Source organism: Xenopus tropicalis, chromosome 5 (genome assembly GCF_000004195.4).
Source record: "Xenopus tropicalis strain Nigerian chromosome 5, UCB_Xtro_10.0, whole genome shotgun sequence".
NCBI classification, from domain to species: Eukaryota; Metazoa; Chordata; class Amphibia; order Anura; family Pipidae; genus Xenopus; species Xenopus tropicalis.
In genome coordinates, this window is record NC_030681.2 from 77,447,379 (window position 1) to 77,519,467 (window position 72,089).

Here is a 72,089-nt window from a genome sequence, read left to right on the forward strand (position 1 = left end):
ATTGTTTCGGCCTGGATGCAGGCACGTGCAGTGTTTAACTACAGGCCAAGAATCCGCCTCATGTGGCACTAACCTAAAGAAGGTTAATTACTACAGCTGCATTATATTTTTAACCACCCTTTCAAACCTAAGGCTGATGCCACACATGGCGTTTTTACGCTGCGTATTTTCTAATTCTCTTGGCGGCTGAAAAACGCACGATATCATCATCCATAGAAATAACTTGAAAAGACTTGTAGCAAACCACACAATGTGTAAATACGCAATAAAACGTCTTAGCACGGATTTTTCAAGCGTTTGCCGAAATACGCCAGTATTTGCGCAGCAAGCTATTCCTATGTATACACAAAGGCAGCTGCCAGACCTAGCGGAAATACGCGGCGTTTTTTACTATTTTGCACTATTAGCACCATGGAAATGGGATTTGCTACGTCACCAGTACTAGGCTGAAAAACGCCATAGTCAGGGGCTGTGTGGCTTGTGTGGTGTTTTTAGGCTGAGAAAATACGCAGCGTAAAAACGCCACATGTGGCATCAGCCTAAATGGTTATATGTCTGCGAAGGTTCTCATTTATCCAGGTCCTGGTATATCTATTGTAATAAGTGAATATAGAAAGCCAGTTGGACGACTAGTCAAACTTCTTGCTTTGACTTACTACTAACACATTGTAATAGATTTAAAGTTTTTGTTTTTTTAACACTTTAACGTTTTTTTTTAAAAAATGATTTTAATCTGCGCACTTTTTTTGAGGGAACAATATTTTTGATAGGTGCAGGTTGTCTCTATGGTATTATTTTCTAAAGCATAAAAAGGAATTTGCCCGACAATAACGTTTGTTGCTTTTAACACGTTGTGATGGCAGGGAAGGCATGCACCTACAGCACAAACACCTCGCACCATATCACCGGCCGCTTCGGCACAAACCATGATTTCTTATTGGTAGAACAAGCCGGCAGGGACGTCACTAAGATTTTTTTTTCTAATTCCTTAACCTCAAGAAAACACAAGACAGGATAGGATCAGACGGAATAAGCCGCAGATTGATGGGCTGTACCACTGCGTAGCTGTAGGTTGGGATCAAAGGGGTATATTACAGCATAAATGAATTCACTTTTATTGTGAGTGAAATAAATGAAACATAACACAGCCGCCATTTTGCCAACGCAGCTGTAAGCCGTGTTCATATTAAGGGAGACGGAGTGGGACAAGAAGATTCAGCTGATATTCACCAACACGCCCCCTTCTTTTTCCCTGCCTCCCTCCTCACGGATCACCTATCTCCGCCTTCTTCCATCACAAGCCTCTGCTCCTGCTGTAGGGCAGGCGAGCGCCCCCGGGTTTGTGTTTCGTTGTTTGTTGTCCTTGTTTCACGGACTGTCCGTGACAACGGGGGTTGGAATGGGGGAAAGCTGCTAAACTGGCAGAGCAAGAGGGGGAGTCCGAGGCAACACGTGACTCTCGGAGTAACGGAGGGAGGATGAGCTGCAGGGAGCGCTGAGTGTCCAGCTGCAGAGAGAAGTGCGGAGGGCTTCATTCAGCCGGAGCTCGGGCTGTGTGTATGTATTCGTCCTGGCACATCTGTCGCTATATAGATCTATACGTATGTTTGTGTGTTTATCTTTATATATCATGTACGAGGGATTATGTGGGCAGTAACTGCACATGGAAAGCACATACCTGCACACACGCAGGTTCCAAAGCCACGTTCCACTCATTCCCAACCTTTGTGTCCTCCAGCTGTGCTGGACTACAGCACTCATTATGCTTCCGCCTTTCAGCATATGTTAGAGGGTGCTGGGTGTTGTAGTCTAGCAAAACACTGAGCCACACAGAGAAAACCAGTATCCATTTTCACTGAATACTGATGCTGCGAGTGAGCTGCTCTTTGAAGAGCCCGCAGTCTATTTTCCTGGAAGTAAGGAGCAAGGGCTTGGGGGAATAGCTGCCATTCTCCAACCTGTCACTGCTCTGGTATTTTAGGGACATAATGCCGTATCTGGTTAACTGTACAGTACCATTCTTCATATATTTTGATAAACCTAATGATACATTTCTATGATCTGCATGTCATTTTAATCAAAGCTTTGCACCAAGCAGACATTATGAATATACAAGCATCCTGCATAGGATCCCTTTTTTATCTACACACTTGTACTTGCCCCATATTTATATTCCCAGATGATTTTAAAGAAGGGATCTCTGAGATATGATGGATAGTATACTGTAAAGAGATGCTGCCCTGCAGTCTTCCAGCTTTTGCATTACAACAGCCTTTTAAGGCTACAGGATATAGAGAGTGAAAGAATAATGGAGAGTTGTAGTTCAGCAACATCGGAGGGGTTGCAGGTAAAATAATCTTTGATAATCTAAGGTTCATGTTGTGGTTCTAGTTCTGTCAGCCAGTGGGTGTTACAGTGAAACATATATTGTATATGTCAGATTCAGATAATTCTACCAGGAGGACATGTTGTATGCCAGACCTCAGTGAACCTTGTTGTAAAGAAGCTTTATTGTTATCTGTTAATCAACATGTGAGTTAAAACATGCTCTTTTAATGCAGGAAAAACATGCATGAGGCCCCCCCCCCCCAATAAAAAAAACAGATTATCTTTTCAAAATGGGTCCTTTCCCTACAATTGTCCATTCAAATTGTCATACCTGAATACGTTTTGTGTTAACAGTCCAAATTCAAGACTTTTTTATTTTAAATTTAATATGTTGAATATTTAATGAATTAGAAATAAACAGTAGGTACTTAACGCTATAGTTTGCCCTGTTCCCTGTGGCTAGGGTTTAAATTGCTTTCTCTGTCAGTGTTGGTTAATATGTATCACGCATTTACTGCCTACAGGTTAGCTGTTTCCTTACTTATCCTGAGTTACATGAAGTATGGGTTCATGGCAAGTGCTTTCCTCTTTCCTGGGATATAATTGTCAAGTTGAATAAAGAGACCAGATTTTTAGAAAAGAAAAGTGCTATTGGTGCTCATTTGGATGAGTTGTGTGCAGTTTATGTGCAGAAACATTCTAAACTGTGTCCAGGTATCCTGTGTACCTAAAAAAGTATGCCATTTACAGCAAACACGGCCATATCTCTGTCTGCCCAGACAAGGTGTGTGCCCTGAATATAAATATTGCTGTGTCAGACTTGGACTGGTATCTGATTAAAGCAATTTGATCCTCCTTCTCTCTTACCAACCCCCACCTGCCAGTTTTTCCTTCCTGGAAGAGGAGGGGTGAGATGATGTCTCACTGGTATCCTGCTTCTTCCTCTTCATGTAATGTTGGTGCATTCCAGAAAATTGTGGGGATTGTACGAGGGGAAAGACGGCTAAAAAACCTGAGTGCATATATAGAGGCATAGCAAACCTTTTGTAGTAAATTATATGTAATGTGCATCTGAATAAAGTACTAAGTTTATCATTAATTCTTTCTGAAGCTGCAATTGAAAGATTGTATAGCTCAAATTACTCTATATAATGTTTTAGTTCAAGAAGCAGGCCTGTGTTAATGTGCAGATTCAAGCTGACTGTTCCAAAATTACTTTAAAGCAAAGCAGAAGATAGATAATCAGGGCAATTCTAGACATTATGCAATACAATAAACCTTATCTGTCCTGTAAGGGAAAGGAACTGCATGAGATGCCCTTTGTAGAGTGAGTGGTAAGGATTATTCCTGTTCAGCTTTTGTATTAGCAATGTGTATTAGCTGTGTATATACCATTTTCATGGGAGGCTGTAGATTCCCCATAAAAGGACATATTGTATTAATGAGAAAACATGATGCATGGTTGAAATGTATTTTTTTCCAGTCAGTGCTTCTAAATGTCTGTGCATATATCTGTTTTAAGGAGTGTAGCCACGTGACAAAGGTTGGTCAAGCTGTGCAAATTGATCTAAAGGTGTCACATTTAATATACATGTTCAAAGGGGTCATTTTTAAGTAATAGCTGATGTGCCTTTTTTTTTACTGAATGTGCACATTAAGTCACTGATCCAACCACAAGAGCAGTGAAATATCAGGAAACTATTTATTTCTACCTTGATTAATGAATAATTCACACTATGGGCTGTCATCTGACTCAGCTGGACTGCTTCCAGCAGCATGGTAATGTATCTTACAGAATTTGGCTGAAAATTTCATGATACAGTTTAATTACATCTAAGTGGGATGATATTTTCAAAGGAAAAAATGAAATGACTTGGACACAAAATTGCAATTAGTTGCATGGGAAACATGTTTGAATCCCATGCTGCTCCTGAGGCATTAATGGGGTTTTAGTTGTTAATTCAGGTCCTTTGGTTGGACCCAAGCTGCAGCATTCTGGAACTTTCTTGGATGTAGTTACATCATCAAATCCCTAAAGTGTCCTATATTCCCTTGTTTAACATTAGTTCAATGTATAGCAGGGGGCTCAAACTCAATTTACCTGGGGGCCGCAGGAGGCAAAGTCAGGATGAGGCTGGGCCGCATAAGGGATTTCACAAAAAATTGGCTTTCAAGGGATAATGCAAGGCACGGCGGGCGGGAGCTGCTGATTGCGGAAATTACGTTATGCCATCATAAGTTATTATGGGAAGACGTTCTGTGTGCACAATTAGCTGCCCGCCGTGCCTTGCATTATCCCTTGAATCGCAATAAAAATCGCAATCCATTCATTGCTTTTGAGAAGGCGTTGGTGCGGGCCACAAAATACTGTACCGAGGGCCGCAAATGGCCCGCGGGCCGGGAGTTTGAGACCCCTGATGTATAGGGCTTGTGCTGAACACTCCTTTGGCCTGTGGTTTGGGCTGTAAATCAACCAGTTGTGCCACTTCCTGGGTCAAATTGGAACTGATCAAATAATACAGTAGGCATAAATAGACCCAATGGACAAGGACTGCATCAGCACAGCAGTGTGACCCTTGCCTGAAGGGATTTTCAAACCTGGCCGGTGGACTGATGTATTGATGGGGTAGGCCCTCCAGAGGGCCTTATACATAGGGACCAAGTTGGCAGATTTCATCAGCTCTTACATAGCCACCCTAAAGGTGGCCATACATACAGAGATATATATATATATATTTTTTTGTAGATTCATTGTCTTACGACAGAGCTTGATGATTGTTCATCAACAAAAATGACCTTCAAGTGATATTGTTTAGTTGAAGCACAAACTGGAAAAGTATGTGACGTATAAGACAAAAATTTGTAAACCTGTGCAATCAATTTTCTGACTGATGTCGGAAGAAATATTGCCAGATGTTCAATCGTTCAGTGTTCACTAGCCTTATGATAATTGTACAATTTTGTCGGATCGCAATGAAATGGTTGTAAAGAAAACCATTACATATATGGCCAGCCGTACTTGGGTAATAGCATCCAACTACAGAGGCTCTTTAAATTTCAGGGGAATGCTGTAGGTTATATAGGTTAGCTTAATTACTGGGAAAGTGTCCATAGCTGGATCATGGGAGAAATAGGATCTATTAATGTCATAATTATTCGTTTTTATAGTAGTTGTTGGTTTTTTTTATTTTCAAGGCTCTAGTTTTACGTAGTGGGACAATATCATATGCAGTGCTTAAAAGACTTCTCGATGATCTGGACCAAGATGTGGCTATTTGAGGGAGTTTCCAAACCATATGAAAAACACCATCAATTGCTTTGCACCTAGGACAGTTTACATCAAGTTTGTGTATTCAAGCAGTAATCGTGAAAAAAGACTCCCTACCCCTGATAAGCAGGTATAAATACATCACTTGTACCGCGGTCTTAAGGTAACCATACACGTTAAGATCCGCTCGCCTGGTGAGGTCGCCAAGCGTGCGGATCTTCTCCTGATATCCCCACTTACAGGTGGGCGATATCGGGGGAATTTAGGCTAATTCGTCATTTGGGCCTGGGGCCAAACGATCAAATTATAACGACTGTTAAGGGCGCAGTCGGATCGGGGACCACATCAACGAGCCGATGCGGTTCCCGATCCGACCTGAATCTTTTAACCTGCCTGATCGATATCTGCCCGATTTCAGGCCAGATATCAGTCGGGCAGGCCAGTCGTTGCTGCCCCTACACGGGCCAATAAGCTGCTGAATCGGTCCAAGGGACCAATATCGGCAGCTACAATAAGCCGTGTTGGCCACCTTTTAAATATGGAGGTTAAACATCCTTTATATTAGTATCACCAGTCATTTAGTAACTCTTGCAAACTTGTCATAACTAAGAAGAAAAGAGGTAAGCAAATAAAAGATTTTTTGTCATGTGGCACAAAAGGCCCGGGGAAGGAGCCTCAAGTAACTTTTTTCTCTTTGTGTAGAAAGATTTTTGTTATACAGCAGCTTTTCATGAAGTAGCACCTTGTGATAAAATATTTTCTTATTTAGTACATGATTTCAGCACGGGCTATCATTCCATCTTTACAGTGCCTCATCAGTGCCTCTGTTCTTTTGACATCTTAGCACTTGTCCACTACTGTTAAATTATTTGAAGAAGGTACATTTGAAGCTAACGAGAACTGCCATGGAATACAGTCTGTGTATGTGATGTTTACTAGCAGCAATGTAAATGAGCCAGCATGATTTACCTTATAAATATTGAAACCGGTTGCTTTCCTCAGCATTACAATATGTTTATTTTTTTATTTATTTAAATGAAGTACTGTTTATTTGCACAAAATCTTCTTGTACTGGTTATTTTTATTTTGAATTTGTTCTCTTTCTGGTTAGCCCTTACCTGTAAGTTTTTACAGCATATATAGAAAATTCTTCACTGTAGAGGAAACTGCTTATTTTATGTACAGGTATCGGGCCCCTTATCTGGAAACCCGTTATCCAGAAAGTTCCGAATTACGGAAAGCCTGTCTCCCATAGACTCCATTATAAGCAAATAATTCAGAATTTTAAAACTGATTTCCTTTTTCTATGTAGAAATAAAACTGTACCTTGTAATGGATCCCAATTAAGATATAAATAATCCTTATGGGATGCAAAACAATCCTATTGGGTTTAATTAATGTTTTATTGATTTTTTAGTAGACTTAAGGTATTGAGATCCAAATAACGGAAAGACCCCTTATCCGGAATACCCTTGGTCCCGAGCATTCTGGATAATGGGTCCTATACCTGTACTACCTGCAAGGGAAGCATTCCAACTGCCAAGTGAAATCTTTTTCACTGAAATTCCAACCATTCATGGCATATCCTACACATAGAAGTATTGCCGCTTCTTAAATTGTGTTCATATGAATGCATTTTGTACACAGTGGAGATCTATGCCAAATATTGCTATAAAAATTATAGTATTCCAGTGTTTTTACACCTTATCTAGAAAAAATATATATATTTTTTTTCTTTCTGAAATTTGGCATTCCTATTTAAGGTGAATTATAGGCATAAAACTTTTATGTTAAATTATACTTTAATTTTTTATTTCAATTTGTGTTACCTATCACATTTTGTTTACTCTATAATTCCTTTATTTTGAGATTTTAACTATTATCTGATTTAACAAAAATAATTTTAAAAACTAAACAAATATGAAACAATATTGAAGAAAATGTATTTTCAAAGTAATTTTTCACTTACATTATAAAGGAAAGCATATTATTATATGCTGGGCAAAATACTTAATATTAGGTCAGCTGTTTGCCTAAAGATTCACACTTGAGATTTCAAACTGTTTAGTCCCATTCCTCTTAAGGGCTCTGGCACACGGGGAGATTAGTCGCCCGCGGCAAAACTCCCTGTTCGCGGGCGACTAATCTCCCCGAGTTGCCTTCCCCTGCCATCCCATCGGTGACAATGTAAGTCGCCGGTGGGATGGCAGACGCGGCGGGGCGATTTGCGTAAAATCGCGCCGCCGCGTCTGCCATCCCGCCGGCGACTTACGAGTTTTGCCGCGGGCCACTAATATCCCCGTGTGCCAGAGCCCTAAAGGGGTTGTTCACGTTACATTAGTATGATAAGAATGATATTTCTATTCTGAGACAATTAGCAATTGGTCTTTATTTTGTATAATTTGCGGTGTTTGAATTATACAGCTGTTTGGTCAGCAGATCTCCAGTTTGGAATTTTGGCTGTCTGGTTGCTAGGGTCCAATTTAACCTAGCACCCATGCAGTGATTTGAAAGAAAGACAGCATTAAGAATAGGGGAGGGCCTAAACAGAAAGATAAATAATAAGAAGTAACAAAAAAAAAATACAATTGTAGACTCACAGAGCAATATAAACAGTTGATGTTACTCTGTAATAAGTAGTTCATATAAGGAGTTCCATTGCTAATAACAGTCAGTTTATAGGGGGTCAAGGGAGTTTGCTCTAAGTGTAAACCCTGCACTCCTTCCTGCCTCCTCTTTTAGTGTCATTGCTTGATATGGAAGTTACATAAACTGTGTAAGCTGGCCATACATGCACTGATATTATCTTAAGAAACATGGTTTCGTACAATATTTGGTGCGTGTATGGTGTATTGACAAGGCGACCGATATTGCAAAAGCCTTGGATATCGATCATCTCATTGATCGGGCGCCCAAGCAAAGGCAAGCATTTAGGGCTGAATTGTTAGATAGGGGTAGAATTCCTATTGTTTCTACATCCATATCTGACTATTCAGCTCTGAACGTTGGTGGAAGGTATGAATGATCTTTCCTGCAACCAATGGTCACAATTTTAATGTTTATAGCCGCCTTAAGTATAGTAGCCCAGTGATCTTGCTGTGAAGTCAGTCAGTAGTAAAAACCATGAATGTGCTGATAAGTTAGTTTTTTAATTGGGGGGTAAATGGAGTTTATACTTAAGATAGCCAAGTTTCCTATGTTATTGCTGTGTGGCCTAATAACCAGTCATTCTCATGTAGGAGATCCTCATATAATTTAGTAAATAGATTCCAATATAAGCAGTTTAGATAAATAGTTAAAATGACTGTCAGTCAGTTCATTGGGGGCGGTTGATGGTCACTGGAGTTTGGCCCTGCCTGCCTCTTTTAAGACCAATGGTCGCAGGAAAGATCGTAATTGCTATGTGTATAGCCATCTTTAGTGGCGTTTAGAGAGTTAATAAGTTGCTTTTTTTTTAATGAGGGAAAATTAACAATTTTGTGTTTTGTGTAGAACTTATTTTAGTTGTCTGCAACATTCCTAAACTGATATTTCATGACTGGCGTGTTAGACTAGATCAGGTTGGTTCATCTAAAAGAGTATGTTAAACAATGGTTGAGATTTTTCATGGTTCGCTTGTTTTTTTTTTTTTTTCATGTTCATGTAGTAAAAGGTGGTTAATGTGACTGATGTATTTTATTTTTGTTTTCTTTTCATAGAAACTTAAATGTAACCCTATATTGGCTAAAAAGGCCCTGTCCATACTAGTAATGGTAGAACTGGACTGGACTCTTACCTAGATGGGCTCTTGCTAAGTGGAGGTAAAAGGGAGATGTTGTTGTAGCACTACACCACTGCTGCTGTGTAGAAATAAAAGTAGAGGACACCAGAGATTCTTGCAACCAACCCAATAAATTGTCTTAGACAAGAAATCCTCTTGTTTTAATCCTCAATTAGATATGTGAGTTGGGTAAAGTAGACAATTGTGTGGAGCACAAGCTACTCGTATTGGCTTGTTTTCTGTTCCCGACTTTCTTCGAGGGCAAAACTCTTTACTGGGCTTTTTTGACTTGCGTCCTCTCACCTGGAGAGGATGAAAGTCCAAAGAGGAAGAACTACCCCTTTGAAATCACCATAGCAAAGTGTGACGGGTAAAAGAAACTAACAGGGACCTAAAGCCATAGGGGCCATTAATCCTATTGGTCCCTACACACATAATAATGTAGTTAAATATTTTTCTTCATAGTTTAGCAGCGAGTGAGTTTCGTTTCAGTTTCTGATAAGGTTAATGAGTCCATTATTACTATTAGCTTTAGTTTCCTTTCATTGTTACATTGCACAACATCATGCAGCCTTCCTCCTACCTTACTAGTTTTTTCAGGATTGGACAGCACCCCATCACATTATCCTATGGGGTCTCCCCCACATGGCTGCACTTTCTTCATGGAGTGGTTCACATTTAACTTTTAGTATCTTACAGAATATCCTATTCCCAGCAACTTTGCAATTGGTCTTTTTTTTTTTTTTTGTTTGCCATCCTCTTCTGCCTCTCTTCAGCTTTCAAAGGGTGGTCACTACCTTCAAGCAAAAAATAAACTCTGTCCATATGTAATGAAAGGCACTAAATTTGTTTTCTTCTAAACAGGCAACTGGTATAGGCTACTTGCTGATTGGTTGCTATGGGTTTCTTCCCCTGGGCTATCTTACTGCCTTTTATTACATAACCCCCTGTGAGGCTACAATTTTATTGGTAGTTTTTATCACTTATCCTTCAAATCGGTCGCTCGTCTATTCATATTTCAGGCTGTCAGTCAAATAACTGCCTAGTTGATAGGGTTAATAAGACCATAGCAACCAGATACCTACTGAAATAGTAAACTGGGGAGCTGCTGAACAGAAAGCTAAGTAACAGAAAAATCACAATAAATATAAAAATAAACAAAAAAAGTTACAAGTCTTTCCTTGATTCAGCCCATCCATTTGTTCTTAACCACACCTCTGACATCCAGTGCGCATTCTCTACTCATTGCATGACCATTACAGCCAGATTGTGTACATGCAGATTTTTAGGCAGCTGCCTACTAATGTGCGGTTCTAAAGATTACAGTACCCTTAACCAGTGACAAACTTGAACTAATGCCATTACTTGGTTTAAGGAGCTGTAGTTCTTCTACAGCTGCTATTCCTTTTTTTTCACAGTGCCAGCTGGTTTTCTTCGCATGTACACTCTGCTTGCCAAAGTAGCATTATGTATTAGGTAAAATTATATATTGGTTGTTCTGGCATTAGTTTGGCTCTACATGCATTGCAATCAACATTTTTATAGAATATTTTTAATGGAATTTTAATGGTGAAGCACATTTTAGTTGCAGTGGTGGTAATTTTCAAAAAAATATCCTACAGACTTGACTATGAAATTGATCAAAATGTGGTTGATTTCATACCAGTCATTGGCAATTTCAAAAATACATTTTTGTAAAACATAAATACACACAGATGTAGAATCTACTTTCTGTGCATAAAAGTAAATTTTATGTTCTGCTGCGCTTCATGGTCTGGAAGCGGAAGAGCGACTTTTAAAGCCACTCACCGATTGTTCCTCAGCCCCTAGGCAACGAGCAGAGGCAGGGGTCAAGCGGGGCCTTGGGTGTGATCACCCAGGGGCCCTAGGCGACCGCAGGCACATGCAAACAACCTACCTGCACTTTCTGGATGTGTTCTTTCCTAAAATGTATGGTTTTCTAGGGTCTCTACTGTTAGGGATCTAATGGTACATAATACACATGGTATTTAATCAAACCGTTAATTAAGGAAAGCATTGCGACTGGAATGTGGAGTTGAAAGCCATGGGTACCCATTTTGAATTCACCTGAATGTGTACTTTCCAAACATATGTGTTGGGGGGGCAGTGTATATTTTTGCACCACAAAAAATGTTGTAAATGTGTCTGAATTTAGGTAGCTGAAGTGATCTCCAGGGCAATTTGTATGCACTAACTTTTGGGGTCTCTAAATGCCTGTTACTTTGGTAATCCTATGCACAATGGGCATTAAACTGTTCAGCGGACCCTTGGCTTTCATAATTAGGATGTTTTTTTCTTGGCACCTAATGCTATGTGGGAGATAAGCTGGCAATTCTTTTCAACAATATTGATAAATATGCACCATTTGCAATATGTAGTCCATTTTGTAAATGCAAATTGTGCATGTGAAAGAAGTAAGCACCCTACATTTATCATTAGCTCAAATACTAAGAATCAGTTGCACTAGATCTGATGCAAATAAGTAGAACATGTTATAGCAAATCTTTATTCCTCAGATCTTTAGTTTGGTTTGCTTTTTGCTGCTAAAGTATATGGTATGAGGTATCACCATGCCTAGGTTTAAAGAGCTGTCTGAGGCCTCAGAAAGAAGGTTATTGATTCTTGTAAGTCTGGAATGGATTTGCAAAGTTTATCTAACAATGGGCCATCAATCATTCTGCTGTTCAGAAGGTCATCATAGGGTAATGGCACACATGGAGAGTAGTCACCCACAATAAGTCTTTGCTATTCTGTGCTACTAATCTCCTAAAAATTATTATCCACTGGCAATATTGTAAACTGCTGGTGGGGAAACCTAAGGGCTCTGGCACACGGGGAGATTAGTCGCCCGCGACAAATCTCCCCAAAATGCCATCCTACCGCGAGAATTTAAATTGCCCGTGGGATGGCATACGCGGCGCAACGATTTTGCGGAAAAGTTGCATTGAGAGGAAACTTCTGCGATTTTGGGGAAAACGCGGCGCCGCGTATGCCATCCCACCGCGATTTACATTCTCGCCAGTGGGATGGCATTTCAGGGAGATTAGTCGCCCGCGACACATGAGATTTATCGCAGGCGACTAATCGCCCCTTGTGCCAGAGCCCTAAAAGTTGCTTTGGCTTTCTAAAGTAGCCCAAAGCTGACCAGGTAAGGAAACTTTGGGCTACCTGCTTATGTTCTCCCCACTGGCAATTTACATTATTGCCTGTGGGAAAGCATTGCAGGAGAGTAGTCACTAGTGCTAGTGCAGATTTACTGCAGGAAACTAATCTTGTCTGCCAGGACCCTAATCTTGTCTGCAGGGGCACATGGGAAGATTAGTCACCTGCGGTTAAATCTCTGCTACCACAGGGAACTTCTCTCCCCGAAATGCCTTCTCACTGGCAATAAAGTGAATTGCTGGTGGGAAGGCACATGTCTTTTCGTTTTCCAAAGTCGCGCAAATTTTCCTCCTGCAGGAAACTACATTGTGGTATTTAAGCCTGTGTTAGAAGCTTAAAAACAATGTTATGGCTGTGCCTTTTCAAACTCTGCATATTCATTAAATAGTTTTTGCCTTTTAATGCAAAGCATATGCTTGAAAATGTCCGTTCAAGCATGCTGTCCATTTATACCATGCAAACACTGTCATGCAAAACTGGGTTAGGTCATTTGCATGGCTGGATGTATGTAATATGTATGTATATATAAGCTGTCCTTGGTTATAGAACACATTTCATGTTTCTGTCTTTTGTTATTAATTTGCCTAATATTTAGGACTGCATGAAATGCAACACTATATTTAACAATTATGATATTTTTTATTGGCTAAACAACTTGACAGCAGAGTATGTATCTGCATCTGTAGCAAATATAAACAAACACACCCACTCACTTCCTGTTGGCTAACTCCAATAGTTGTTGGAGTTGCAGGATCAGTGGCCAGGAAAAGCAATCGAGAGGAAAGACAGAAGGCAAAATAAATGCTTGAATAAAGGTGAAGAATTTTTGTATGTATATGTTTACAAGCACTGTTCCCTCTAATTCATGCTCTTACGCTTGAGCCTAAATTTGAGCCCAGCGCACACATAAAATTGTGATGTGCACAAAGAATTTTGTGTGAAGACACAATTTTGTACTTATGCACTGTGCACACAGGTTTTAAACGTGCCCACAATAGAATTTTTTTTTCACACACAGCCAAGAAGAAATCAGAGGGAACATAGCTAAAAAGTTATTTGTTTAGTTGTGAGGAATAGCAACCTGTCATTTTCCTAGATCTAAATTCCTAGATTGCTATATGAACTTTTGATTTATACATTTTGCATGTAGATTCTCTGCTCTGCCCCATTGTGTTTTGGTGTAACCCAAATGCACACTGAATTTTGCCAGGGTAGTAAGACTGTTTTGAAATAAGGGTATATATTGTACCACCTGTTAGTTTTAATCATTTTTATAAGTTTTACTGCACTGATATTTGTGCCTCGGGTTTTAATTTAGTATAGGCAACAAACAATGATCAATGGTGCCTGCTGTGTAACTAGACCCTTAAAGGGGTACCGCAGACTTTTACTCTTAAATATTATGTAAGGTCCATACAAATTTGGTATTATTTCTTTGGGTGAGAGGACCCCTTTAAGATATTATTTAAAGAGATACTGACAACAGATGAAACCTTTTTTACATCTGTCATAACATTGTCTTTGCATGCTATTTATAATTTTGCCATAAAAGTATTTGCCCAATGCTTTTACATTTCCTATCTGATCCCCCATGTTCCTTTATGAGGGGGCTGCCATATTTGTCCAGTAGGAGGCCGTTAGCATTAGAAGCTATAACTGACAGGCTGAGAAGGGACAGTCAGGCTGGCAAAACAGTCAGGTTTTGGGATTTCAAGTAACAATTACTTACAAAAGCAGCCATATCAGCAAAAAATGATCAACACGACCTATAGGCAACTTTTTATGTAGATTCATATTTTAAAAAGTTGTTTTTTTGTCAGTATCACTTTAAGGCAATAGTGCCAGGGATACCTGACCTTATTTGACAGTGCAGAACACATCCCTGATCCCATTCTTGGAATTATTTAAAAATGTATGATTAATGACTCAGTCAGCCATATTTTCTATTTTTACAGCATTTAAAGGAAATGCCCACTAAATGAAAGAAAAGAGAAATAATTTTGCCTAATGAAATAAAATGCAATTTTAAACAACTTTCCCATATATTTTTTTTTATACTTGATCACTTTATAAGTGTAGTATCATGTGATGACCAATACATCTCAAAAGGATTGAGGATTGCTCATAAACTGCTACATCAGATCACCCTCCTTGTTTGTTATTCCTGTTTAGATTATATAAAAAAAATACTTTAATGAATAGCAGTCATACAATAAAATATAGCAATAGTCACATTTAACTAAATTACTTTTTTCCATGAAATTGTATGAACATGAGCCTGGCTACAGTGTGGAGGTAGTAGATCTTGATGGGATTGGTTACTATGGCCAGCCCTACACTAAGTTATGCAAAGGAATATAAAAAAATATTAAATTCTTACTCTCATTTTTTTGACATTGAGTACTGTAGAACTGTAAAATAGTTTTTTTTCGCATGTGAGTGTTCATGTAGGCACAATAAGATGCAAAAGATTTTCTTGAAAGATGTAATTGATGCCACAAAGTATAAGGCTTTAAAGGAAAAGTAACGCTTTTTAAGTGAAAAAGCTATTCTACCCGCCACCAATAACTGCCCTATCCTGCAAACCCCTTAGTATTTTGAATGCTTTAAAAGAAAATACCTGTTAAAACTTGGCTTCCTGTTAATTGAACTAAGGTGATATGGCGAAGGAAGGAGCAGCAATCACTATGCGACGATCAATTGATAGAGTCTAGCCTTCCTTCTGTATAGGAAGGAATCAGGCTAGACTCGATCAATCGATCGTCATATAGTTGATGCCTGCTCCTTCCTTCGCGGTATCTCCTTAGTTCAATTGACAGGAAGCCACAGGAAGTTTTAACAGGTATTATCTTTAAAGCATTCAAAATACTAAGGGGTTTGCAGGATAGGGCAGTTATTGGTGCAGGGTAGAATAGCTTTTTCATTTAAAACATTTTAGTGTTACTTTTCCTTTAAACATGCTACCTTATTCAACAAATTAAGATTGTAGAGAAACTTTGAAATCTTTGTTCACCATGTATGGTACAAGATCAGATAGATTTGCAGTAGCAGTACATCTTTTACTCATGTTATCCAGCTTATCAACATTTTTTTATTACAACATTTTGAAGCCATTGCGTCAGCCTGGGTGCAGGCAGATTTCAGAACCAGAGAGTGTGAGAGCAGGCTGTGCTCTGTAGATCTGTCTAGTCCCAGCTTATTCTGATGTATGTACTGTAAATATATATCTGTACTGTAACTTTTTATTAGTTATATGTGTCTGTTGTTGGTTGATTAAAGTGGACCCGTCACCCAGACATAAAAAGCTGCATAATAAAAGCCCTTTTCAAATTAAACATGAAACCCAAAATAATTTTTTTATTACCACATCCATACCCATTATAAAAGCATTTAAAAATCCCAGCTGTCAATCATATATTGCCTGCCCCGCCTCTATGCCTTAGGCATAGAGGTGTGGCAGACAGTTACTTTCACTTTCAATTCAGAACTTTTTAGATGTTGCTGCACTCGTCACATTCCCCTCCCTCCTCACCATCTCATTGTGTAACCAGTGCATGGACATGGGCATCAGGTCCCCCCATACTGGCACAGAAACAAGATATTGGCAGGATGCAATGCTTCTTTGATAAGTGTCCACAAAATGGCCCCTGCCTGCTTGCTGCAATTGTGATCAATCTTGTGGCAGCAAATTAACCTGTTTCTCATTCTGGTAACAAATGCCAAGATGTGATTAAAGAGACCCAGCAGACAAGAGGTTAAAATCAAACATAAAGTTGTAGAGCAGCCTGCTGAAATGGGCCAAAAACATGAGAGCACAGCTTAATCTCTGTGCAATAAAGATTCATAAATAATGGAACTTTGCTCTATGTATCTGTTATCTATTTTTTCATTAATGAAATCGGCAAAAAGATAAATATTTAATGTTTAAACATCCATGGCAACGAAGGAGAAAACTATTGTAAACAAAGTTGTTCTTTTGTACTTTTTTAATGGCTTAATAGATAGTGCCTTGGAAAAAAAGGTTGCACTGTCAAGTTGCAATTTGAAAACCTACTGCCTCCTTAATTCTTTCCACTGAGGTGAAATGACATTGCAATAAAATGCAAGCTGCTGTGAGACTTAAGCTGGCCATACACGGGCAGATCCGCTCGCTTGGCGATGTCGCCAATCGAGCGGATCTTCATCCGATATCCCCACCTACTGGTGGCGATATCGGGGAGGCATGTAGGTGAATTTGATCGTTTGGCCCTGGGGCAATGGGGCAGTCGGTTCGGGGACTGCATCAATGAGCCGATGCGGTCCCCGATCCGACTGGATTTTCTAACCTGCCCGAACGATATCTGCCCAATTTCAGGCCAGATATCGGTCAGCCAGGCCCCTCGTTTCTGCCCCTACACGGGCCGATAAGCTGCCGAGTCGGTCCAAGGGACCGATATCGGCAGCTTCTATTGGCCCGTGTATGGGGGCCTTTAGGGGCATATCGTCCTGGAGACTTTCTCCTAGCATGTGTCACACTGCACTTTTTTAATGCATCATATTCAAGACTATAAAGGGCTCCTATCACTTTGCTCTCTTAAAATAAAACAAACAAACAAAAAAAACCACTCCCTGCCAGCGCTTGGCCGCCCGCACCAGGAGGAAGCTCCCTTAGTATGTGGGCAGCCTAACCCTGTAGGGGGGCTATTTTTTTTTTTTTTGTTTGTTTGTTTGTTTATTTTTATATTCAGTATACCAACTAAATCTGTCAGGTTCAGGTTGTTTCCCCCAACCGGCGTGCAGACTCTGCTAGCCTGCATCTCTGGTGGGAAAGCAATTTTATGGTGATAGGTACCCTTTAACTTCGAGGGGGAAACGAGGGGCATGCCCCACCGATATCTGGCCTGAAATTGGCGACAAATCTCCCTGTTCGCGGGCGACTAATCTCTCCGAGTTGGCATCAGTTGCCATCCCACCGAAGCAACTTCGGCGATTTGCCGAAATCGCCTGCGCAACGTGTACCATCCCACCGGCGACTTACATGTTCACCGGTGGGATGGTAGTTCGGGGAGATTAGTCGCCTGTGACAATGGAGATTTGTCGCGGGCGACTAATCTCCCCGTGTGCCAGAGCCCTTAGACGGACAGATACAGTACCTGTCAGTGCTTGACAATGTAAGCCAGACTTTTCTTTGCCTTGAGTTTCGAATTTAGGATTAAACCATTGTTACTTGATCTTCCTTCCTACCTATCTTAATGCTTATCCAGTTTCACTGTTTTTAGCACAGCCACCTCCAAACAATGAGTCAACATGAATTAATTTGCTGAACACATTAGTTAATTAAATTGTATTACAATCTCTCAAGACATGACATCAATATTTTTCCATCATGGTAAATGTGACTGAAATTTATCCTTAAACCTCCTGATTGGGTTATTTGTCTCTCTCGTTATCCTTTACAATCAGACCACTTAACAATTTGAACAAAATCCTATATGTTTGTCCTTTGCTAAATGCTAGTTTGGGCTGTCATCCATTTATGTATTCATATCTGTACCCTGTTGTTCACCGTCTGTATTCACTACACTGCACCTTTTCTATCTAATATTGTATATTAAATAATATAAAATTCCTTTATACTTTGTTCTTTGCTTTATACTACTCATGAAGGTATGCTGAGTTAACACAGCACAAATAGACTTAAAATCTGACTTGTATATAAAATATATTTTCTCAGATGCAGCCAAAAAAGTGTAACCCCTTTTTGGTAAAAAAACAAACTCATTTTTATGTCTTTTAGATTTTTGTCTCTTACCTTTATACTTGCGCTACATAAATAATGTAGCCCTTTTATACTCTATGTCAGTGCTGTCCAACTGGCGGCCCGCGGGCCGCATGCGGCCCGCGACCCCCCTCTGTGTGGCCCCCCACCTGTCTGGCTGCTTTGATGGCTTACTCTTGTGTAAGCTTTGAATGGTATCAGTACTGTGATTAACTGGCCCCCTGCATGGTTCTCACCTCAGATTCAGGCTGTAATCAGGCTGTATTGTTTAAATATGTAATTCCCTGTACTGTTCACACCTTTTAATCTCTGCATTGTTCACCCCCTGCAGTGTTCACACCTCAGGCTCAGGCTGTAATCACCCCCATTGTTCCCCTGTTCACACCTCAGGATCAGTAGAAACCCACAAATAATCCCTGCACACTACAAAAAGAACATATACTGAGGTGGTACTGCAATTAAAAAGTTTTTTAATATATAGTTATTGTGCAGACTGTAGGAGCAGTGCCAGCATTGTGTCACTGTATGCTGCCTGTGTGTGCCATACACACAGGCATCATAGGGCAAGCAGAGTATGGCACACGCAGGCAGGGTAGGGAAGGCAGAGTATGGCACACACAGGCAGGGTAGGGCAGGCAGAGTATAGCACACACAGGCCAAGTATGGCACAAACCAGCCAAGTATGGCACAAAGGCAGGGTAGGGAAGGCAGAGTATGGCACACACAGGCAGGGTAGGAAAGGCAGAGTATGGCACACACAGGCAGGGTAGGGAAGGCAGAGTATGGCACACACAGGCAGGGTAGGGCAGGCAGAGTATGGCAGGTTTTTGCTGTACTACAACCATTAATATGGGTATGGTCATGTGATAACATAGGTGTGGTTTTAAGTGGGTGCGGTTTCAAAAAGGGGAGTGGTCAAAACTGGCTTCCATTATCGGCCCTCCACCACGTAGGTTGGAAAAATTCCGGCCCTCGGTACAACAGAAGTTGGACAGCACTGCTCTATGTAAATATAGTTTTCAGTCCACCATCTAAATCTGTCAGGTTCAGAACATAACCAACTGGTGTATGGTTTAAAAAATCTTAGAAACAACATAAATGTGTAGTGCAGTCTATTATAATGGAAGGATGCTGCAATATCCAAGGAGATACTTTGATGCCCTGTTTCAGTAAAAAAACCCCAAAAACTAAAGAATTAAAGGCCATACAGGACAAAAATCCCCAATGCAAAACCAAAGTAACACTGGAGAACAAAACAAAAACTGGAATGTCCGCCTACAGATGCCCTGGTCTCAGTCCAATTTAGAATCTCTGTGCCATTCCCAAACTGTGTGGGAAGCATGCTTACACATCTCCACTGGCTAAACTTGCTTTGTGTACATAGTAACATGATTTTTTCTAATGTAAGGCTTCTTTATAGTTCAGCTTTTGTTATTTGTAACATTTTTCCAAAGTTTCCTACCCCTTTTGAATTTTTATTAAAACAAAAAACAGTAGCGGTCACTATAATATTAGGGAGCGGTCAGGCACTTCTCTGTAGCACAGAAGCACTTCCTATAATGGATAAGGTTTGGGAGCTTTAGACTGAGCAACTAAAATGTATAAAATAGGTATTCAGTATAAATAAATGCTTTGAGTGCTTTGAAGACATCTTTTTTTTTTCTTTCCCAAGTGCTTTGTGCTGGGAATTTTTTTTCTGAGTGCTGTGGAGAAGAGTTCTATTCTATAACTTAAGGACGTGTGGGTTGTTTGTTCCCTTTGTCTCCTTTGCTGCTTGCCTACTTACACTTTAAAAGAAACTGTACCTGAAAAGAATGTATAATGTTTAATAAAATAGCATAGGTTTTGGAGAAAGACCTTTCTTGAACATATATTCTATTTCGACTATGGTCAGCGCTTATTGTTTACATCACTTAAAGCATTCGGGGGAGATTTGTCGCTGTTTGTCATCACCCTTAGACAAACATTTTTTAGAATAATTGGATTCAGGCCCTACTTTGTGGTTAACAATTGGGCAGCACCCCTTATTCTCATCCAAATAAGTGAACTGTAGTTTGGAGCACCATTCCTTAAAGGGCACTTATGGGGTGGGGGGGGGGGATTGTTTCCCTTATTGGAGCTGGGGGTAATAGATTTTTTTTTTTTTTTTTTTTTAAATACTGGTAGTGTGCAATGTTCCTCCCACACCAGGGAGGAGCTCCAGGTACAGGCTTTGTCTGTTTACCCCCATGCACTTAATTTGAGAGCCTTATGGCTCATTTGTTATGTGCATGCATGTGACGTTACAAGAGCAAGTTGGTACAAAGCCTCATCTACATACTTGTGTCCCAACATGGTACAGGAATGGGACCTGTTATCCAGAATGGGGGGGGAACATGGGGTTTTCTGGATAAGGGATCTTTCCGTAATTTGGATCTCCATAATTGAAGTCTGCTAAAAATCATTTAAATATTGAATAAAACGTATAGGATTGCTTTGCATCCAATAAGGATTAATTAGTTTGGATCAACTACAAGGTACTGTTTTGTTACAGGGGAAAAATGAAACCATTTTAAAAATTAGAATTATTTGCTTAAAATGGAGTCTATGGGAGATGGCCTTTCCGTAATTCAGAACTTTCTGGATAACGGGGTTTCGGATAAGGGATCCCATACCTGTACTGGGGGACTATTCTCCCCCAATTAGTTCCCTTTAATGCTACTAAACAATTTAAAAAAAAATATAGATTTTTTTTGCCATATTTATAGATTTATGTTAACTTAGTTAACACCAAGTACAGGGTATTGTTTTATTGCGAATAAAAAGCAATAACTAAATTTGGAACTTTCCAGATAACTACTAGTTTCTTACTAGTTCTAAGGTCAGCAGTCACTTTCAAAAAGACATGCTAGATATACTACTATAATGTGCAGTGGAAGCGATAGGATAGCTGCAAAACAGGAGTATACAAATGATGGGAATGAGCATCTGCTCGTTTGACGGGTTCTCGTTTGTCCCTTCGTTGAGCCATGGGGAATGGGTACAAGGCTTCAGTGGTGGGAGAAAGCTATGCACATGGTTACTAAAGGGAGACCTATTGGCAACCTGCAGGCTTCTGTTGGGAGTCAGCTAAATTTAGATGTCTTAAGTCTATTAAAAAAATGTTAACATTTAAGAAACCCGATAGGATTGTTTTCCCAAGAATAATAGTATATGCTGGATAGGATCAAGCACAAGGTAGTGTTTTATCAAAGAGTGGAAGGAGATTTTTTTTTTTTAAACATTTGAGTTATTTGCTTAAAATGGGCTGTACTATGGTACCAAAAATAAGCTCTATCATGAATTCTGATTCCAAGGTTCCTTCCAAAATGTTATTTATTTACAAAAATATATATATATACAAAGCTTACTTGTGAGGAGCGTTCATTAATATTTTAACATTTGTAGTCTAACCTTTACATACAGACTTGTCAAAATATGGTGAAAATCCATGGCTAATGTGCAATAATTGCCATTAATACTACATAAAAATCAGCAATACCTGCTTATACTTGCCATCTCACAGTGGGAGCTAAAAACCTGTTTTGTCTTTTACAGATGTGTTGGTGCCCGGCTCTGAAAAAGAATGCCTCTGGTTAAAAGAAACATCGATCCTCGGCACTTGTGCCATACTGCTCTTCCCAGAGGAATCAAGAATGAACTGGAATGCGTTACTAACATTTCACTGGCCAATATAATTAGGCAGTTAAGTAGTCTAAGTAAGTAGCTTTATACATGTTTAGGAGCTTGTTGTTAATCTGCTCTTATCTTGTATTTATGCTCATATTTGTGTTGTCGCTCTGTATAAAATATATGCACATAGAGTTCTGAAAATTTTTAGAAATCACTGATACATTGCACTTTTAGGGATATTATACCCTACATGTCATCCAGATATCAAGATGAAGCCCCAAAATGAAAATAGCGCATAGGAACTATCATGGCTTACATTTCAGCTATTGCAAAATCAACACATTTATGCATTTTATTTGGAGTTACAGCAACAAAAACTAAAGTTCATCCCAGAAAACCATATAGTTTTGGAAATGACCTATTCTCTGGAATCCAAAATGGCTGCAAATGTTTTTCAACTGCAAATTATTCCTAAACTTAGGTTTCAGTGACATTTCTGGAAACTTTTACTTTACTGCACTTTATATCCTACATATCATTAGTGCCATTAAATATGCCAAATAGGAATGCCAGTGCCATGAATGTTTTCTGAATTAACATTTTAGTGCCACATGCATGCTTATGTTTACCAAAGTATGTGGCATGTGGAGGCATCAAATGAAAGCCATGATAGTTCATATGCATGGTTATCATTTCTGCTAATTATGTGGTATATAGTCCCCTTAAAGGACAAGGAAAGGCAAAGTCACTTGGGGGTGCCAAAATGTTAGGCACCCCCAAGTGACTTTAATCGCTTACCTTGTACCCCGGGCTTATACCCCTGTTAGGAGAAAACAGCACCAGCCCGGGGCACTTTGGGCGATGTGCTTCCTCCTTCCTGCTTCGTTAAGCTGTGACTATGAGTTAGGCGCATGCACAGTAGAGTGAAAAGCCGACTTCTCTGTTAAAGTTCGGCTTTTCACTCTACTGCGCATGTGCGCGCGGCGATACAGGAAGGAGGAAGCGCTGCAGGTACCCCGGGCTGGTGCTGTTCTCTCCCAACAGGGGCACCAGCCCGGGGTAAAGGGTAGGCGATTAAAGTCACTTGGGGGTGCCTAACATTTTGGCACCCCCAAGTGACTTTGCCTTTCCATGTCCTTTAAAGCATGCAGGTTATAGCATCATATGGCCCGTATTTTTCTTTATTTACCATGATTAAACATCCTAAAACTAACACAGGGTTTCCCATATATATGGAATGTTGAGGCCCCAAATGGAAATACAGAAAGATTTTCCTGGGTAACTTAAGCTTTGTTATAATGTTATGCGTTGTAAAGCCGCCTTACCATAAAGAAAAAAATCTCAAAAAACCATATATTTTTGGAAAGTACATATTCTCTTGAATTCAAAAGGGTAACAACATACTCCAAACTACCGAACTGCAAAAGTACACTAAACTTAGTAGACAAGTAAAGAAAGGGGGATGGGTTGGATACTAAGAAGCAGTTACCCAACATGCACTTTACCAAAAAATGGTTGGTTTGTGAAAGGACCAGCCAGAGCCTGAAAAAGTTGTTTTATGTACTATGCGTTTTTGCAGTTAACATTGATTTTCTATTTTAATGCTGAATGTCTGAAGGTTTCTTTCAATTTAACACTTTGTTAATTATCTAGAAAATGGTACAGAAAAGAAAGCAAAAAAGGGAAAAAAAATTACAACACTGGAAACATAACATACTTAGTAGTAAAAATAGTAGAAACAAATGATGAAATAATTGGTCACACCAGTAACACTTATCAGTTGACTGACCAAATTATATTAACAGTCTAGTTTGCCAGTGTGTTTATTAGCCTACCTCTCTGTTTACCTTTGGTCCCCAGATGTAGGGCTCTAGTTCTAGAATCTTAGGCACAGAAGATTCTTCCAGCAATAAACAGTATATATACACAGGAAAATGAATAGAAGGTAGTGTTAATATTTATCGAGTAACAAAAAAACAATTTCTAGAGAATGCTAACTGTGGTATCAATATTGAAGCAACTGTTGATGTGTAATGCATTGTTCTTGTGTTTCAGGTAAATATGCAGAAGATATATTTGGTGAACTTTTTAATGAGGCACACAGTTTCTCCTTCCGAGTTAACTCTCTTCAAGAACGTGTAGACAGGTTATCTGTTAGTGTAACACAGCTTGACCCAAAAGAGGAAGAACGTAAGTTCTCTATGGCTTTTAACAAAATATTGTTTGTTTTGTTTTCTTTGCTTCATATCTTGCCTGTGCATATTTGAAAATTTTCACTGTAATAAAAAAAATGACTTGTTAAAAGGACAGGCAATTCATTGACAAGCTGACACAGCTGAACAGTTGCTATTGTCTGTAGCCAGCGCATGAAATAGGTCATGTGGAGTTCCACATTCCATTGCATTTAATATTACAATGAAGGAAAGCATTACAGTACCATTCCATGTATAGTGGATAAAATGCCCTGTCCTGCTTAATGCCATGTAACTTATCTGCTTACATTACAATGACCCTATTACTCCTTGGGGTATATGGTAGTCAGGTAAAATAAGATTATGATTTGTACACCTTTTCTGATTAAGGAATGCAGATTGTTTCATCGGTTAATATTCACTTGGCCCATGTATGGCCAGTTTTGTTGCGTTAAATAGTCTTCCAATGAATGTGGCTTTAAACATGTAAAATACTTTAGTACTTCTCACTAAAAATTAAATCTCTAAAGTGTCTTGTACAAAAATTTTCAATGTGTTGTTCATAATGTTGGGACAGGCAGCCTACATCATTGCATTCTAAGAAGGAAAATCAATGCTTATTAACATGTAATTTCATCACATTTGAATCTGAATGTCATTGTGCTAACTTCCAATTTGTTTCCATATTGCTTTTGTTCCTCAAGTACCCTTAACCCCATTAGATTGTAGGCCCCCTGATCCTATTCTTTTTTTAAACTTTATTTTTATTTTCCAAAAGTTTCACCACAGCTTGTTTATGAATACATACATTAAATAAATGCTTTACAGGTCAGTTGATGTTCATAATAAATTAAGCAAAACCCCAAACAATGTAGGTCTCTATAAAATATACTGCATAAACAAGCTCATATGTAAACCCTGCTTCATCTAAATAAATAATTTTCACAAAAATATACTTGTTTAGTATTATGGGCTATTGGGTAATCCTAAATAGAAAATTGCCTTATTCTATACTGGTGCAAGGGTTACCATGCTTGTATGCTATGGTTGCTAAGAGAATGGCATGAAAGCACCGTGGGCCATAGATGTCTCGGGTAGCATAACCCTTGCTTATAACTCTAGTGGGCTTATTTATCAATCTTGGATAAATTTGTGAATTCAAGTTTGTTTTTCATAATCAGATAAACTGGCATATCGAATGGTCATTTATTTATTAATAAGGTAAACTCATTTGAATAAACTTGAATTATCTCAAATTTTTTTTTTTACTTTATGAGCTCTAAAAACTGAAAAAAATGCGAGTTTTTACATTCGAATTTTTGTTTTTTTTTGGACTTAAATACCAGACATTTGAGCACAAGATAACTCGAATCGAGGAAAAAAAAATCAAACATGACCATTGATAAATGCCCCCCCCCAACTGCCTATATCAGTGATACCCAACCAGTGGTTTGTGAGCAACATGTTGCTCCCCAAACCCTTGGATGTTGCTCCCAGTGGCTTCAAAGCAGGTACTTATTTATGAATTATTGGCTTGGAGGCAAGTTTTGGTTGCATAAAAAACAGTTGTATTGTCAAACAGAGCATCCTGTAGGCTGCCAGTCCACATAGGAGCTACCAAATAGCCAATCACAGCCCTTATTTGCCACCCTCATGAACATTTTTCATGCTTGTGTTGCTCCCCAACTCTCTTTAGGTTTTAGTGTTACTCATGGGTAAAAAAGGTTGGGGATCCCTGGTCTATATGATGGGAACAAAGCTTTCCCTTAAACAATATCTCAGTTATCTAAGAACTGCTTTCATGCATCAGGAAAGTGGAGTGGATTAAGCTTTAATGTTCAGGTGTATCTGTTTCCAGTAAAAAAAAAAAAAAAAAAAATTTAAAAATAGAAACTGCGTATTTTATATTGTGACTAAGTGCTCTCTGTATGAGTCTGGCTCGGATAAAATATTTTTATTATAGGATCAGAGAACAATTTTGGAATGCACAACATCACAAAAAGAAGATAACCTCGGCACTCTAATATGTCACACACTGCTGTGTGCTCCGGATGCCTGTGGAAGTAGATGAATCTGTCACAATAATAGACTGTATAGGGTGAAGGAGACACAGAAGTCTTCTAGCAGTGTGTTTTTCCAATAACAATGGCTGCCCAGTAGGAAACTACATTTCCTAATTAAATACATGTAAAAATATTATACAATTTCCAGCAATGTTTTTTTTTTTTTTTTGTGCAACCTAAATGTTTTGTTGGCAAATGAACAGAAAATTCCTGCCTCTCCTTGATTTGGTTAATTTAACAATGCATATACTGAGTTTTCATCCAATAATCCAGAGTTAATATAGTTTGAGGCAACAGCAGCTGTTGTATTTAAGGAGCAACTGTTGGGGAAACATTAGGAAGCAGCTGTTTCTCTGTGCTGAAAAGCAGACCTCATGCAATGTTTTAGATCGAGGTTTTTTTCTGAAATTAAGAGCCATGCACAAGTCTTGCCCTACCCTTCACAGTATATGTAAATAATGGGATTTAGCATAGTTTTGCACATTTTCTCGAGATTTATAGCTTACTTTGTATTTTGTTTTTTTTTCAGTGCACTACTGAAAAGTAACTTTGCTCGTCTGAAATAGGATTGGCCTCCTTTCTGTTATTATATATTTCTCTTGCATTTCTGCCACTCTTTGTAAAGCCTTCTGTGAATTTAATAATTATTTTCTCTTGCTTTTTATGTCTTTTATATGTCATGTTCGCTACTTAGGTATTATACTGCGCTATTGTATGTAGTATTTTAGGCCAGTGGCACATGGTGGTATTTCAGGGTTTTTTTGCCTCAGGGATTTCTAGCTGTTGCAGTCAGCTATCAAAATGCCCTGGATTGCCCCTCATTAAGTTGCATGTGCACATTATTTATTGTGGCTCAATAATCCTAACCTAATGCATTTTGAGCAACAGTTGTCCCCTAGAGTGGACATAACACTAAAGTGTACTTGTGTGCATGGGTGATTGCCCTTGCTATGAATGAGGGCATTTCTAAACATTTTGTAACCTGCTCACTCAGCTGGAAATCACTGAGTTAACAAAATCTAAATCACCCTTTTTTACATAGTGCCAGGCTTTAGGGCTAATAATCAAAGTTTAAGGAGTTTAAACCCCTGTTGCTTATTTTGCTGTATAATGTACACATTGTAAGAATTTTTACTAGTTTAAACCAAAGATGCCTTACTGGGGGCCAAAGGCCAAATACAGCCCTCCTTATAGCCTGCAGTTTAAACAAAGTGCTCGATGGGCAGCTTTGGACACATTCATTTTAATAGCTTTGTCTATAGCATATTGGATAATTTGCCCCTTATGTGTTGTTTTAACCTTAAACATTGTAAAATGTATTCAGCTCATTTTTTTCTTGCATAAATTGTAGAGCACTTGCTAATGCCAACATTTTTTATAGTCGTGTACTAATTAACCTTGATAATAAATGTGTTTCTCTTGAAATACAGTAATTTATGCTGTTGATCTATGTGGTGCTTTTGATAGGAGGTTGGGGCAGGTGGTGTTACATATTCATAAGACAGTTGATTTCCTATGCAGTCAATAGGTCTCACTTTCATTGCGTTATCAATCAGAACCAGTTGAATGTTTCCATTAAGTAAGAGTCAATTGATCCATTCAGAATTTCTACTGCAGAAACTCACTGGCTTAATGTGCCCTATTTTTCTTATAAAAGGCAAATTCAAGGAAATCACACTAGACCTTTTTGCAGGCGTTCATTATGTATGAGGATTTAGAAATTTGTAGATTAAATAAGAATTATTCAGCACATGCTAGTGCAATTATGCTGTTTTAGAAGCTGCTCACAATTATTTTACAGTTAAATCCTTCTTTGTCTAAATTTTTTTGGGTATGAACCCAGAATCTGAGTCTTGTAGGCCTAGTTTCTATTTAACACCTCAATTAAATATCAGGAAATATATTTACCCGATGAAAAAGCCTTTTGGTATGCTTTTAAGGGTCCCCTGGCATCCCAGTTATTCCTGGGGTTTCACAACTGCATGAGCACAAAAATGGAATTACGCTTCCATTTTGATTTGCCACTGGCTTTGGTAACTTCAGACTTGATTTAATTCATACCTGCACAAACTAGTTCTGAATGTGTCACAGAAATAGAATGCATTGGTTGAACAACCCTTTTTAATTTTTTAAGAGTGCTACTTCAACATTAAATATTTTCTTTTGAGATACAGTCAAATACTATGTTGATTTACACACTTAACTCATGTTTTTCTGAGGGAACCTGCATGGTTTATTTGATTGCACACTGTTATCGCATATAAATTAAACAGAAGGCTGCCCGTTTGAAGATTGCATTTTGTAATGTTTTCATGCTATATTAATTCCTATACTAACAATACCGGTTATCTCTCAGTGTCTTTGCAGGACATAACAATGAGAAAAGCGTTTCGGAGTTCAACTATTCAAGATCAGCAACTGTTTCACCGCAAGACCTTGCCCATTCCTCTTCATGAAACTTATGAAATATGTGAACATCCTCCACCCCTTAATATATTAACTCCCTACAGGTGAGTTAAATCTGGCAAGTATGTACAAGTTCTGGGTAAATGTTTTTGTTCTTTTGGTCCATTCATGCATGGGATTTTGCTGCATTTGGCCCTGAGGCTTGGCAAATACCAAAATACCAAATACACAGATTGTGTGTGTGTGTATAGATAATATACACAGTCTGGCAAGTACTTTATTCTATTACATACAGATCCTGCCACCACCGTATACCCACAGCCAGACACAGTATTGCCATGCCTGTTAAAGCCCTAGTGCAACATAATTTGCATCATTAAGCCCCAGTCCCTGGCACCACTACAATTCTAACTGAAAGTTTTGAACCACAAATGTTCCCTGGTTTATTTTGCTTTGTATTATTGTTATATTTACACAGCATGTTAAATCTCCCAACATGTTTACACCCATACTTACATAAAATATATTTTTGAAATGCTTTTAAGAAACAGCAGTGAACGTTTTTACAATACAGCACATAAGGTAGATTTTAAAAAGCACGTAAATAAATACGTATACAGAAATTGTACATCAAAATGTTAACACAAACCATTGAGAGAGACCGGAAAGTAGGTCCCTGCTAAGCAGAGTGTTGAGTCTTAAATAGATTACTGATACATCTTGTTATGAACACCATTTTAGCACAAAGATTAACAATTTTGTAAACATGTTTTTAAAAAAAAAAAAAAAAAAACGTTACAAGAAGCTCATAATTCCCATAATTCCAGCATTATTGTAGCCACAAGAGTTGCACTTAATAAATGAATATTTTATTATTTCATTCTTTTTCTGTTTTTTGGGGGGTTTTTTTTTTACTCATCAAATCTCACTAGTTAAAATCTGTGTTCTTTTACTAAGAAAGACTTAACACAGAGCACAGCACATGGCATCCAACAGATGTCACTAGTTTATAGCTGTTATTTAAATATGCCAATTAAATTGATATAATTTGCTGTACTTTAAATCTGTTGTGTGTAATTTCTATCACATCACATTTTTTTTATTCTATCAAGTTCTTAATTCCTTATATTATCCTGATGGCTTTGATTTAATTGTGTTTGTTTGAAACTTTATAGCTTTGATTTAGCTATATGTCCCTAGGAATATCATACAGGGTATACTCCCTTCTTGAGGATGTTTATTTAATTGGGCTTGTGCCGTATGTTATATACATACACCAAAATTATTTAGAAAAATATACCTCCCCATTCTCCTAAACTATGCTACACTTTACTTTACAAAGCTTCGTAGTTCATGAAAAATTATATGCACCCTCATAAATATACTGAATAACTGTAATACCGTTTCATTTTTAATTTTTTTTAATTTTTCATCAAATACTCCATTTCTTTTAAAGCCAAAGTTGACAACTATTTGACGTAAAATATTTAGCAAATCCTTATGCCCCTTAGTTATAATCCCCTTATGTATGGTGACTGCTGTCCGTATATGTTCTATTGCTCACAACGTCAGATTTTTTTTTTTTTTTAATTTTTTAATTTTTTTTTTATTTTTTTTTTTTTGTCACAGAGATGACGGCAAAGAGGGCTTAAAGTTTTATACCAATCCATCCTACTTCTTTGACTTATGGAAAGAGAAGATGTTGCAGGATACAGAAGACAAACGGAAAGAAAAGAGAAAGCAAAAAGTATGTCGCTGAGATTTTTTTTTTTCTATAGAATTGTAATTGTTGTATTGGTCATATATGATTGCCATTTTTATGACTATATTGTGTTAGTGCTGTGCTATAGAAGCTCTTGTTTTCTTTAGTATATACCCACTGTCAGGGAACATAACATTGCAATTATATGCCCCTTAATTGTTTAGTAAATAATTCAAGATTTGTTTTTCCCTTGTTAAGGGACATGTAGAAACTAGTCATCTGTGGGTTGACCCCCAAAACCATGGGACCCATTTGTTTATGTAGTGGTTGGGCTGTTTGAGGCTATGAAGATGAATGCAAGGTGGGGTTCTGGCAGGTCAAACTTAAACAGGTTCCAGTGGTGTAACTACAGAGGGTGCAGTTGCCACTGAGCAGCACGCAGGTCAATGATCATCAGTGATTCTGCTGTTCTGGGGGACCTGAAAATGCAGTTTAGCAGTGGGGACCAGCCCCCTTTCTTATGCTTCTGGCTGGGCCCTTTGTTGATAAAGTGCTGACCCTTTCCCCTGTGGTGGCTGATCCCATCCATAATAAGTCATTATAGGGGAGTTGGTTTGGAGGCAGGTCAGGTTCAGATTAAAACATTTCTGATCCACTCATCACCAGTAGAAACCAAAAACAAAGCAGCTGCAGATTGTATTTTAGTGCCAAAAAGAAAATGCCAAGTGCTAGCAGATAATAAATATTGCTCTTCTTATTGCCCACTGTTTGAGTCAGGATTCTAAATGATGTTCTTTCTTACAGCAAAAGAATATTGATCGTCCTTATGAACTAGAAAAAGTGCCTCGGGCTCCCCATGACAGACGTCGCGAATGGCAGAAGTTGGCTCAGGGATTGGAATTGGCTGAGGACGATGTAGACCTTCATCTTCATCATAAACATATAGAAATTGCTAATGGGCCAGCTTCTCATTTTGATGCAAGGTTTGTCTGCTTTGCAAATATGTCTTTTATGTATGGTAATTTATCCTTCTGTATACCGTGCTTCTTGAAGCAGTCCAATATGCCATAGATATAAGGTACATTTCAACATTTCTATCCTTATCAGTTGTAGAAACGGATACGTTTAAATCAGTTTTAAAAGAAAAATTACGACAAATATTTTGAGTCCATTTTGGGAATGGAACTGCTGAAATTTTGGTTGCAAAATTACTCTGAAATTCATGAGCTCTCTTTTCTATATGAATGCATGCAGCAGCCTTACTTCCTTAAGTGCTCATTACAGGGTCTGTCTATACAAGGTAGTAAAAGGTTCCTGACCTGTTCTGGAGTGCTGGTTTGTTTTTTGATATAGCAAGAACTGCCACCCCTAAGCTATGTTGCCTGTTAACTTGTGGTGTGGGTTATAAACATTTAGATGAGGTATTTCGGTTGCTGTAGTCATGAAAATAGAGCTGTTCCTTGATGGTGGGTAAATACACTAGTCCCTGCTGGTGCAGTGCATACTGACTGGGTTGATTAAAAATAGAGTTGCAAAAGGCACATTGCTCATATACAGACACTTGTGTGCCGTACCACCTCTCCTATCAACTGGCAAGTATTACCCAGGATTCTGTGTTTGCTGTGTTCAGTGGCGTATACTGATGTTTCTCTGTTAATTAGACTTAACTTGCTATTTGACCATTACACGGGCTGCTTATACGTCTGGAACTTGACACTTGATTGCTTTGGTAAAGGGCAGAGTAGGTAATCTTGTTGGAAAATGCAGTGGTGTAAGTGCATGTCCAATGCAATGTTTCACTTGAGATCCATTCATGTGCTGTGAGGCCCAGATAAGATCCTTTCAATATGCTTCAAAAATCTTAGTCATCGGGTTGGTGCCTCACCTAAACTGAGCGTGCCTTTCATTACTAGGGGCATTTGGTGACACATTCAGTAGTGATAGACATTTGTTTTTTTTATCATGTAAAAGACAGCCATGCAACACTAGCATTTATTATGAAATGCATCCAAACTGTGTTGTTTGCTTAACAAATTAAATGTTATATCTGTTTATACTTGTTTTTTAGGCCCCAGGCATATGGTGAAAACATGGATGGACCCTTCTCACTTGCAGCACTACCATTCAGTCAGATGAATGATCTTCTAAACAGAGTTGAAGACAGGGTGTTGGTGAGACCTCATGAACCACCACCGCCTCCACCAGTGCATGCCCCTGGGGATGGAAAAGCAATGCCTCAAATTATTAGGTAAAATTGTTGCTTTTAACAATTTAATGTTATACACAAAGGGACAGATTTATCAAAATGTGAGATTAGATCTCACCACAGAAAAACTTTGTATAAAAATCCCATAGGAATGAATAAAACATGGGTTAATATTTCTGTGGCGAGCTCTAATCTCACATTTTGATAAATCTGCCCAAAAATATTGGTACATATTTTCTGAGTACTAAGTAAACTGACACTCTGGTGCTGCTGCCATAAGGCTAGTTGAGAAACTCGTCTCAGGCAGCAGTACCCGGCAAATTACCAAGAGCGGCAAAATGTTGCTCCTGGTAACTTAATTTCACCTCTTGTAGTGCAGAGACCTATAGTAATGTGCCCCATGCCCCAGGTGCGAAAAAGCTGAGGGAGGGGGCAGAATTAACTTGGCTGCCTTAGGCAGCTAGAACCCCTGAGGCAGCACTGCTAACACTAGTATTATGTAAAGATAAACCTCACTCTTTGCTCTTGCAAGTATCCACTTTTAAAGAACCACTAAATCCACAAATAACCATGAGGCAAGAGTTATTGTATCTAAGTCATGGTTTTTCTGCATACCTGAATCTTGCACAGAGTGTATGGTTCTGTCGTTTGTAGTGAACAACTGTGGCTTCCCAACAGTCATAGGGCCAAATCTGCACAACCAATATATTGCGGAGCCAACTGCTTGGTGCAGAGAGCAGGTTACTTATTACCTGGAACAAAAAAACAACTGCTGTGAAGTTTTAACAATACAGGTGTTTTAGTACAAACTCAGCATGAACTCAGACTAGTGAGACTAGTGACTTGCTCTGCATAGAGCTAAACTACTGACCAAAACATGCACCACTTCATTTTAGTTAGATAATGTGTGGGAAAAATAGTTTATCAAATGTTACTGTTATTTTACTGCAGTTTATTGGTAAATATTTTCTTATATTTCTTATATTTTTTTAACATCATAGTGCAACACCAGGATTAAATGAGAACAGACCACAGTCTCCAGCCATGGGCAGAACACCAGGCTTCGCCAGCCCTTCTCCTCCACCACCACCTCCTCCGCTACCTCCACCACCTCCACCCCTTCCATCTGCTCTTTCGGCTTCCTCATTACGATCATCAATATCTTCTACACCTCCCCCACCAATCCCACCACCACCTCCACCACCTACAACTACCATTCAGACTACTGTTGTCCCTCCTCCACCAACACCCCTCCAGATTGCTCCTGGTGTCCTCCACCCAGCTCCACCTCCTATAGCACCTCCACTTGTACAAGCATCTCCTCCTGTTACACGGGTTACTCAGATCAGCGAGAATGCTCCAGCTCCACAGATAGAAGCAGCAGGGCTGCCCCCACCACCTCCTCCTCCACCCTTACCTCCTCCTGGAATGCGTCCTTCTTCCCCTATTGCAGTCCCACCTCTTTCTCACCCTGGTGGGGCAGTCCACCCTGTTGCTTCCATTGTACCTGGTTCACATGTTCCATCACCACCATCACAAGCCCCTGAGCCTAAGAGACACCCCTCAACACTCCCAGTCATCAGTGATGCTAGAAGTGTACTTCTGGAAGCAATAAGGAAAGGTCGGTACTTAATTTTTAATGGACATAACTTTTCATTGTTAATACTAAATGGCTCTAATAATACAGTGGCACTGTTACATTCAGTCATCCTCCTAAAAGTGTTTTTGCACGTTTAAATAAATTGCATGGAATATAATATGCATTCATTTTAAAGTTTGTTTTTTAAAGGTATTGGTAAATGTAATTGTAACTGAAAGCAGTATCTGTCTCTTTATAGTCTTTGCACCAGGGGCTCTGATTAAAGCTCATTATGTAACAGTAGTCAGGTCTGTTTCAGTTTTGTCAGTGTAAGAGAGGCAGTACACTCCCATGTTTAGTTAATAGGCCTTGAACATATATCTTAATTATTGTTTTAATAAGGCAGAATCAACGATTTTTGTTATTTCTTGAGCTAAATGGGCCAAATAGGATTTTAAAGGGGATGTAAAGTCAAAAATAAAATCCCATTATCAGGTACACTGCTCTGAAAAAGAAACATCTTAAATATACTTTAATTACAATCTGTACAATCTTCTGCCCTTCATTTCCCCATTTTTTCTACTTCCACAGACTTCAGCCTGCACAAATCTTAGACAGCAGGTGGCTGCTCCACTTCAAAACGATCACCCTTTCTCTGAGTTCTGAAGGGTAGGGAAGCAGCAAGGTTAGCCGTAGTGAGAAACAAACACACAAATTAATCCCAAAGCTGCTTTCCTGCCCTTCAGAACTCTGAGAAGGGGTGATCATTTTGAAGTGGAGCAGCCAGCAGCCTTTTAAGATTTATGTAGGCTGTAGAGGCAGGGGGTCCTATACTGTTCATTTACTTACCTACCTGCAAGGACCAAACATAAACAAAAAAGCATACTTATTCTCATAATAAGTACAAATCTATGTTCAGCATAAGCCTTATTCATTAAGCTCATGTTGAACAAAAGTATATTCTGTTTAGAGAACAGAATGGGAGGAAAAACATTTACAGATTAACTTTAAAATCGCTGAAAATGTATAATTCATATTTATTGCTAAGACTTTAGTTCTGTCAGTATAAACATTGCTACTCCAAATAAACCAAACAAGGGGCATGGAGGTATAAGCTCTTGTGAGCAGGGCCTCCTTGTCCCATTTCACTAGGTGAATGTCAAGTCATAAAACTTATGTAATGTCACTATATATAAGTTTATATAATCATCTTATTTGATCAGGCTTGAATTAACTGCTGCAGGTGATAATGCCAGGTGATACATAGAGATTTTACTGTACTCGTGTGAATAAATACATTTATATAAATATATATATTTTTTTTTTTTTGCAGACTGGTGTGTTCCATATGCACCCATTTATAGTCCTATACATAAAAGGATTTTTGCTTATCTCTTTGTAGATTGATATGGCCCACTTACCTGTCTTTCACCTAGTCTTACTACGTGATTGTTGTTGCTTGGTGATTTGTCATATTTTAATTAATTGTGCGACTGTTTCAGGAATTCAACTTCGCAAAGTAGAAGAACAGCGTGAACAAGAAGCTAAACACGAACGCATTGAAAATGATGTAGCCACTATCCTCTCGCGGCGCATTGCTGTGGAATATAGTGATTCAGAAGATGATTCTGAGTTTGATGAGGTGGAATGGCTAGAATAGAATATAGCATAGAAAATGCTCAAGATATAAACTACAAACTGGAATGCAGATGTAAACTGTGGTGCTTGTCCATTGAAAATGTTTGGTTATTTCTAGTGTTTTGTATCTCTATTACTTTTCACCACCAGACTAAATCATGTTTTTTTTTGTACTTTTAGTTTACAGTAAAACTAGAAATCTTGACATTTTTCAGTGGCTTTTTACACTTCTTTGGAGGACTGTAATCTTTCAATAGACCACTAAGTATTACAATTGGGCAGCTGTCAAGTTGTAGAATAGGAAGGTTATTATTTTTTTAATGTACTACTTGTGCACTTTGTGAATTTTAAGTTAATGAAGGAAACCGGAGATTGAAATTCCAAGGGCAGCTTGTATCTAACTAAAATGAGCCTTATTTAATTTAAAAAGAATTGTTTTTACAACCTAGTTGTCAAATCCCACTGCTATACATTAGGTCATTACACTGAGAAAATACTTTAAAATGTTAGAAATGAAGAACAAAAGAATTGTACTACAAGCCTGTTTCTAAAAAAGTTGGGACACTGTGTAAAATATTAGTAAAAAGTGATTGGGATGATTGATCATTTAATCCATATATGTAATTGCAAATAGTACAATGATAACATATCAAATGTTCAATGTTGAAACTGAAAAATGTTATTTTATTTTTTTTTGTTAAATATATGCTTATATTAAATTTGATCCTAGCAACATGCTTCAAAAAATTATGGTATGGGGCATGTTTCCCGCTGTGTTGCATCAACTCTTCTTTTAACATCATTCTGGGAGCTGTGGAGACCAATTGCTGTAGTTTTGAAAGTGAAATATTCACTTCTTGCCTGATAAAGGATTTCAGCTGCTGAACAGTTCAAGGTCTCCTTTATCATATTTTCCCTTTCATATGCTCCAAATTATTTCAGTGTGTGACAGGTCTGGGCTGCAGGCAGGCCAGTTTAGCACTATGGAGCCTTGCTGTTATAGTGCAGAATGCACTTTGGCATTGTCTTGCAGTTCTGCTTTGCCTCAGTCCATCTTTGCATGGTAGAATTGTAACTTGCATTTGAGGATACGGCAACAAGCCGTGTTCACAGACAATGTTTTTGGAAGTATATCTGAGTCCATGCAGTAATTTTTCACTATAGAATAGTGTCTGTTTTTAAGCAGTGCGTCTGAGGTCCCCAAGATCACAGGCATCCAATAATGGCTTTAGCCTTTGTCTCTTGCATAAAGAGAGATTTCCAGATTTTCTGAATATTCTGATGATGATATGTGATATTATCAAATCTCCAAATTCTTTGTAATTTTACGTTGAGGAACATTAAAATTTGCCCACAAAGAGTTTCACAGAGCCAGCCTCTGTAGGATTCTCTATTTATGCCCAATAATGTTGCTGACCTGCTTCTAACTGGTGAGATGTTCTTTAGCATTACAAAACTTTTCTAGTTCTTTCATTGCCCATGTTCTAACTTTTTTGAATGTGTTGCTGGTATCAAATTCAAAACAAGCATATATATATATATATAGTTAAGTAAAAATACAATTTCTCAGTTCCATCATTTGATATGTTGGTTTTGCACTGTTTGATGTCAAATTAACTTAATTGATTTGCAAATCATCCCATTCTCTTTTTATTTATATTTAATACAGTGTACAAACTTTTTGAAACAGGGTTGTATTTTTTTTTATGGCTTTATATGAATGCTAAGTTTTTTTTATGTACATGTTGTATGGTACTTCTTTGCCTGTATACTAAATAAAAAAAAAAAATAAAATCCATGTGAAATATTATTTTAAACATTCTGTGTAACTTATGTAACTGTCTAAGAACAGTTTGATTTAATAAATTCATCATTTTAAATGGACATTATTTCTTGTTTTTTTTTTTTTAGGTTCTAAATATCAAACATTACGTTCTTATACTTTTTTATATTGGGATAGGCACAGCTGTATGTAGTTTAGTTTTATATTATAACACATACCACACTTTGTAACACATGCTCTTTTTCAGCCCTCCCTTCTGATTATATAGGTATGGGATATGTTATCTGTGAATCCGTTACAAATTATAGGAAGGCCATCTCCCATAAATTTTAATCAAATAATTCATTGTTAAAAAAAATAATTACCTTTTTTCTCTGCAGTAATAAAACAGTACCTTGTACTTGATCCCAACTACGGTATAATGAATCTTTATTGGAGGCAAAACAATTCTATTGGGTTTAATTAACGTTTAAATTATATTTTATTTGACCTAAGCATGAAGAAAATGCCATATCCCAAGTGTTTTGGATAATATGTCCCATACCTGTATTTATTTATTTATTTTTTTTGTTTCCTCTCGTCTGTCTTCTTTACCTTCATCTATCAAAAAAAACTCCCAATATACCTAAAGCTGCCTTTCCATAAATTAAGCTTTTTGAAGCTAAGACTTCAAAAACAGAACCATAAAATTACTTTAGCATTTCTCTTTATAGCTTGCCTACTTTTTTTTTCGTTGACGCAGACAGTTTGAGTCTACTATACAGTAGACCAGTGCTGTCCAACTTCTGTGGTACCGAGGGCCGGAATTTTTCCGACCTACGTGTGGAGGGCCGATAATGGAAGCCAGTTTTGACCACTCCCCTTTTTGAAACTGCACCCACTTGAAACCACACCCGTGTTATCACATGACCATACCCATATTAATGGTTGTAGTACAACAAAAACCTGCCATACTCTGCCTTCCCTACCCTGCCTGCGTGTGCCATACTCTGCCTCCCCTACCCTGCCTGCGTGTGCCATACTCTGCCTGCCCTACCCTGCCTGCATGTGCCATACTCTGCCTGCCCTACCCTGCCTGTGTGTGCCATACTCTGCCTACCCTACCCTGCCTGTGTGTGCCATACTCTGCCTGCCCTACCCTGCCTGTGTGTGCCATACTCTGCCTGCCCTACCCTGCCTGTGTGTGCCATACTCTGCCTACCCTACCCTGCCTGTGTGTGCCATACTCTGCCTTCCCTACTCTGCCTGTGTGCCATACTCTGCCTGTCCTACCCTGCCTGTGTGTGCCATACTTTGACTGTGTGTGCCATTCTTGATTGGTTTGTGCCATACTTGGCCTGTGTGTGCCATACTCTGCCTGCCCTACCCTGCCTGTATGTACCATACTCTGCCTGCCCTACCCTGCCTGTGTGTGCCATACTCTGCCTGCCCTATGCTGCCTGTGTGTGCCATACTCTGCCTTTCCTACTCTGCCTGTGTGTGCCATACTCTGCCTGTCCTACCCTGCCTGTGTGTGCCATACTTTGACTGTGTGTGCCATTCTTGATTGGTTTGTGCCATACTTGGCCTGTGTGTGCCATACTCTGCCTGCCCTACCCTGCCTGTATGTACCATACTCTGCCTGCCCTACCCTGCCTGTGTGTGCCATACTCTGCCTGCCCTATGCTGCCTGTGTGTGCCATACTCTGCCTGCCCTACCCTGCCTGTATGTACCATACTCTGCCTGCCCTACCCTGCCTGTGTGTGCCATACTCTGCCTGCCCTATGCTGCCTGTGTGTGCCATACTCTACCTGCCCTATGCTGCCTGTGTGTGCCATACTCTGCCTGCCCTATGCTGCCTGTGTGTGCCATACTCTGCCTGCCTTATGCTGCCTGTGTGTGCCATACTCTGCCTGCCCTATGCTGCCTGTGTGTGCCATACTCTGCCTGCCCTATGCTGCCTGTGTGTGCCATACTCTGCCTGCCCTATGCTGCCTGTGTGTGCGCCATACTCTGCATACTCTCCATACTCGGTATGGCACACACAGGCAGCGTATAGTGACACAATGCTGGCACTGCTCCTACAGTCTGCATAATAACTATATGTTAAACTTTTTAATTGCAGTACCACCTCAGTTTATGGTTTTTTTTTTATAGTAAACAGGGTTTATTTGTGGGTTTCTACTGCTCCTACAGTTTGTCTGAGGTGTGAACAGGGGAACAATGTGGGTGATTACAGCCTGAGCCTGAGGTGTGAACACTGCAGAGATTAAAAGGTGTGAACAACACAGGATTAAATGTTTAAACAATGCAGAGGGATTACAGCCTGAATCTGAGGTGATAACCATGCAGGGGGCCAGTTAATCTCAGTACTGATACCATTTAAAGTTTACACAAGAGTAAGCCATCAAAGCAGCCCGACAGGTGGGGGGGCCACACAGAGGGGGGTCGCGGGCCGCCAGTTGGACAGCACTGCAGTAGACAAATCACTAGCTGTCAGAGCCTCATGCCCAAAATCAATCTCAAACCTACGGTTATTGACAATTGCTTTCCCAGAGAGGATCAGTAAAAAGACATTTTATAGAATATGCTGCATTTTTATAAGGTTTACTTTGGTGTTCATCCTTACCAGTTAAATAGAAGCTGCTCTGAATCACATTATTTCTCTTTAAAGCAGGGCTGTCAAACTGGAGGCCCACAGGCCTGAGGAGGTCCTCCAAAGGATTTTTATGGCTCCAAGTCTACTCAAGAGCTCTATAGACTTTATTGTATGACATCATTTAATATAACATGAGGTATAATCCAGCACACTGCATGTAAGAAGTTGGGCATGCAATAAGTGCAAAGTTGCTTAGAATTTTTTTTTTTTTTTTTAAATACAAAAAATTATATTTCATTCTGAAATGAGGCTTTATCATGTTGATTTAACAGTACCTGCCAATATCCCCAAACAGGAAACAGCAGCCGGGGAGCTACAAATCTCAGCTGTGTGTCTGTGCCATAAACCTGGCTATTCGCACACCAATATTATCGGACAAAATATTTGGTGCGTGTATGGTGGATGAGATAATCCGAAAGCCTTGGATAACGGTCGGTACGTCAATCGGGCGGGACAGAAAATTTTGATTGGGCACTGTTGAAGGCGCCCGAGCAAAAGCTGCGTTTAGGGGTAGAATTCCAATTGTTTCTACCTCCATGTCTGATGATTCAGCCCTGAACATCAGTAATGGGTAGAACAATCTTTCCTGCAACCATTGGTGTATGTAAGATGTATGGTCACTATAAGTCTGGCTCATGACAATTCTAGTCTGTAGCGTTGGCTCCTTCTGAAAGCTCAGACTTAGGTACAATGCACTGAGATGGCGCCTACACACCAGTAATACAACTAAAAAAATACATTTGTTGGTTTGCTAATAAAATTTTAAATGGTAGAGTGAATTATTTGCTATGTAAACAGTGTAATTTAGAAATAAAACGTACACCATAAAATTCATAACAGAATCACTATAAATACAGTTATAGGCAGTGGGAACTTGTTTGCATTGCTAAAAATGTGCTTATGCTCGACCTAGTGGTAGACATGAAATTGCACCCAAGCAGCAGAAAAAGGATACAGCCCTCTGACCCAAAAGCAGTTCTATTTTGCAGTGCCAGTTCTTTCTGAAAGCACAGTATCAGGCACAATGCAAAGATTGCAGGGACCTCCATTCTCTTGTGTCTTTGACTCTTAACTTATTGCAACTGTATCTTGTATTTATTTGTATTTATTGTTATACTTTGTATTTATCTATTATTATCTAAATAACCCCCCTGTTTGTATTAATGTATTCTACTGTACAGTAGAATGCTGCATACATAAGTAGTGCTTTATAAATAAAGATATACATACTTATACATAGATACATTATTTGCAATGTACACAGTGTCATTTAGTAATGAAAACAACAGAATCCCTTATAAAAGTATGCTATACTGTAAAGGAACTGAGTTGTGCAGAGAATATCTGCTTTAGACATGTTTTAGTTATATCTCTTTATAGAATGGACAATTATTTGGGGTTCTTTCCTGTTCTATTAGGAAAGTGTCATTACTAGTACTTTGTCTAGCAACACTAACTAGGCTCTGGCAGGCACATACCCCTGGTGATTTGTGCTGGGCATGCATTTGCTTATTTCAGAATTGGCTGGAACAGGTCCAGTCAAACACTTCAATTTCCAGTCGTAATCTGCTTTAAATAAAGCATGCTTGTAAATGGATTTGATTATTGTAGAAGAAGGTACAAAGAACCCCAAGCTCACTATCTAGATCTAGGCCTGAATTTGCCAATGTGGCTAATAATGTTTGCCTATATGTATCCCACTATATCCATGTGGTCACATGAATACTCTTGCAAATCATCTGTGGCACAAAAGAATGTGCCTTTGCAGGCACAAGTTTCCCTTTACATAGTGCTGCACATTTATGGCCACATCACACAAAAGCCATCAGGTGGTCCAGACGCTGATTGGTTGCATACTATAAGGTTAGCCAGTGTATGGCACAGTGAAGCCAGCAGAGTCTTGCCTGGCACAAAGATAAAATCAAGAGCAGAGGCAGAAATACCTAAGGTACTGTATATAAGGTAAGAAATAGAGGAGGCGCATTTTACAGGCAGTAGTGGATCACGTTAGCAGGTATGTACATTCTTAGAAGTAAATAATTAGTTTACTAACATCAATAAAGGTTTATGTTTTGTGCCTGCCTTCTTAATCTTTTCCACATTTAATGATGATTACATTTTAGAACTGCAAGGGACCAGTATATCCTCACTAGTCTTAGGCAAAATGATTAAATGCTTGTATAAATTTGATTGGGAGTAGTGATGAGCAAATCTTTCCAGTTTCAGCGAAAGATTCGTGAAACTATGGAAAAATTTGCAAAACGGCGAAAAAAATCGCAAAACACGGGTGCCACACGTAAAACAAGATGTGCAGCACCCGTCTTTCGTGAATTTTCGCCTTTTTTATGCCACCGCACCTTTTTTTTAAGAGACCGCACCTATTTTGATGCTACTGTGCCCTTTTTTTATGCGCCCGCACCCTTTTTTGACACAGCTGCGCCTATTTTGAAGCAACGGCGTCTATTTTGACAAGACTACAAATTTTTGCTGAAGTTTGGCGAAACAATTTGCCAATGGCGAAATGCAAAAATTCACTGTGCCTGGCAAAAAAATTTGTTCATCACTAATTATGATAAAATAAGCAGTGCTCTAAAGGCCATATGGAGGAGCACTATATATACAGGTATGGGATCCCTTATCTGGAAACCCATTATCCAGAAAGTTCAGAATTACGGGAAGGCCATCTCCCATAGACTCCATTATAAGCAAATAATTCTAATTTTTAAAAATGATTCTCTTTTTCTCTGTAATAATAAAACAGTACCTTGTACTTGATCCCAGCTAAGATATAATTAATCCTTATTGGAAGCAAAACAAGCCTATTGGGTTTATTCCAAATTTAAATGATTTTTAGCAGACTTAAAAAATTACAGAAAGATCCCTTATCTGGAAAACCCCAGGTCCATTGGGGTAGGGCTGAGATGGTATTTTCCCCATGCTACTTTAAGCCTTAGCTCAGATTATTATTAGATATTCTTGATACATTTTTAGGAATACTGTCTGTCTGCCACAGGGATTCCTGGAAGAAACTGTACATATCAGCTGGGTGACTATAGCTTGGGCGTTGCTGATATGTAAATCTGCCCATTGTAGAGGGGCCTTCCCACATTACCAGGAGCCTTATTTCTTATTTCTGTGTCTCTGCTTACAGCTTCCACACACCAAATTTTACCTGCAATGTAAAGAAACAGAATAACTTTGCATAGAAAAACATTTAATCCACTAGAGGTCACTAAAAGACTTTGAAAGAGTTATACTTTTCCTATAGAAAAAAAACACGTTTTACTGAAAATTCACTAGAAACCAGATGCTAACAGCTTATAAAGTTACTTAAACCAACATGGTCTTGGCATTAAATCAGTACTTTAAAGGACATTCACTACAAATTTACTAGGTGAGTGCCAATGTGTTAGGCACCTCCCTGTGACTATAAACACTTAACCTTAGACCCTGGGCTGCTGCAAATTCACTGGAGTGCCAATGTTTTGGGCACCTCTCAGTAGATATAATCACTTACCATAGACCCCCAAAGATTTTTTACTCTACTGTGCATGCGTACTATTCAGAACAGTGCAAAGGATCCCTGGCACATTAACAGATATAGTGGTGCATAGTTTAAGTAAGGTATTTATACCCTGGGACAGTGCACTTTTTTTTAGCAAATAGGAGCTCTGGCCTGGGGATTAAGGTTCACTAGGGTACTTAACACATTAAACCAGGGGCACTGCTGCCCCCCCCCCCCCGCAGCAGCACCCCACAAGTTACCAGGGGTGGCAAAAAGCCACTCCAGGTAACTTTAAGAGCTGAAATTACAATTTTCAGAATATTAACTCTTCTAGTGCAGAGAGGGCTCCTATCTGCAGACATGAGGGACGGGCAGAATCGGAAGGCCCGCCTGAGGGCAGGCAGGGGTACAGAATCACCCTTGATTGGAACCCCCACTGGGTTTGCGTCGACGTGTCCTTTAAGTTGTTTTAAATGGGTAGTTACCTTAAAATGTATTTTTAGTGCAAAGCAGACAGCAGTATTCTAAATCAACTTACAGTTCATTTTATTTTTTTTATTTTTTAAATACAGGTATGGGATCCCTTATCCGGAAACCCGTTATCCAGAAAGTTCCCAATTACGGAAAGGCCATCTCACATAGACTCCATTATAAGCAAATAATTCTAATTTTTAAAAATGATTTCCTTTTTCTCTGTAATAATAAAACAGTACCTTGTACTTGATCCCAACTAAGATATAATTAATCCTTATTGGAGGCAAAACAAGCCTATTGGGTTTATTTAATGTTTAAATAATTTTTTAGTAGACTTAAAGTGTGGAGATCCAAATTATGGAAAGATCCCTTATCCCCAGGCCCTGAGCATTCTGGATAACAGGTTCCATACCTGTATTTCCATTTTTGTTCTGTCTCTCTAAGGCTGGGAATTTCAACTTCTGTTATATTGTTAGGGCTGAACCAGGCAGGAACTGGAAATCAGAACTGAGTAGGAGAAGACTAGCTAATTAAAAGTGCCCTTGGCACTGGACCTAAATGCGCCCCTACACTGTGTGCATGATGTCACTTTCACAGAGCGTCGCAACCCCTTCACCCCCTAGCTTTGCTGCTGGATTGCCTATGGAAATCCACAGCAGAGGCTGGGGGCATATATACACACACATATATATATATATATGTTATATAAAAAAAGAAAATATAGGTACCCGTTGGCCGCCCCCCAAAACCTGCTGCCCTAGGCACAGGCCATAGGCTGCTTTATTATAAATACGCCCCTGCCAATAAAGCACTTTATGCAACCACAATAAGTGATCAGTGTGCTACAGGTTTTTGGATTTCGTATGTTTGGTTTTGACCTTGGGCAAGTGGGTCTATAGTCTGTTTAGCACCTGAAAAGGTACTGTGACAACAGGTAGAGCACTTCACCATTGTGCGGACTGACCTCCCAACAGCCAGATAACACTTTTACAGCCTGTTAAAAGGCACATTCTAATAATTAAAAAAACATACATAAGAAGGATATTAATGAGCTGGAGAGAGTGCAGAGACATGCAACTAAACTGGTAAAGGGGATGGAAGATTTAAGCTATGAGGTTGGGGTTGTTTTCTCTGGAAAAGAGGCGCTTGCGAGGGGACATGATTACTCTGTACAAGTACATTAGAGGGGAATATAGGCAGATAGGGGATGTTCTTTTTCCCATTAGAGGAACAGAGCTTCCATTTGAAGCAGCGTAGGTGGTTTTTCACGATGAGGGCAGTGAGGTTGTGGAATGCCCTTCCTAGTGATATGATAATGGCAGATTCTGTTAATGCCTTTAAGAGGGGCCTGGATGAGTTTTTGAACAAGCAGAATATCCAAGGCTATTGTGATACTAATATCTACAGTTAGTATTAATGTCTGTATATATAGTTTATGTATGTGAGTGTATAGATTGGTAAGTATAGGTTGTGTGTGCTGGGTTTACTTGGAAGGGTTGAATTTGATGGACTCTGGTCTTTTTTCAACCCTATTTAACTATGTAATATAAACATTAATACCAACTGTCTAACTAACTGGGATTAGCCAACTGTAAAGTTGCACAGAATAGGTCTTCTTTAACATATTAAAATGTGTATAAAAGTGTACAGCTCCTTTAATTGCAAAATCCTATCTAAAGTCACATTTAAGTCCAGGTATGCCACATGCTTGATGTTCTGTATCAAACTTATGTACTGATCATTGACCTGGACAATTGGGTACTGATGAAAACAGAGCTTATGAGGTAAATGATATCACCATATGAAACAGAAGTGGCTAATGTATTCTAGTAAAAATAGACAAAAATGAATACATTAGATATATGTACTGTGAACATTCATTAATATTTTTCTCAGAAAGCACTTTTTTTGTTTTGTTTATACCCTCTAATTCTGTTTCTTTCCTAATTGAAGACTAACAAGGTCCTTTCTGGTGAACGCAGGTTTTCAATCAAAAGAAGATCTAATTTATTAAGAAAAGACAAACAAAGCAACCCACAGTTTGTTGAGGAAGATATTTGTATTATTGCTAACTGGCAGGGCTGAGGGAACACTTGCTCTGGGCCCCAATAAGCCACCAATAAGTTCAAGCAATGTTAAGCTCACTGGTATCAGGCCAACATGTCAAAGTAATTGTTGGATATAGATTCATTAAAAAAGAAGGAAGTCATTTCATTCCATAATAATTAAAGTACAAGCAGGATCAAGCAATCCGTAATAATAAGTGAACAGGCAGAAAGAAACAGGAGATTAAGTTTTAACTATGCCCTTTATCAAGGAGATAGGTCTAATAAATGCTTCCATAATGCCTTGTGTACCTGTTGACACTCGTTGATACAATTATATGTAATATTTATGTTTCCATGACAATGTGACATTGGTACTTGCATTCCTCCGGCTATTTGATGAGGGACACGTGGACATGTCATATGCAATACATCCTATCTGCTCACAGGGAATAAATAGAACACTGTTACAGTGATTTTCAAAGGCTCCAGCAAGAAATGTAAAAAAAATAAACAAATAGTCCCCCTACTAGAAATTACTGGGTATCACTCAAACTCTGGGGAAGATAATATATATTGCTGAAATATATTCAAATTGTACCTTAAATACAATCCATTTGGTACATTTTTAAAACACAATTTTTGAACAGATAATGAAAAAAATATTTTAATATAAAATGTGTAATGCCTAGTCACATGTCATTGTGTTTGTCCCATCTGGGTTTCAACTCATATAACATTTTGTATAAACAAAATTAATCTGGGACAAAAGCTTTATAATACTGCTGGACCTTGGCATGATGCACTGAAATCCCTTATATTTATTTATGCATCTACCAAACTATCCATGAACAAGGAAAGCATGAATTCCATGCAGTCAGGCATAATGTAAAATAGAAATTATTTTTATTGACAAATAGGTATAGTGTATTAAGGTGGCCATGTACTTCAAGATTTGCCAGTTTGGTAAGGCTCTTTTGGCCCCCCTGGCATGCCTTCCCCCGCTATGTGACCGATATCGTGTCCCTAGGGCCAAACCATTGCATTATAATGAAGGGAATACCAATAGTCGGAGCAAAGACTGCCTGCCCAATCGACTTTTGGCCAGATGTCAGTCAGGTAGGCCTGTTGGAGGGCCAGATACACTGGGAGATAAGCTGCAGAATTGCATACCTCCCAACATTTGAAAAACGAAAAGAGGGACAAAAAGACTTGGCGCACGCAGTGCGGCAATTTTTTGACCACGCCCACTTTTGTGGTCACGCCCCAATTAACACACCCCATTTTTTCCTAAAAGTACTCCTTTTATATAGTTGAAATGGCGGGATCAGATGCAAATGTGCTATACCCTCATACTGTACTACCTAAGGAAAACAAAATAGCAACTCCTACATATAAAATACAAATATAGAGAGAAGGCAGTCAGTTATAAGTGAGTTATAACTATCTATAACCCCACACAGGGGAGACAGTACCCCCCATACACAGTGCCCCCACTTTACCCCATAGACAGTACCCCCCATAGAAAGTACCCCCCCATACACAGTGCCCCCACTTTACCCCATAGACAGTACCCCCCATAGAAAATACCCCCCCATACACAGTGCCCCCACTTTACCCCAGAGACAGTACCCCCCATAGAAAGTACCCCCATACACAGTGCCCCCACTTTACCCCATAGACAGTACCCCCCATAGAAAGTACCCCCCCATACACAGTGCCCCCACTTTACCCCATAGACAGTGCCTCCAATTTCCCCCATAGACGGTACCCCTCATACACAGAGCCCCCCATACACAGTGCCCCCATACACAGTACCTTTTATACACAGTGCCCCCCATACACAGTGCCCCCCATACACAGTGCCCTTCATACACAGTGCCGAACATACACAGAGCCCCCCATACACAGTACCCTTTATACACAGAGCCCCCCCATACACAGTGCCCCCCCATACACAGAGCCCCCCATACACAGAGCCCCCCATACACGCTCCGACTCCTTGCGCTGCTTCTCTCCTTATGTGGCTCCTTCTCCGGCGGTCCCAGGCCCTTTTATAAGGTTGTGCCCCGTGTGACGTCATTACGCACGAGCGCAACCTTATAAAAGGGCCTGGGACCGCCGGAGAAGGAGCCACATAAGGAGAGAAGCAGCACAAGGAGTCTGAGCGCTCAGCTTAAGTCCTCTCTTCTAACTGCTTCATTATATGCTGGGGGATACTATTCTATGATATATTATGCGGGTTCGCTATTATATACTAACTTATTGGGGGTCACTTTGCAAAAAAAAATTAGCAATTGCAAAATCCATTAAGTGAATATCTTTTAAGCCATCAAAGTTGTGGCATAACTCGGACACAGAGTGTGCGCATAAATATTCACAATTTGTGATATGCCATATTTAAAACACATTTAAGGACATTCGTATTGTGCATAAAAATTTGCAATTATATTTGCACTTAAAGTGCACCAATCTTGTCCAGCTTTATAAATATAAACAGGGGCAGGGCAAATATGTTCAATGTGCGAATAATGCTGTGCTGCAAGTTTTATAAATGACCCCCACTGTGTTATTTTAGTTTGAAGTTGCTGTTCCATTATAGACTGTAGGCACTGCACAATTTAGAGGTAGGGGTAGTACTAGCAGTATAAATATCAGATTCTGCTAGTGCTCACTGTGCATTTACATCTTTTTTTTTTGTTGTCAGTGTGTGCCAAAGACATTGACAACATAAATTATGCTAAACTCTATATCCCTGGCCAACCCTGTCAAATCTGCAGTATTGTAAAATACCACATTTTGTGTTGCCCCGTAACAGGTTTCAAGCGTGAAGTTAATGTATGTAGGTTTGTGTTCTTACCACTAGGTGGTAACAAATTACCACTAACAATGAGGAAAGAAAGGCCTTTTGCATCCATAGGAAAACTGAAAGTCATAGATGGACAACATTTCCATAGGGTAGTTCCTTCTTGAAAAGTTTAAAGGAACAGTAACACTAAAAAATGAAAGAGCTTTAAAGTAATAAATATATAATGCACTGTTGCCCTGCACTGGTAAAACTGGTGTGTTTGCTACAGTAACACTACTATAATTTATATAATAAGCTGCTGTGTAGCCACGGGGGCAGCCATTCAAGCTGGAAAAAAGGAGAAAAGGCACAGGTTACATAGCAGATAACAGATAAGTTCTGTAGAATACAATAGTGTTTTATCTGTTATCTGCTATGTGCCTGTGCCTTTTCCCCTTTGAATGGCTGCCTCCATGGCTACATAGCAGCTTATTTATATAAATTATAGTAGACTTTCTGAAGTAAACTCACAACTTTTACCAGTGCAGGGCAGCAGCACATTATATTTTAGTTACTTTTATACACTTTCATTTTTTGGTGTTACTGTTCCTTTAAGTAATAGGAAGGAGACCACTGATAGCTACATTTTGGTGCTGAGGTTGCTGAAGAATTCTGGTAGTTGCAGTTCTACAAAAGGTAGTAAAAAGGTTCAGTGATGGTTTACATTTTTTTTCCCTAACACTGCTTCTAAAATCTGGCTTTTAACAAAACGTGGAGCTACAAAGCTACATGCACTTTGCACCCATTCTGTTTTTGATCAAGGGTTTCCACCCGCTAAACCCAAACAAAGGGGCGGGGCTGATACGATGGGGGTGGGGCAGTGATACTTGGGGTGGGCATGATGATGTCAGGGGTGGGTACAGTGATGTTGGTGGGGTTTTTGCATCCTAGAGGAAATTACCTAGATTTAAACTGGCAACTTGAGCTCTATCTATATTTTTTCTGGAGTAAGTCCAATCAAGTAAAAGTATGAGATCTAATTTAAAATTTAGACAATTTCCAATTTTTTACTGATTTTATTTTTCTTTCTTTAATAAAAAGAGGTAACTATACTTAGTTACTAAGACATGTTGATAGAAAAATCATGGTGAGTATCTGTATATTTAAATGTTTTTTCATTTATTGGCCAAATTATTGTTTGGGTTTCACAAAGCAGAACTGTTTGGGTCAAAACCAAACTGGTGGCAACCCTATTTTGATCCCCTGTGTGCTCTTGCACTTCTGTCCTGAAGTCTTATTGGATTACCCCAGATATCAGCTGGATAAATGTCATGATTATAATTGTACACCCTTCTTAAGAGAGTTACAAACTATGGTTTTACAGGTATTTTTCTACAGCATCAGCCTTTTTTATTCTGTATGGGGAAAGGTGCAAAGAAAACAAATGCCAAACATCCTGTTGTTTTGCAGTGTGTATCCAGTGCTGTCTGTATTTAGTTAGTTACAACAGAGGCCTTACCGCACACCCTAGCTCTCCAAGTTTGACCGCCCGGTGCACACTGCCGGAGGGATCGGCACCGTCCCAAAAACCAGTGGAAAAACAAAAAGCAAGATGGCACTCAGGGCTAGAGGAAAAATATTTCCTTATTAAAGAATCTTTATTTGCGAAAAAGATGCTCTTTTTCGCAAATAAAGATTCTTTAATAAGGAATTATTTTTCCTCTAGCCCTGAGTGCCATCTTGCTTTTTGTTTTTCCACTGTCTGTATTTAGTAGCACAGCATAAAGAGGTAGGAGTGTGGCACATACCTCCCAACATTTGAAAACCGAAAAGAGGGACAAAAAGATTTTTTTGACCATGCCCACTTTTGTGGCCACACCCCAATTAACACACCCCATTGTTTTCCAAAAATACTCCTTTTATATAGTTGAAATGGTGGGATCAGATGCAAATGTGCTATACCCTCATACTGTACTACCTAAGGAAAACAATATAGCAACTCCTACATATAAATACAAATATAGAGAGAAGGCAGTCAGTTATATGTGAGTTCTAACTATCTACCAGTTTTTCCCCCCCACACAGGGGAGACTCATACACAGAGCCCCCCATACACAGTGCCCCCATACACAGTACCCTTTATACACAGTGCCCCATACAGTGTGCCCCCCATACACAGTGCCCCCCATACACAGTACCCTTTATATACAGTGACCCCCATACAGCATGCCCCCCCATACTCAGTACCCTTTATACACAGTGCCCCCCATACAGCATGCCCCCCATACACAGTACCCTTTATACACAGTGCCCCCCATACAGCATGCCCCCCATACACAGTACCCTTTATACACAGTGCACCCCATACAGTGTGCCCCCCATACACAGTACCCTTCATACACAGTACCCTTTATACACAGTACCCTTTATACACAGTGCCCCCATACAGTGTGCCCCCCATACACAGTACCCTTTATACACAGTGCCCCCCATACACAGTGCCCTTCATACACAGAACCCCCCCATACACAGAGCCCCCCCATACACAGTACCCTTTATACACAGTGCCCTTCAAACACAGAGCACCCCCCCATACACAGAACACCCCCCCCATACACAGAACACCCCCCCATACACAGAACACCCCCCCATACACAGAGCACCCCCCATACACAGAGCACCCCCCCATACACAGAGCCCTTCATACACAGAGCACCCCCCATACACAGAACACCCCCCCATACACAGAGCACCCCCCCATACACAGAGCACCCCCCATACACAGTGCCCTTCATACACAGAGCACCCCCCATATACAGAGCCCCACCATACACAGAGCACCCCCATACACAGAGCACCCCCCATGCACAGAGCACCCCCATACGCGCTCCGACTCCTTGCGCTGCTTCTCTTCTTATGTGGCTCCTTCTCCGGCGGTCCCAGGTCCTTTTATAAGGTTGCGCCCGTGTGTACGTGTGACGTCATTACGCACGGGCGCAACCTTATAAAAGGGCCAGGGACCGCCGGAGAAGGAGCCACATGAGAGAAGCCGTGCAAGGAGTCGGAGCGCGTATGGGGGTGCTCTGTGCATGGGGGGGGCTCTGTGTATGGGGGGTGCTCTGTGTATGGGGGGGTGTTCTGTGTATGGGGGTGCTCCGCTGTCGCGGATCGTTCTATGAATGTCCCGCATTTCCGTAATCTATTACGAAAATGCGGGACATTTAGGGAACTATCCGGGACAGCGGGATGATCTATAGAAAGCGGGACTGTCCCGCTTAAAGCGGGACAGTTGGGGGGTATGGTGTGGCATGTTAGTACCCCCAGGGTCCAGACCCTAGCTTGCACATCAATCACACAAACAGCTAGGAGGTACACACACCATGGGGCACATTTACTAAGACACGAATTCGAATCCGAATTGGGCAAATTCCGATTGGAAAACGAACATTTTGCAACTTTTTCGTATTTTTTGTGAATTTTCGGCGCCTTTACGACTTTGCGGAAATTGTCGCGACTTTTTCGCTACCAATACGATTTGCGCGAAAAAACGCGAGTTTTTCGTAGCCATTACGATGCGCTCGAATCTTGTCGCGACTTTTTCGTATTGAGCGCTCGTAAGCGGCGGGGGAAACTTTCAGACTTTGCATGATTTTGGAAGCCTCCCATAGGACTCAATGGCACCCTGCAGCTCCAACCTGGCCCAAGAAAAGTCACCATACTGAAGCTTGAATGAATCCGAATCTTTCGTACTCGGCGCGAAAGCTGCGAAAAAGTCGCGACTTTTCGCGCAAGTATTAACGCTACGAAAAAATCGCCAGATTTTGCACAACATTCGGAATGGCAACGAAAAAGTTGCGACAATTATCCGAAAAATCGCAAAATACCGATCATTTCGAAAAAAACGCAATCGGACGCATTCGGCCCGTTCGTGAGTAAGTAAATGGGCCCCCATGACTGTTATTATTGTGTTCTTCACCTTGAGTTATACTGCACATACTAATGCTAGGTACACATGTGCTCATTGTATGGGTCCAAAGGGCACAATTTTCTGTCCCACAGCATTCTAGCATTAGCACCCCAAGCATTGGTAAATAACCCCTTAAATAGAAAAAGCTTCTAATAAACTATAATGCAATAGAAGAAAAAAATTCAGTCTTTGAACTGTGCAAATATGCTACATTATATACAAATGAGGATTCAAAATGTGCAATTCCATTTTTTTCTAAAAAGGGTGTAAAAATGGCCTGGAAGGTACAGGGTACGGAAAGATGCTACAAGAAGATGCCCTAATATTTTACAATGTACAGCTGGGCACACTCACAGACTCATACAGTTATACTTTATAATGGTCTGTACATGTGTACATACACTTGACAAAGAGGGTGTTACCCCCAGAATAGGCATTTGGTTTTCAAAAAAGAAAGGGCTGTAAGAGTAAACATACTATTTATCTTTCTAGTAAACTGTTCCAATGCATACACGTGGGAGTGTATAAGCTAGTGCACCATGCAGCATTACTAATCAGCCTGCTAATATGAGTGTAACAGGCTAAGCAGATTGCTGCTTAAAGCTGAAACACATAAAATATTATTACTCATAGCCACTTAATACAGTGGGTGCTCTATGCTGAACACCGTTCCAAGGAGGTAATATAACAAAATACTTCTAAGAAATAATTACAAATTATTTCCTAATGTGCTAATCAGACAAAATAAACTTTACTTACACTATATAATAAATAATAATATATATAAATTATGTTATCACAGCAATCAGGCAGGTGCCATTTTGTGGACACTGTTATTAAGGAAAGTTTTGTATATCCCAACATCTTTTTTATGTACAAGAATGGGGGAGATGATGCCCATGCCCATGCTTCTGGCTGCACAATAATACAGAGTGAGGAGGGAGGGAGAATGAGATTAGTTCAGTGACATCTAGGAAGTGCAGCTTGGAAAGTGAAAGTAACTGCCTTTCTACTTCTATGCCTGAGGCATAAAGGAAGGTCAAACAATATATGATTGACAGCTGAGATTTTTAAATACATTTATAACAGGTATGAACGTTTTAATGAAAAAAGAATGTGCATTTCTTGTTTATTTTAAAATGGACCTTTATTATACAGCTTTTATGTCTGGGATGCAGGTCCCCTTTATGCTACCCATGAAACAAAAATCTACAGTTAGGGGCTGATTTAATAAGACACGATTTCGAATCCGAATTGGAAAAATTCCGATTGGAAACGAACATTTTGCGACTTTTTCGTATCCTTTACGATTTTTTCGGCGTCTTTACGATTTTTGCGTAAAAACGCGAGTTTTTCGGCGTCTTTACAATTTTTGCGTAAAAATGCGAGTTTTTCGTAGCCATTACGAAAGTTGCGCAAAGTCGCGATTTTTTCGTAGTGTTAACACTTGCGCGCAAAGTCGCGCCTTTTTCGTAGCGTTAAAACTTAAAAGGCGCGATGTTTCGCACAAGTTTTAACGCTACGAAAAAATCGCTACTTTGCACAACTTTCGTAATGGTTACGAAAAACTCGCGTTTTTACGCAAAAATCGTAAAGACGCCGAAAAACTCGCGTTTTTACGCAAAAATCGTAAAGACGCCGAAAAACTCGCGTTTTTACGCAAAAATCATAAAGACGCCGAAAAAAAACGCAAAATTACCGATCATTACAAAAAAAACGCAATCGGACGCATTCGGCCCGTTCGTGGGTTAGTAAATGTGCCCCTTAGTATTGATGTTGGTATATATGGCTTATATATGTGAGTGTATAAATATGTCAGTATAGGTTTATGTGTGTGCTGGGTTTACTTGGAAGGGTTGAACTTGGAGTAACTATGTCACACAAAGAAAGAGACAAGAGACCTAAATATTATCCATTGATTCCACTGAAAGTGGTACAGTGGATAGCACTGCTGCCTTGCTGCGCTCAGTCCTGCGTTTAGTTTCCATCTGGGCACTATCTGCACAAATCCTCTACATGTTTGCATGGGTTCCCTTTTGCTACTCTGGTAATGCAATCATCACAGATATGCCACTTTCCATGGATTCAGCATTAGCAAATGTAGTATTAGTCTAGTAATTCTGGGGGGAAATGTATAAAACTGCACTGTTACTGTATTTTTGATAGAAATGGGCATAGAAAGAGACACCTTACCTATTCAAAGTAAATATACCATCTAACAAATCCAAATGTACCTCTGTGTGCCAGTACTACAAACACATCTGAAGATTCAGGAACTGAACCTGCTATCTACCAGTATGTAGAGGATAAAACTCAACATTAAAACCTATAGAAATTTGTTTGTGCAACTTAACTAATCTCCTGCATTGCATTTCCAATGCATACTTTGCAAGGGAAGCAAATGTGTTTTCTAAAGTGCTAGGCATATTTTAAAATATAAAACACTTAACTGACTGATCTGACTTAGCAAAGAGGACTTTTCACATGTTTTAAGGTTTTTTTTGTTTTTGTTTTCAGATATATTTATGTATGCTTCACTGGGATGCTCCAAGTAAACTAGCAATTCACTGCAACATAAATTGCCAACAAGGATACAAACTTCCATCTGCATTACATTTTGTCTGTATCATTGGTATACAACATGCTGTTTTTGAAAATAAAACGAAAAAAATCCAAAGCTTAAGAAAGCATTGAATTATTCATGTATTTAAAGGAACAGTAACACCAAAAAAGTGTGATTACAACATAATGTGTTGTTGCCCTGCATTGGTACAACTGGTGTGTTTGCTTTACAAACTCTACTATAGTTTATATAAACAAAGTTACTGTGTAGCCATGGGGGCAGCCATTCAAAGGATAAAAGGCACAAGTTACGTAGCAGATAACAGATAAAACACCATTGTATTGTAGGGAACTTATCTGTTATCTGCTATGTAACCTGTGCCTTTTCTCCTTTTTTCCAGCTTGAATGGCTGCCCCCATGGCTACATAGCAGCTTATTTATACAAACTATAATAGCGTTTCTGTAGCAAACATTTAAATTTTACCAGGGCAGGGCAACTGTACAGTGTATTATAATTACTTTAAAACCCTTTCATTTTTTGGAGTTACTGTTCCTTTAAGGACATCTGCACATGCAGCGGTACTGAAGAGACTACTGAAGAGACTACTGAAGGTTCTGTCAGACCAACAGCTGGCAGCGAAAAAACTGAGGATAGATTCCCTGATGACAGAGCTTCTGAAACAGGACTTGTCTTTATGAAAAGGGCACTAATGGTAACCCTTTCATATTGCAGCCTTTTGCATAAAAATGTGACCTACTTAATTCTTATATATAGAGTTTTACCACTTATCACAGTACATCACTTCATGTATCATGCCTAAACAGTTATCCACTGCCTCTTATTAGGTTGGTTGACAAACTAGGGGCTCACTAAAACTAGGGGTGCCTCTCTAGAGGCCCATGTGATCCACGGGGCCCATCTAGCTTTTTAAAATTATTATATTTTAGCTCTACTCGCGAGAGTAGATCTGAGAAAAAATAATAAATAAAAGGGTCCCACTGGTCACATGGACCCCTTGCTTTGCCTGCTGACTGTGGTCTGCGCTGTATCTTTGTCTCCAAAGATACAGCCTAGAAGGGGGACCTGTTCAAAGTGTAGCCTAGGGGCCCCCCATTTTATTAATTTATCACTGATCAGTACACTGCACTCCTAATAACATGCTACTGTGCAGAGCAGTGTTAGGGCTAAATATAACAGAGAAGCCAAATGTTGTGATTAAATAAGGGTAAGTTAAGTAATAGTAGCAATGGACGAGGGTGACATTTTTGTTTGTGGAGGCTAGCTATAGAATACTTAACATTGGAGAACATGAATTATATACAAGGATATGATCTCTTATCTGGAAACCCATTATCCAGAATTATCCAAATTTTTGAAAAGTGATTTCATTTTTTTCTGTAATAATAAAACAGTACCTTGAACTTTATCCTAACCAAGATTATTAATTAATCATTTCTAATCAATTAAGATCGCTAATTGATCCTTAATGAAGGCAAAACAATCTTGTTGGGTTTAATCCGTTTAAATTATTTTTTTGTAGACTTAAACTATGGAGATTCAAATTACGGAAAGGCACCTTATTCGGAAATCCCCAGGGCCTGAGCATTCTGGAAAACAGGTCCCATACTTGTACTGGAAACAAACCCTTATTCAGAAAACCCCAGGTCTGAGCATTCCAAATAACAGACTCATACCTATATGAACAAATAGCAGTCAATCTTTTTTTGGGTTAATCCTACCCAAATCTTCACTATTCTCCACATAGCGCTGATTAGTCTGTATATTTTACTATTTTACTCTCTGTTAATCCCTGTATGCTGTTATAAAAAAATTATATTAGACAGAATACTGTTTCATTAAGAAAATGGAAATGAAATTATTACTAAAGAAAAAATAGCTGTTGGTTATGACTGGACAGGTCAGCGCACAATCTGGAATCACATGTACACTGCATGGTTTGTGAGAATGAACAGATAATCACCACAAATCGCTATATTTCATATCAGAATGGCATTCTGGAGACGTTCACGTGCCTTTTATTGTTAAATGTCTCATGTTAGCCATGTGATAAGGAGAATGTGTTGCGAAGGAGTCCCTTTCTGCTCCCAAGTGAATAGACTTATTTTCTGAGAAATTGGCAAATATGCATAAAGAGGAGACAGGGTTGAACTGAAATGACTGGATGATTATCTGAAAGATAATTATACTTCTCCATAGGCCCTTTTAGTATATATAAACTTCAATTTTAAATACAGGTATGGAATATTTCTTCATTTTTTTTTTCATTTTTCTCTACTTAAAGTAAAAGGAAAGACTAATAAAGAGTTAATCTCAAACTGCAGGCATACCTTCAGTTCTCTCAATAGTGCTCTTAAGTCTCCCCATATTTCTCCTGTTCAGGAGACAGGAAGAAAAACCGCTGAGCTGTGTAAAGAAAGTTCCCATAATGCCTCACTCCTGCACAGACACCCAGACCAAGTGAACATGCTCAGTTAGTGAGACTATGGGGCTGATTTACTTACCCACGAACGGGTCGAATGGAGTCCGATTGCGTTTTTTTCGTAATGATCGGTACTTTGCGATTTTTTCGTATGTTTTGCGATTTTTTCGGATTCTTTACGAATTTTTTGTTACCAATACGATTTTTGCGTAAAAAGTTGCGCATTTTTCGCGTAAGTTTTAACGCTACGAAAAATGCGCAACTTTTTACGCAACTTTCGTAATGGATACGAAAAACTCGCGTTTTTACGCAAAAATCGCATTGGTAACGAAAAATTTGTAAAGAATCCGAAAAAATCGCAAAACATACGAAAAAGTCGCAAAATGTTCGTTTTCAAGTCGGAACTTTTCCAATTCGGGTCGGATTCGTGGGTTAGTAAATCAGCCCCTTAGAGTCAGCTTCCTGCTGATTGGCTTAGATCCACATTCCTAAGGGGGGGAGTGAGTTCTTAGCATTCTTGAGGGAGGGGGGAGCAGGAGAGAGCTGCGTGCCTGTGGCACAGGAATTACAGACACAACAAATCTTTCAGTGCAGCGTTTCTGTGAGTGCTTATGGCTGTATTTACATAGACCTTTCTGATAAAGCTTATTTAGTTTTTACCTTTCTTTCTCCTTTAAGCCAATACTTTGCATTTGATAACTATTCTACATGAATGTTTTCCAGTTTTTACAGTTGTTTTAGATTTATGACATGTAAGGCATTTTGACCACTACTGCCTTCCAGGGTGGAACAACTGGGAACAGCAAAATGCAATAACTACCTGCCACTATTCCCAACACTATGTAATGAATGAATGGAAAGAATTCTATTGGATGCACACAGAATATCCCATCTGAATCACAGAGTGGTCATAGCTAGTGATATGCGAAATTTTTCACCAGGCATGGTGAATGGGATGGTGAATTTCCGCATTTCGCCATTGGCGGATTGTCTTGCGAAACAAGTGCAAAAATTTGCTGCTCATCAAAAAAATCACACACAGTAAAAGAAATTGCTGCACACATCATTGTTATGATGAGCACAAATTTTATGAAATTTTCACCATTTTGCGCATCTTTCAGAGCACAAAGATCTGCAGCATGCCCCTTGGAATGAGTGCTGTCTGCTTTAGGCAGTTTAAGGAACAGTAACACCAAAAAATGAAAGTGTATAAAAATAATTATGATATTATGTACTGTTGCCCTGTGCTGGTACAGCTGGTGTGTTTGCCTCAGAAAGGCTACTATAGTTTATATAAACAAAGCTGCTGTGTAGCCATGGGGGCAGCCATTCAAATGAGAAAAGGCACAGGCACAAACAGATAACTGATAAAACCCCATTATATTCTACCGCGCTTATCTGTTATCTGCTATGTAACCTGTGCCTTTTCTCCTTTTTTCTAGGTTGAATGGCTGCCCCCATGGCTACAAAGCAGCTTATTTATATAATCTATAGTACTGTTACTTTAGCAAATACACAACTTTACCTGTGCAGGGTAACAGTACATTATATTTTAAATTCTTTAATACACTTTCATTTTTGGCATTACATATGCTTTTTAAGTAAGCACTAAAGGGTATACACTTGCAGCCATTTGTGCACTGGATGTCTGGGCAAAATAAATTACACCTATTATCTCTCACACACCAGTGAATACAAACCACAGTAGTCAGAAATCCTGTCCAGAATCCACAGTTTACATCATGGCAGGTACCAACTATTAGCCTTCTGAAAGCTAATGTGACAAGCTAGGTGGCACAAACCTTACCCTATACACCATAAATATGCAACCCTTTCTTGTCCCAAAACAAGGTTTAAATTAGAACGGGGGTAGAGCACAATTATATAATTACCCTCTTAGCTGGGCTCTTGCTATGTTGAGTGGAGAAGGGGACCAAATGTTTTTAAACATTCTTAACCATTAACACAGGTACTCACGTAGAACACTGTATCAGTTGAGGTAGATTTAAGAAAGGTCTTTTATAGACAAATTCCTCAAGGTAGTCCAACACTAGCACAGCAGATGTGCACTGGCACCCCCAGAGAGATGGATTTGGTAGGCTTAAGTTCACCTATTGGAATACCAGCTAGTGGGCTAAATCCCCCACAGTGAAAACCTCAGAGAGTAAATACTAACCCGAACTAGTGCCTTCCCTTACTGTGGTCCCATCACTTTAAGGTGAGTAAAACCTTAGAAGAGCTATCTCACCACTATCAGTCTTACATTGGAGCTCAGTGCTGCTCTTCCTAGATAATTCTTACACTTATAGATTGTACTAGTACAGTTGCTTGTCTGTCACTATCTATAACCATGTACACTGGATCTTTCTAACTAACACTAAAGGGTGAGTTCCTTTAGGGCAGTGCTGTCCAACTGGCGGCCCACGGCCCCACTCTGTGTGGCCCCCCCACCTGTTTGGATGTTGTGACTGCTTACCTTTGTGTAAGATTTAAATGGTATCAGTACTGATCTTAACAGGCCCTCTGCATGGTTTACACCTCAGATTCAGGCTGTAAACCCCTGTATTATTCAAATATGTAATCCCCTGTACTGTTCACACCTTTTAATCCCTGCATTGTTCATGCCCTGCATTGGTCACACATCATGCTCAGCCTCTAGGATCAATGCCAGCATTGTGTCACTGTATATATTGCCTGAACTATGCTGTATGGCAGTAGAGTATGGCACACACAGGCAGCATAGGGCAGGCAGAGTATGGCACACACAGGCAGCATAGGGCAGACACTGTATGGCACACACAGGCAGCATAGTGCAGGCACAGTATGGCAGACACAGGCAGCATAGGGCAGGCAGAGTATGGCACACACAGGCAGCATAGGGCAGACACTGTATGGCACACACAGGCAGCATAGGGCAGGCACAGTATGGCAGACACAGGCAGCATAGGGCAGGCAGACTATGGCACACACAGGCAGCATAGGGCAGGCACTGTATGGCACACACAGGCAGCATAGGACAGGCACTGTATGGCACACACAGGCAGCATAGGGCAGGCAGAGTATGGCAGACACAGGCAGCATAGGGCAGGCAGACTATGGCACACACAAGCAGCATAGGGCAGGCACTGTATGGCACACACAGGCAGCATAGGGCAGGCACAGTATGGCAGACACAGGCAGCATAGGGCAAGCACAGTATGGCACACACAGGCAGCATAGGGCAGGCAGAGTATGGCACACACAGGCAACATAGGGAAGGCACAGTATGGCACACACAGGCAGCATAGGGCAGGCAGAGTATGGCACACACAGGCAGCATAGGGCAGGCAGAGTATGGTACACACAGGCAGCATAGGGCAGGCAGAGTATGACACACAGGCAGCATAGGGCAAGCAGAGTATGGCACATGCAGGCAGCATAGGTCAGGCAGAGTATGGCACACAGGCAGCATAGGGCAGGCAGAGTATGGCACACACAGGCAGCATAGGGCAGGCAGAGTATGGCACACACAGGCACCATAGGGCAAGCAGAGTATGACACACACACAGGCAGCATAGGGCAAGCTGAGTATGGCACATGCAGGCGGAGTATGGTACACACAGGCAGCATAGGGCTGGCAGAGTATCGCACACACAGGCAGAGTATGGCACAAACAAGTGGCATAAGGCAAGCAAAGTATGGCACATACAGGCAGCATGGGGCAGGCAGAGTAGGGCACGTGCAGGCAGCATAGGGCAGGAAGAGTATGGTACACACAGGCAGCATAGGGAAGGAAGAGTATAGCAGACACAAGCAGCATAGGGTAGGCAGAGTATGACACACACAGGCAGCATGGGGCAGGCAGAGTATGGTACACATAGGCAGCATAGGGCAGGCAGAGTATGGCAGACACAGGCAGAGTATGGCAAACACAGGCAGAGTATGGCACACAGGCAGCATAGGGCAGGCAGAGTATGGCACACACAAGCAGCACAGCGCAGGCAGAGTATGGCACACACAGGCAGCACAGGGCAGGCAGAGTATGGCACACACAGGCAGCACAGGGCAGGCAGAGTATGGCACACACAGGCAGCATAGGGCAGGTAGAGTATGGCTCACACAGGCAGCATAGGGCAGGCAGAGTATGGCACACACAGGCAGGTTAGGGTAGGCAAAGTATGGCACACACAGACAGCATAGGGCAGGCAGAGTATGGCACAAACAGGCAGCATAGGGTAGGCAGAGTATGACACACACAGGCAGCATAGGGCAGGCAAAGTATGGCACACTCAGGCAGCATAAGGGAGGCAAAGTATGGCACACACAGACAGCATAGGGCAGGCAGAGTATGGCACACTAAGGCAGGTTAGGGCAGGCAATGTATGGCACACACAGACAGCATAGGGCAGGCAGAGTATGGCACACATATGCAGCATAAGACAGGCAGAGTATGGCACGCACATGCAGCATAGGGCAGGCAGAGTATGGCATATGCAGCCAGCATAGGGCAAGCAGAGTATGACACACCCAGCCAGAGTATGGCACACAGAGGCAGCATAGGGCTGGCAAAGTATGACACATACAGGCAGCATAGGGCAGGCAGAGTTTGGCACATGTAGGCAGCATAGGGCAGGCAGAGTATGGTACACAGGCAGCACAGGGCAGGCAGAGTATGGCACACACAGGCAGCATAGGGCAGGTAGAGTATGGCACACACAGGCAGAATGGGGCAGGCAGAGTAGGGCACATGCAGGCAGCATAGGGCAGGCAGAGTATGGCACACACAGGCAGCATAGGGCAGGCAGAGTATGGCACACACTGGCAGAGTATGGCACACGCAAGCAGCATAAGGCAGGCGAAGTATGCAACATACAGGCAGCATAGGGCAGGCAGAGTTTGGCACATGCAGGCAGCATAGGGAAGGCAGAGTATGGTACACAAGCAGCATAGGGCAGGCAAAGTATGGCACACACAGGCAGCATAGGGCAGGTAGAGTATGGTACACACAGGCAGCATAGGGCAGGCAGAGTATGACACACACAGGCAGCATGGGGCAGGCAGAGTATGGCACACTAAGGCAGGTTAGGGCAGGCAACGTATGGCACACACAGACAGCATAGGGCAGGCAGAGTATGGCACACATATGCAGCATAAGACAGGCAGAGTATGGCACGCACATGCAGCATAGGTCAGGCAGAGTATGGCATATGCAGCCAGCATAGGGCAAGCAGAGTATGACACACCCAGCCAGAGTATGGCACACAGAGGCAGCATAGGGCTGGCAAAGTATGACACATACAGGCAGCATAGGGCAGGCAGAGTTTGGCACATGTAGGCAGCATAGGGCAGGCAGAGTATGGTACACAGGCAGCACAGGGCAGGCAGAGTATGGCACACACAGGCAGCATAGGGCAGGTAGAGTATGGCACACACAGGCAGAATGGGGCAGGCAGAGTAGGGCACATGCAGGCAGCATAGGGCAGGCAGAGTATGGCACACACAGGCAGCATAGGGCAGGCAGAGTATGGCATATGCAGCCAGCATAGGGCAAGCAGAGTATGACACACCCAGCCAGAGTATGGCACACAGAGGCAGCATAGGGCTGGCAAAGTATGACACATACAGGCAGCATAGGGCAGGCAGAGTTTGGCACATGTAGGCAGCATAGGGCAGGCAGAGTATGGTACACAGGCAGCACAGGGCAGGCAGAGTATGGCACACACAGGCAGCATAGGGCAGGTAGAGTATGGCACACACAGGCAGAATGGGGCAGGCAGAGTAGGGCACATGCAGGCAGCATAGGGCAGGCAGAGTATGGCACACACAGGCAGCATAGGGCAGGTAGAGTATGGCACACACTGGCAGAGTATGGCACACGCAAGCAGCATAAGGCAGGCGAAGTATGCAACATACAGGCAGCATAGGGCAGGCAGAGTTTGGCACATGCAGGCAGCATAGGGAAGGCAGAGTATGGTACACAAGCAGCATAGGGCAGGCAAAGTATGGCACACACAGGCAGCATAGGGCAGGTAGAGTATGGTACACACAGGCAGCATAGGGCAGGCAGAGTATGACACACACAGGCAGCATGGGGCAGGCAGAGAATGGTTCATGCAGGCAGCATAGGGCAGGCAGAGTATGGTACACATAGGCAGCATAGGGCAGGCAGAGTATGGCACACACAGGCAGAGTATGGCACACAAGCAGCATAGGGCAGACAGAGTATAGCGCACAGAAGCAGCATAGGGCAGGCAGAGTATGGCACACACAGGCAGGTTAGGGCAGGCAAAGTATGGCACACACAGACAGCATAGGGCAGGCAGAGTATGGCACAAACAGGCAGCATAGGGTAGGCAGAGTATGACATACACAGGCAGCATAGGGCAGGCAGAGTATGGCACACTCAGGCAGCATAAGGGAGGCAAAGTATGGCACACACAGACAGCATAGGGCAGGCAGAGTATGGCACACTCAGGCAGGTTAGGGCAGGCAAAGTATGGCACACACAGACAGCATAGGGCAGGCAGAGTATGGCACAAACAGGCAGCATAGGGTAGGCAGAGTATGGCACACACAGGCAGCACAGGGCAGGCAGAGTATGGCACACACAGGCAGCATAAGGGAGGCAAAGTATGGCACATACAGGCAGAGTGTGGCAGGTAGAGTACGGCACACAGGCAGAGTATGGCACACACAGCCAGCTAGGGCAGGCAGAGTATGGCACACACAGGCAGAGTATGGCACACACAGTCAGCATAGGGCAGGCAGAGTATGGCACACACAGGCAGCATTGGGCAGGAAGAGTATAACACATATAGGCAGGGTAGGGCAGGGACAGTATGGCACACAGAGGCAGTACCCTAAGTTTTTTATTCAAATGTGTTTTCCTTATTAAATAAATAAGTGTGCATTTGACATGCAAGTTTATTCAATTTAGAAACAGTGCAACATTTGGACCACTTGGTTCATGAGAGTTTTGCCAATATCATATTTACTTTTAAGTTTATATAAGTTTATATAATTTTTGATTTGCATGAAGTTTATTTAGCAAACTGTATAATAATGAAATTCTTCTCTTTTCCAGAGAATGTCTGTGAGTTCCAAATGTACTGCATGTAAAAAAAGTTCCTGTTTTGAGGGCAAGCCATCCACAAAGTCAAACAAGACCCCAGCCCTTGGACAGAATGGCAGAACTGATCACTGAATTTATCTGACATAACTGTATTAATCATATGTAAATTTGTTTCTGGATAATAATGGAAGACTGTGCAAAATTGAATTCAGTTCACCCGTAAGCACTTTGGAACATGTTCATTTGACTACTTCCTGAGCTTCAGAGTGTAGGGACTGAACGTGCACAATGACCTTTGAGGATGGAGCCCTAAAGGCCAGTTTCCACACTAAGTTAAAAACCAGATCTGGCAGCTCTCATGTAAAACTCAGTAACAGCAATGGGATTTACAATGTGAAACTTGCCAGAACCCTACCTATAAGGCTAGATATAATCGCCTTGTTATTATTATGTAACATCAATTAAATTATTTTTGTGAGTGCGTGTAACTAACAGATTGTTTTCTTACTATATGATAAGCTTTCATTCATGTACTCTTTTGCTAATACTAGCTACCAGAAAAGCCCAAACAAGAAAATTCATTTTCAAATGGTAGCAGGGCTAGCCAATAATCTGGGTGGTATATCCTTTCAGGTAAAAGTTGCTTTATATACAACATATCACCAACACGTTCAAGCAGCTTTTTTATATTTTATATCATTCAAAGCCCCAGAACACACATATTCCTTCCTGAACAGCCTGAACAGAACTCAGGCAGGACTCAGGCAGGAATCCTATCCACTGAGCCACCATACCTATAGTATTTTATAATGTGTAAGCAATGTTAAGGTTTACAGAATTATATTTTTATTGTCCAAAAACAGACTGGCCCTATTATTTTCTGGGATTTAGGAATCTGATAGATATGCTAAGATAGTACACACACAATAGTGTAGAGAAAGGGGTTATTTATTAAAACATCATAACTGTAAGTGATATTATCACGCTTTCAACACTGGCTGAAGAAATGGGATTGGGGTTGAGTGACTCTGTAAACGTAAGGTGAGTTGGGAAATTGTTCTTATGATCCAGAAGTAAACAATTATAGTTTCCTTGCAAACTGTGTAATCATGTACAGTATTTCTGGGTAAAATGTATTTTTAGAAGTTCAGACAGTGTTAATTAACCTTTTTTTTTTTTAAATAAGCCCAAATGTATGTCAAAAAGGGGGTATTGTTTTCCTTTTAAGGAGTCCCCTCACTTTGAGAGGTAAGCACTGTTCAAGGGATAGGAAGCAGTGGCAGATTGGGAATAGAAAACAGGGTGAATGCTATGAAATTATGGACATGAGTATGAATTAGAAGGGGCTGTTCAGCACTTTGCACTTGTTGGCAAAGGGCTTGTCATGGGTGGATAACAAGGGACGTGCACTTGTATTGAAATGAAATTTACACCTAGGGGCACATTCATGAAAACATGAGTTTGAATCCCGAATGGGATAAATTCGGATTGTATACAATAATTTGTGATCACAAATATGCTTATGAAAAAAATCGTATTAGTCACGATAATATTATTTTGGCGAGCCGAAAGTCACAAAATTTTCATATCCAAACGATCGTAAAATGCAGGAAAACCTTTCCGACTTTGATCCTTCTGTGCATGATTTTGGAAGCCTCCCATAGGAATCAATGGCACTCTGCAGCTCCAACCTGGCCCAAGAAAAGTCACGATACCTGTAGCACGGTGGATTTTATTTTGATTTTATAATGATTTACAATATACATCTGCTTTGACATATGAATCAAATCTTAGGTTTGAGTCAAGTAAAAGCAGCAGATTTTGGGACAGCTATTGTCCAGTGTTCAAGGTACAATGTCTTTGTTCTATGTATATTGCTGGGTAAACAGTAAACACAGGTATTGTTACCCAGCAAATATCCTTGGAATAAACAAACAGACAGCATATAGACAAGACACTTTATGTACAACTTATTTGAGAAACAAATAAGGCTTTCTACAAAGTTAGTAAATTGTCTAGTTTGGTTTTGTTCATGACAAAAGTTTGTACACAATATTGCACAATAAGTCAGCACTTGGTGTTGGGGGTTTGCAAAGACCTTTGGTATAAAAGGGAGTCTCCATCATGTGTCAGTAGCTTCGCCTAGGACTCCTGAACAAAGTACGAAAAAGTCGCAAAAAATTTGTGCAGGTACGAAAAAGTCTCTGAAAATACGCCAATCAAACGTTCGGAGCGTTCGTGGATTAGTAAATGTGCCCCCTAGGGTTAGAATTGTAAGTCACTGAAACAAGACTTGGTTTTCTTAATCAGGCTGTAATAAAACTCATAGGTTTTTTTTTTTCGTATGTTATCTGAATGTTTAGTGTATGCACAACCATTTATTGTACAGAGCTGCAAAATATGATGACACTTTATAAATATGTGCTAATGATAATAATAATAACAATAATAATCACAATCCTTTTAATACAAGGATTGTCTCCAGTGGTGGTTCCTAGAGGAGCAATAGAGGGTATAAGTAAAGCAAAGGGCTTTGGTATTGACACTAGGGATTTTGCCTTTTTCAGCAGGATTCGGCCAAATCCACGCTCCTGGTTGAACCATATCCGAATCCTCAAAATCATGTGACTTTTTGGGGGATTCGGGGTTCAGCCAAATCCAAAAATAGTGGATTTGGTGTATGACTAATTGACATTGTCATGTCAAGCACTCTTTTGCAGTTCCACCCTAAGGAGGTGCTTGTTGGGGCAAACTGCGACCCATATTTTTTGCCACAATCTGGAAGTGATGTGATCACTCGTGCCAGCTACTGGAAGGGATGTCACTGCGAATACGCACACACTCTACTGAAGCTCCTGACTGCTCGCTGCACATGCGCGCAAGCTCCCAATGACATCACTGAATGCTTAAGCTGCATGCGGGGCTGAATTTGTAGGAGAGACTGAAAATCCCAGGGGAATGATATAAGGCGATGAGAGGTAGGGGGAGGAGGGTCAAATCGTGTAACTCCTTGGAGTTGATGTGTCTGCATTTGGATAGATGCCTTCATTCTGCCAGGGAAAAAAAAAGTTAATGAGGTGTAAAAATATCATAATATTCACCCAACTGTAGGTCCTGGGATATCCATGGTAACTTTAATCTCTTCACATCCACTGCTTTCCATGGGCAGCTACACATGTTTGGAAACCTCACCTTCAGCTGGAAGATAGCGTTCTTCCGTAGAGCCAGTCTACCTGATTGGCTGAATAGATTCGCCCATATACACTGATGACCTGTGGCTTGCTCAATATTTTTTTATTGCTCATAATTCTTGATGAGATTCTGCAACAGAGAGCATTGTGGTATTGCTAATATCAAACACAGGGAGTTAAAGTAACCTTTGAAAGGTCAAAAGCAGAGTTGATAATTAGATATACACTGTGACTGCATTTCATGAAATGGCCATTACTGTGCCTGGAATCTTCTTCTTATTAACTAAACTTAATATTTCACTCTCAGTGTTCAGAGTCAGGTGGTAGCAACATTCTTAGCTTTGGTTTTGAAAATAATAAGGTATTCAATGGAACACAAACAATTATTTTCTTATTGTGTCTGACACTCATGGAACATAATTAAAGGTGTCGACCTAATGGATGAATAACCTTGTGTTGTCACATAAAAAAATAAACAAACTAAAATGAAAAGTATATGTTTTAAAGATGGGACATAAAGTATCCACTTGAATGACATAAGTTCAGTTGTCCAGAAGAAGGATAACTAACTAACTAACTTAGGATTTTCTGCAAGTATTTTCAAAGAAATTAATAAATTTCAGAATATTTTAAAAAGTACAAAGCACTGAAATGTCCTTGGAAGGTTTGGAACGTGAAACTGAGGTACACCATGATGTTAACAGACTTCATTTGAAGGATTGTATCCTTGGCCCATTATCCACGCAGTCAAAGAGCTTATATTTATGTTTTTAATTATCAGCTGAATGGCTGTGCCACCATCTTTCAGACTGCAAGCTCTTTTGGGTTCCATGAAATCACCATCCGTTCCAGATTGACAGTAAATCCAGGGTTCCCTTGTGCATGCACTTGTGTGTAATTCATGAGAGCAGGCTGAAAAGGCACACTAGCACTAACTGCAAGTTGCAAAGGAACATGCACAGATGCACATTCCTTACAAATAGCATCATTATGTTTTTGATTTTAGAGCTTTGCATTTGTAAATGAGCCTTCATGGGTGGAGAGATAGTCTCTCCAAATACTCCTCCCTTGTTAAACATTGAAGTACGTCTGTGAACACGGGATGCATGCATGCATAATATAAATAAATAACACTAAGCCAAGACAGCATAACATAGTGGTATTTAGGGCACATAGTATTTTAAATAGAAAGTTAATTGAATAGATGTCTAGGTAAAATGTGCGTAACCTGTCAAACAACTGCTCATGAAACTGATGCCTTGTTTTGTTAATCATCTCGCTGTAATCACTGGAAGGCAATGAACCTTAACGGATAATTTCCATTTAATAAATCTCCTGCAATGTCTATGTTATGCAGCAATGTGTGGCTTACCACAACACTTCCGATAAGGAAGCTATCTTACAAAATTCAGATATCACTTTTACATTATGCAATGCTCAATCTTTCTTTTATGCTCCTCAGTGTAAACAATCAAACCCATGGTGTTATCTGGCAATACGTCAATGCTCTTGATACCGTCAACCTTTTTAAACAACCCCTTTCTTTTTATAGAGTACAATAAATCAATATACCCCACTTGTGTTATCCTGCATTGTAAGAGCCAACAGCTTCCTTAAGGATTATGATCTTTTTAATTAAACTTTATATTTTGTTCATAATATCATTTTTAAGGTATTAACCTTGTATATTATGTGTTTAGCTTCTAAAATTATATGTAGTGATCACATGATGATTACTGAGGTCAACACGAAAAAGGAAATTAAGTTATAATTTACATAGAGATTACTGGGACTGCTCTGAAGCATTGTTATAACAGTAACAGTATAAATATACATAGTTTGAAAAGAAAACCATCTAATAATAATAATAATAATATAATACTACTTCTATTTAACCTGCTTCTATAAATTGCCTCCAAATAGTATAAAAGCATTTTGCCATGGGGCTAAATTCTTTTAACTGTTCTAAATGAAAGTTGGTCTATTGAAATTATTAGACTTTTATGAGTTAAAATTGCCTCACCTGGAACAGGTAAAATTTTTTAAATCAAAAATGTTAGAGAATTTTAATAAATGGGTCTTTGCCCAGGGCCCACCAGTATAGGGGGCGCATGCCTCTGTGTGGCCCCCCACCTGTCTGGCTGCTTTTGTGCAGACTGTAGGAGCAGTACCAGCATTGTGTCACTGTAGGCTGCCTGTGTGTGCCATACACACAGGCATCATAGGGCAAGCAGAGTATGGCACACACAGGCAGGGTAGGGAAGGCAGAGTATGGCACACACAGGCAGAGTATGGCACACACAGGCCAAGTATGGCACAAACCAGCCAAGAATGGCAAACACAGTGAAAGTATGGCACACGCAGGCAGGGTAGAGAAGGCAGAGTATGGCACACACAGGCAGGGTAGGGCAGGCAGAGTATGGCGCACACACAGGCCAAGTATGGCACAAACCAGCCAAGAATGGCACACACAGTGAAAGTATGGCACACAGGCAGGGTTGGGAAGGCAGAGTATGGCAGACACAGGCAGGGTAGGGAAGGCAGAGTATGGCACACACAGGCAGGGTAGGGAAGGCAGAGTATGGCACACACAGGCAGGGTAGGGCAGGCAGGCAGAGTATGGCAGGTTTTTGCTGTACTACAACCATTAATATGGGTATGGTCATGTGATAACATGGGTGTGGTTTCAAGTGGGTGCGGTTTCAAAAAGGGGAGTGGTCAAAACTGGCTTCCATTATCGGCCCTCCACCACGTAGGTCGGAAAAATTCCGGCCCTCGGTACAACAGAAGTTGGACAGCACTTTGTAAATACCAAATATCTTTATTGATACAGCATCTCAATTGCTGTATGCGTTCTGTGCTCCAAGAACACTTAGTCTTAGGCTCAATGTATTAAACAGGAAGTAGCTATTTATACCAACAGATGTCAATTTGTCTGTATAAATAGCAACTTCCTGTTTGATACATTTAACCTATAAATAAATGCTCTTGAAACACAAAATGGGTAAGGCAATTGAGACGTTGTATCAATAAATATTTTTTGTTTTGTTTTTAATATACATTTTTGGTGACCTACATGACCTACATAATTACTGGCCACTGTTTAACTTTTAGTTTGTTTTTAACTTTATAAGAAAATATTATATAACTGTTATTTTCCTATTACCATTGATCGCTTTGCATGAATCAGTCGATATTGTTTCTTATTACTCTGATTTTAGCACATGTCAACTTTGCTTCCCTACTGGTTTCATTTTATCCACAAAAGTGACGGAATAATCTCTGCGATCTCAGGCACAATGCACGCTGACGTTATTAAGTAATATCCATCCCAAATTCTAGATAATAGAAATTAGCTACAAAAATGAATTGTGTGCTTAAGACTTGTCCCAGATGACAGCAGATGTATTCTTTTACTACATGTTTACTTGAATTGAAATGATTAGTTCTATACACAAGCTTATACAGTACGTCAACAGGTATGTCAAGGCACAAAAAAGGCAAAACAACATAGAACAGCCAGATATTCATGTGCGCAAGCAGCAACCCATTTTCATCAATCCCTTCAGAATATACTGAGATACTTAAGAGTTCAATTGGCACTGCTAAAGTGTTGAGTTAATCTGCACTGTGCTAATGAAAAGGACAATTTGCTCTACAGAGGCTGGGTACTACGACAATGCTGAAAATCCCTGCAGGTCAAGATCACTTCATAAATTAGTTTTCCTTGGCTCTTTTGGCTCTTTTCTATGGGCTGAATTGCCAGTTGTTCAAACAAATGTGTGGTTACGCTACACAATTTATTCAAGTGGGTAGGATGCTCCACTCTCTGGTTTAGCAAGATTAATTGTAGGAGGCCGAAAACTGAAAAATATCAAATTCAGTTATTGGTGGCCAACTAACTGTGA

The 72,089-nt window shown here is 40.2% G+C and overlaps 1 protein-coding gene across 1 annotated transcript; it reads left to right on the top strand.

Moving 5' to 3' along the window:
- Positions 1 to 1,369: 1,369 nt before the first annotated feature.
- wasf1 (WASP family member 1) lies at positions 1,370 to 37,618 on the top strand. The gene is given in 9 exon segments (NM_001102747.1): positions 1,370 to 1,557; positions 21,874 to 22,034; positions 24,004 to 24,138; positions 28,560 to 28,713; positions 30,239 to 30,356; positions 31,116 to 31,294; positions 32,380 to 32,559; positions 33,519 to 34,138; positions 35,599 to 37,618. Coding segments are annotated over 8 exon segments (1,677 nt in total). The 5' UTR covers positions 1,370 to 1,557; positions 21,874 to 21,901; the 3' UTR covers positions 35,757 to 37,618.
- Positions 37,619 to 72,089: the final 34,471 nt, after the last annotated feature.